General features: G+C 37.4%; 1 protein-coding gene across 1 annotated transcript; it reads right to left on the bottom strand.

Moving 5' to 3' along the window:
* Positions 1 to 23,156: 23,156 nt before the first annotated feature.
* WDR36 (WD repeat domain 36) lies at positions 23,157 to 64,352 on the bottom strand. Its single transcript, XM_058538370.1, has 23 exons — positions 64,106 to 64,352; positions 61,456 to 61,483; positions 59,060 to 59,160; positions 57,528 to 57,645; positions 55,713 to 55,845; positions 54,114 to 54,168; positions 52,587 to 52,719; positions 52,134 to 52,309; positions 51,684 to 51,804; positions 51,122 to 51,187; positions 49,547 to 49,633; positions 48,297 to 48,442; positions 43,225 to 43,339; positions 42,547 to 42,712; positions 42,169 to 42,277; positions 39,782 to 39,861; positions 34,055 to 34,162; positions 32,512 to 32,609; positions 31,991 to 32,136; positions 29,448 to 29,567; positions 28,958 to 29,039; positions 27,395 to 27,582; positions 23,157 to 26,257 (listed from the first exon to the last, which is right to left on the bottom strand). Exons 1-23 carry the CDS (start codon positions 64,265 to 64,267, stop codon positions 26,108 to 26,110), a joined length of 2,688 nt encoding a protein of 895 aa, XP_058394353.1. The 5' UTR covers positions 64,268 to 64,352; the 3' UTR covers positions 23,157 to 26,107.
* Between the last annotated feature and the right edge of the window lie 7,737 nt (positions 64,353 to 72,089).

Here is a 72,089-nt window from a genome sequence, read left to right as displayed (position 1 = left end):
CTCTCACTTGTTTAAACAGCTTTACCTAGGAGGGGTGTCACATTGGTCCCTTTATTTAGTTTAGTTTATTGGATCAGCCAACTATCACCTCACTCAGAAAGTTGATCCAATTCTACTGAAGTCTTGAAGGGAAAATGAGATCTATATACAAATAATGACTACAGGTGATTAGTGCTATCAGTCATAGAGTTCAGGAAATGGAGAAATGAAGTACCACTGGAGATATCAAGGAAGGTTTCATAGAAAAATAATATGTGAACAAGTATTAAAAGATAGCATCAGGCCGTGCAAATATACAAATAACAAAACAAGGCTAAATGTAATGAGACTCCAGAGGCTTATGAGGAAATGCTTCTCAGTTAGGGTTCTTGGTTTGCAAATACCAGAAAACAACTCTGGTTACTTAAGCAAAAAGGAAACATTAAAGGAATAGCAAGTAGCTTATGGAACAGACAAGAAGCTGGAGAACCAAGTCTGGATGCAAGGGAGGAGTCAGGACAGGTCCAAGAGCAGCTCTGGCTACAGCATTTATTTTTTCTATCCATGTATCTTTTTATAAGCCCGGGGAAAAATGAACAAATTGGCCTAGTTTGGGTCAAGAGCACAGAGAATAAAGCTCCTGATTTACAGTCCCACTAAGATTGCAGAGGATAGATAATTCCTCAAAAGGAAGTCAGGAGGCTCTCAGGAAGAAGAATGGATGTTCAGCAGCCATATGAACCAACAAGCATCCTCTTTAGAGCAAAAAGGGAACAGGACTGGTTGGTTTTGGTTCAAAGGGAAAGAAACAAAAATTTATAGAAGACTTTCTTTGTGCCGGGAACTATGCTACTTTAGACTTTGTGTCATTTAATTCTCACAACAACCTTGTAAATCAAATAATATTTTCCCCATTTCTCTATGGGAAAACTATAGCCAGGTTAAGGAAACTGCTCAAGATCATACAGCCACTAAACATCGGGCTGGAACTTGAGTTCAGGTCTGCAGGTTCTACATTTGTGCTGTTTCGGAAGGAAAGACAAGGCCAGATCAGGAGAGCCATTAGCCTCTAGGAAGAACAGGCCTATTTAGACACCACAGCAGGAGGCCTGGCAGAGTGATGGGTCCCGCACAAGGAGGCTAGAAGAGAGACAACAATGAAAAGAGCAGCAAACAGGTACCAAAAAGAACTGGCTGCCTCTCCACGTGTCCTCTTCTGGGGAGTCACAGAGAAAGAGTGGGAGCTACAGAAACCTCCTGATAGGCCAGTGATCAGCCTTTGATTTGTTTTTAAAAATAACTAACCAATAAAAACAAACAAAAATACACCTGACCTCTAGCTTGGCAGGATAAGAGAAAGGTAAGGGGCAGAAATAAATGTGGAAAAGGGGCATAAACGAAGCTAAATATCTGAGTGTCTGGGTCAGTGCCTGGGGTGTCGATAATTTTTATGGATGCGTGGACACCTCGCTTTTCCAATAATTTATCACTGAAAAATGCTTATTGAGCAGTATAGGGATAAAGAAAGAGCCTAGGGTAAGTTGAGATTTGAGAAATAGGCAGGGAATCCAGTAGGACTGGAGGCCATGGGAAAGAGATCTGATGGAATTAATTCTAAGTCCAATGGGAAGCTAGTGAAGAATTTCAAACAGGCAGTGATCCCACTTACACGTCATCAAAATTATCCTGGTTGCTGGATGGCAAATAGACTGAATGGGAAAGAATGCAGCAGGATCTCTAGGTATTCCTACTTAGTCACTTCCTGAGTGAAAAAGGCTTCCTTCTTGGAACTTTGTTCCTATGGTATTAGCCTTTGCTAATATCATTAATTTTTTTTTTTTTTTTTTTTTTTTTTGCTGGGGCTGCCAGAGTGGCGTAGTGGTTAAGTTCACGTGCTCCACTGCAGTTCAGATCCCAGGCATGGACCGACACACTGCTTATCAAGCCATGCTGTGGCAGCATCCCATATAAAGTGGAGGAAGATGGGCACGGATGTTAGCCCAGGGCCAATGTTCCTCAGCAAAAAGAGGAGGATTGGCAACAGATGTTAGCTTAGGACTAATTTTCCTCACAGAAAGAGAAAAAGAAAGAAATTTTTGGTTAATATCGTTTGTTCATGGCAGAACTGTGCAATGGGCTTTTAGGCCTCAATACTCTACCATTCCTTTGTTAATTCCCTTCTTCCCTCTTCAGTCCTCACTTACATCTATAAATTAGGGGCCTTCACCTTCTTTTATTCTGCCTTCTACTTAGTCACTTGACTAGGAAGTCACTGCTAAACCAATTCATTGACCGCCAACATTTCAATAGGTGATCCTTCCCCTCAGGAGAGACATTCACATTTTAATAGGTACAGTCCATTGAACCAACAAGAGCATTAATGGTGAACTTCCAGGCTTCAGTAACTGAGTGGGGCTATTAAGATATTCGGGATTGGGGGATTGTCTTAACATCACTCAAATCCCTTGCCAAGTATGAAACCTCTATGCCTACATTTGGCCTCCAATGAAAGGTTATTTTTGATGTTGAAAAGCACATCTTCATGACATAGCCAAAACCAATGGTGTGGAAGTTTAGCACATGGACCAGTCCGTTACATATAGACTGCCCAACAGACAAAGCAAGTCACCAGTCCCACCACCATGCCCTGTTATAGGACCTCAATTCAGTGCCTGAAACTGAATTTGGCAACAACTTCAAACTCTCCATTGAAGTACCTAACATTTGTATTAGTCACAAGCTGTAGTCATCCCATCCCATTCATGATCTTAACCCTTATGATTTAAGGTGTAAATAACGCATCTGCTCAAGCCACTGATGGTGCAGCACAGAGGGGCTTTTCGTGCTGCAGCTCTCCTTTTCATCATTTGTCAAACGTGGATATGGAGGGATCCACACAAGTGAAATAATGATATCAAGCACTTTTACTACATGATTTCAATACTTGCTTGTTGGAGGGGTCTAAAAGTGGGAACGCACATGTATTCAAGGCTCACATCCTCTAGGAAGGGCACAGGCCCTCTCAGTCTAACTTAGATGCGTCTCTTCAGGTTCTGGAGTCAGATTGTCTGAGGTCAGATCCTAGTCCTCCCTTTACTGGCTGGGAGACCTTGAACAAGTTATGTCATTTTTCTGCGTCTTAGTTTCCTTATCTATATGTGGACATATTACTAACATCTATCTCATAAGGAATTTATAAGAACTAATTTAAAACTATAGAGCACTGAGCACAATGCCTAGCACACAGTAAGTACTCAATAAACACGAGCTATCATGAGTCAATATTACCACTGTATCAGAGAATTTATTTGATACCGCTATTCTGCAGCCACAATGCACTTGTTTGTCTGGGCTTCCAGATGATAAGCTCCGTGGAGGTGCGATTCATGGCTTATTTAACTTTATATCTTCAGTGGAATAGCTGGCACGTGGTAGGTGTTTAGGAAATGTTGCTCAATGAATAAATGAGTGAATTTTTCAGACATTGTGCTTTTACTTGTCTCTGTTTAAAGAGTCATATTATTTAGGTGGTTTAAAATTTTTGGAGGTTTGGGGCTGGCCCAGTGGCGCAAGCAGTTAAGGGCGCACCTCCGCTTCGCAGGCCTGGGGGTTCGCAGGTTCCGCCCCAGGCGCACACCGACACACCGCTTGTCAAAGCCATGCTGTGGGGGCGTCCCATATAAAGTGGAGGAAGATGGGCACAGATGTTAGCTCAGGGCCAACCTTCCTCAGCAAAAAAGAGGAGGATTGGCATCGGATGTTAGCTTAGGGCTGATCTTCCTCATTAAAAAAAAATATATTTTTTGGAAGTTTTTTTGGGACTACAGAGGCAGAAACGTTTAAGTGTCAGAATGATTGGTAGAGGATGTCCTACACTGGGATCTAAACTGCAACCTTCACGTTGCGCTCTCAGGCTTCTGAGTGCCTTCACATACTTCGCATTACAACCATAAGAGATAGGAGCACTAACATTTCCAGCTCATAAACAAGGAACTTGAGGTAGAACCAGCTAATTTGCTTGAAGACATTCAGCTCATAAGGGGAGTGGATATAAACGAGAAGGGTAAAATGCAGTGGATGGAATTCCAAATGGGCCAGTTCCACCACTTACTAGCTGGGTGACCTGGGGTAAGTTACTGAAATGCTCCTGTTTTTCAGTTGCCTCATATGTAGAAATAAAAATAAGAGTATTTTCTCATAGGTTGTTTTGAGAATTAACAGGGAAAACATTATATTCGGAGACTCCCTGTCTTCCGTAACTCATCTTTCTACTACTGGCTACTGAGCTCCTAGTGGCCCCACGCCTGGCACTTCGGGCCCCACTGACTCTATCCTCTTTGAGCCATACCCGAGGCCTCAGCCCTTGATCATTCCTTGCTTGCCATGGTCAGACTCCAAAACTTTCTTTTCTTGTGTCTCTTTTACACAAAGAGTATCCGTTGAAAAATGACTAACAAAACAAATTAACTGAAAAAACAGCAACGTTCAATAAAGCCCAAAGTGTAATTTTTTGTGAGTTTTTCTTTAATCTCTCTCTCTGCAGTGATGAAATGCACCCATGATGGTGGATGTGCAGACACCACAGCTTTTCTGTAAGAAAGAGGAAGAAACTTGCTGATCCCACAGATTACACGCAGTAGGTGACCCCCTGCTCTGTATTTAGGTGAGGTTGGCCCTTTTGAGCAACTGATTGCAACATAGTGTAATGGAATCACTACATTGGCAATCATAGGCCAATGGCAGGTGTTCTCATTTTGGCTGCACAGTAGAATCATCTGAGAAACTTTTAAAATGTTTGATGCTCAGGTCACACCCCAGACCAATTAAATCAGAATCTCTTGGGATGAGGCCCAGGCATCAGTAATTTTTTTAACTGCCCAGTGATTACAATGTGCAGCCAAGATTGAAAACCTTTACCTGAAGGCTTTGTGGCCACAGTAGTTAAGCTCGCCTATCAGGTTTCTGCTGGTTCCTCCACAAGCGAGTTTATTCATCTGGAATGTTTTGCTCACCTACAATAAATCATTGGCATTGCCTTGAATATTATTTTCTTAAAGTACTAATTACCACTAATTAAAAGATGAAAATACAACTGAATTTTGATGTTTAATATTAAATTCCAACATGTATTTCTCATTCTAAATAAAATCGACTAGTAGCAAGTCTAACATAATTGATGACAAAAAAACCCATTGATTCTTTATTCAATGCCTCAAACTTAAAGGATTTCTGGTCAGGAATCTTCACATTTTAGATCGTGTCGTCATCTACTGGTAAAATGTGATATTGTGGCTCAGTCCTTGTGTCTGGAGGAGACTCACTCTTGACAAGCTCCCCCGCCATCCCCCTTGAAGCATCAACGTAGCCTCCGCCCAGACGGAGCCTGTGATGTAATTGAGGGGAGACATGTTTTTCCTGGCCCAAAACATAGATTCAGCTACCCTCCAAGTCATCTTAGTTCTTCTAAGTCGAGACTAGAAATAAAATCTGACGCTGGGCCTGAATATGAAAGTTGGTGGTGGATCAAATTGTGCTTCAATATGCAAAAAATATTTATGGAGATAACTTCAAAATCTTTCTGTGGATTAAACTAAAATATCAAAGAGTTATAGATCCAGAATATATTATATTAGGAACCCTTCCTGTTCTTTTTTTTTTTTTTACTGAATTATGCTTTGCGTGTTATTATCAGCCTATCTGGAAGGACACTGTAACAAACACTGAGAGTTGCCTTCTCCGTGTCCATTCACCCTTTCTTCCTCACTAACAGAATTCCACTTTTGTTCCAAGCAAAATTATTCCAAGCTACAAAACCCAATGTCTAGCACCCCAGCCCCTCAGTTAGGGATCTCCATATAACCTAGTTCCCACTATTGGGATGAAGATAACAGTCTCCTGGGAATATCTGGAAGAAAATTTTGCTTCCTGATAAACATACGACTCTTCTTCAACCTTTCGGCCAGCAAGGTGAGCAAATGTGAAGCCGGCATCTTGTGACTACTGAAGCAGAAGCCACATGCTAAGGACAGCAAGGTAGAAAAACGGATGGAGGTTGAGACAGTGGTCCTGGACTCCCTTCCTGCAGAATTAAAAAAAAAAAAAAAAAAAAGAACCTGGCTATGGACTGAATTGTGTCCCCTCAAATTCATATGTTAGAGCCCTAACCCCTGGGGCTGGCCCCGTGGTGTAGCAGTTAAGTACACGCGCTCTGCTGCTGGCGGCCCAGGTTCGGATCCCGGGCGCGCATTGATGCACTACTTGTCGGGCCATGCTGTGGCGGCATCCCACATAAAGTAGAGGAAGATCAGCACGGATGTTAGCTCAGGGCTGGTCTTCCTCAGCAAAAAGAGGAGGATTGGCATGGATGTTAGCTCAGGGCTGATCTTCCTCACAAAAAAAAAAAAAAAAAAAGCCCTAACCCCCAATGTGACTATATTTGGAGATAGAGCCTTTAGGAGGTAACTAAGATTAAATGAGGTAATAAGGGTGGGCCCTAATCAGGTAACACTGGTGGCCTTATAAAGAGGAAGAGAGATCATTCTCTCTATGCATGAAATCAAAAGTTTACTTGAATTTACAGAGAGAGAGAAAGATCTCTCTCCCTCCCTCCCTCTCTCTCCCCACCATCTCCATGTGAGGACACAGAGAAGGCAGCCATCGACAAGCCAGGAAGAGCTCTCACCAGAAACCTAATCCACCAGCATTTGGTCTGGAACTTCCCAGCCTCCAGAACTCTGAGGAATAAACTTCTGTTGCTTAAGCCACCCAGTCTGCGGTATTTTTGTTATGGGAGGCTGAGCTGATTAATACAAACCTCTATCTGGTTAAGGCAATGCAATACGTTTTCTGTTATTTTCACATGCATTCTTCACTGATGCAAAATGCAGCACCTGAAAGTGGAATGTTGCACATAGAAGAACCAAAATGTGAGTTTCCCAGGAAAAGAAGGTAAAAAGGTAAAAATGTAGGCAACTATGTCCCACCTATTTCAAGTTGGAAATTTGATGACCTTTTTTATATGGTGACTGAACATCTAATTTCATGCACAGACTTTGAGCTTTCTGCAGCTCTAGTATTAGAGAAAGTGATAGGAAAATTCAAATTATGTGGGTTATTTATTGCTGATTTTTGCAAAGTCCTACCTGAGAGAGATGAACTCAGACAAGAGCTAGTCAGTCTGGCAGCTAAGAGAGCAGGTCTCTGCCTATAACTTGCAATCTAAGTTGTCTGAGAAGCCTATGATATAGAGTCTTCCAGCCTTGAGAAGAAGGCATACTGCTTTCCTACCCCAAACTGAAGCCTTTCCTACCAGAGCTGAAGCAGCAGCCTTACCAGGGGCTGATTTGGGGTTCCCAGTTCTTCAGGTTCTTTGCTAGACAAAGGAGGTAAACCTGCTGGTGAAGAAGGATAAAAAGTTTCTTTTCCTCCAAATTTATGATTTCGCATTGCCCATGGTAAGTAAAAATGAGAGGAGGATGTCTGGAAAATGAAGACTTGTCACTAGGAACCAATATTTCTCAGGCCTTAACATTATAACTCCATCATTGGCTGTGGTTGTTCACATGTAAAATTGACTGGAAGAGACTGAACGCCTGCTAAGTTTTTAGAGGGAACTGTATCTCTAAATAAATAGCAAACATTATTTAATTGATCAACTTATAAAGGAATCCCAGAGCCCCGAAAATTGTACCCACAGGTGATGAGTTGTAGAAGTTCTGCAGCCCCCAAAAGGATGTCCTCTCCAAGCCTTCCTTAGATGCTGCCATGGAGAATAACGAACAAGAGAATCCTCCCAAATTTGGCTAACCAAAGAACTTAGTTCACTGCTAGAGTGAGAGTCCTAATTGTTCCTGCCTGGCAAAAATTGATATGTGTTGTGTGGGCCCACGCCTGGGTTCCCCTTTCTCCCTTTCTCCAAATGAAGACATAATTTCTGTTGAAGCTTATTGATCACCAGACTATGAGGGGCCACCTCGAGACGTGATGAAAAGGACAGCACATCACACGGAGATCCTGGTCTTTGAATTGAATGAAATAACTGGATGAGACAATGGTGTGGTGTTTTGTGGGAAGGGACCGGAAAGGTATTCTGTTCGTAAGAGGAAGGGTGTGCCTGAATGTTACAAAGCCAAACCGGTGGAATGTGGTAGAAACTGCTGGTTTTCTATTCAATAACCTTTTATTCCTTACTAACAGGATCCAACTTTGTTCAAACCAGCAATGTGCCCCAGAGTTGGGAACACAATGACTGATCAATTTCCCTTTTCACACCAACTTCCAGAAGGCTCAGAGCCAAGTTTGGAGCTCATCTTTAATAAAGAAGATTCTGTGGTGTGTAGTATTTCTAGTTTCACCTTATATTTCCACTGAAGATTTTCATTTTTCTTTTTCATCTATTTTCATAAATACTATTTTGCTACACTTATCCTGTTAGACCACCTTAAAACATTTCTAAAATAAACTATGTAGAAGCAGTGGCAAGGAGGGTAAAAAACAGAGAAAGAGAGAGGGAGAAGGGAGTGAGAAAGGAAGAAAGGAAGAAGAGACAGAGGGAAGAAGGGATGGAAGGACGGAGAGGAAGAAACATAAAACATACAATTAGGTGAAGGGGCACCTTGAAGGTCCAAACCTATGAAGGAATGATAAATGCCATTACCACTGATGACTCACTATAAGAATTAAACAATGTAGTTTACAGAGGAAGACTGATGAAAGATGGGAGAAACTACAAAGGGAATACAAACATAAAACTAACTGCCTGAGTTACATGGTTATAGTTCCAAGCTTTTGAAATGTCCTTTCTCTCAGTTCCTGGTGTCCTATAGGAAATCACCTTGATGCAACGGTTGCCTTTAAGTGCATTGTCAGGCAATCTACTGCAGGGGCAAGAGCCTGTGGCCAAATGTAGCTCACCAAATAGCCTGATGGGCAGCCTCGGTTTTTAATCTGGCAGACAATAGGTGCCAGAATGGGTGTCACTAATGGGTGGCTGATTTAAGATCTCACAAATATTGAGCAGCTCAAGTATAGTTAGTGTCTATTTGTTCCTTCCGTCACTTTCTGTCTGTGTTCACACACATATTCTCTACTTTCTTTATTTGTCTAGCAAATCTCATGGGTTACCAACTTACTGATCTCTTCTTAACAAAGATAAGTTTTTTCCATGCATTTGTTTTTGATCTCATTCTCTATGGCAATATTTAAAATCCTCAAATAAAGAGGAAAATTCACATTACACCCGGCATCTTTCACTTGAACAATGCTCCTTTCTACATTCTCACATAAGAAGGGGAAAATGTCTAGCTCTGAATTTAGCTTAATGCATCTCACTAAAATAAGCATATAAAACAATTTGAACAAAAGCCTAGCACATAGACAATATATTAATATCTATCTATACCTTAATTTGGCTTGTCAGGCATATTTCACTATGCAATAAATCTCCTATTTTCAAAAGGGCAACACTGAATTTCTTTAGGCATTTCCTCATAAATCTATATCAATTTTGTATGCAGTAGGCTGTAGTCCAACTTTCTCAACTGAATATTCTATGAAAGGTACAAGAAGACCTTGGACAAAATATCCTGTTATTGAACTTTTACAATTTAATAAATTAAGAATTAAGACTTTCTTTACCATTTTGAATCATAATACAATTTCTGATTATATTCCTGCTATCAACTCCTGATACCATAGAAAGAAACAATTCAAGAGCCAAGCTATTCAATCTTTAAATAGATACCAGGCTATTACTGCTCCCTCAGAATCTTTTTCCTAAAAATAATTGTGATTCTCAGAGTTACTGGGAATAGGCAGTTGACAGAACAAATTCCATTACAAAATGACATAAAACAGTTTTGTGTCCTAGTTCCACTTATCTTTAGCCAAAATGACTAGATACATTTTTAGATGAATCAGCTTCTTGGCTTCTAGCCATGGCTAAGAGGTACATAAATGCTCTGCTCTATGTTTATGGTACAGAAACCAGGTGTAGTTTCAAGAAGAAAGAGAAACCTTCTGGTTAATTGTTGTTGGAAGAGCTAAATATTAATGATTCACAATTAAAACATGTTTATTTCAGATACTTCTTAGTATTCATATGGGCAGTAAAAGTAGAGGCTAATACCTACATAAACACATGTGATGGTCCAGGCAGTAAATTACTCCATTCAGGTCAATTAATTTAGTAATCTGAAGGCACATTTTGCAACTTTTACTCATCTGAAAGGTAAAGATTTCTGTCCTAAATCAGTCACTATACAGATGCTATCCTAATCAATTTGTGCTGCTATAACAGAATACCATAGAGCGGGTACCTTAAACAAGAGATTTATTTCTCACAGCTCTGGAGGCTGGGCAGTCCAAGGTCAGCGCACCTGCAGATCTGGGATCAGGTGAAGGCCCTCTTACTGTTTTGCAGATGGCTGTCTTCTCCTTGTATGCTCACAGAGCAGAACGCAGAGAGGAAGGAAGCAAGCTCTCTCATGTCTCGTCTTATTAGGGCACTAAACCCATAATGAGAGTTCCACTCTCAAGACCTAATTATCTCCCAGAGACTCCACTGCCTAATACCATCACATTAGAGGCTTAGAATTCCAACACGTGAATTTTGGTGCTACACAAACATTCAGTCCATAACAGATGCTGTAGAGTATGGATTAATGTTAGGAATGTTGTTTGTGGTGAAGGTGCCCAGTTAGTGACGACTGCTTTCAGCTGGACACATTCTAGGCCAGGGTGTTTTCTTCTATTCCTTATTGTATAAGTGTTTGTCTTTTAGGATTTTTGGTGTCCTAATAAAAAACAACTGTTGAGAAAAAGTATCCAAACTTGGAAATAAGGCAAAAAAGATTACTTCATGTCTTTTGAAAGCCATACTAGAACATTGTCTAAGATGCGATATTGTCTAACGAGGGTCGTCTGATGATGTAAGGGAAGGTGACTTTGACTATTTACTTTTGATTAAGGCCCCGATTCTATAAAGTTCTTTGTTTACTTAGAGAAGATTGATAAGTTGCAAAAATTTTTTTGTCCAGTAGAAATGCAAGTAATTCCTTTTCAGAAGAAATGATATCCCAAAGTTTAAAGTTTATTGCTCTGTAGAACATTAACTAGTTTTATACCTAACTTAGTAATTGATTTTAACAGTCTTTCTTTTCCTTCCTTTCAATTTCTTATATTCTCTTTGAACCAGCTTTACTTTCCTGATAGGACCATCATTCAGGAGTGAAACATATCTTTCATATGTGCTCACTATATATTTGTATTAGAGTTATATTTTCAATCTTTTTGATTATATTTTATCACACTCCTCTTCCCCACCCTAGTGCAAATTAAATTAGGAAATAGATACGTTTAGGAAAGTTGGTTATACTTAAAGATAACATATTCAAAATATCTACTTTCTTTACTGGAAAATTTGACAAGAGAATGTGGCATTAGAGCTGGAGCCAAACGGTCTTGCCAATATTTCACTCTTGAATTAAACTCACTTGCTCACCCAGTTCCTAGCAGAACTGGACAACTTCAGTCCTCTCACTGTCTCCACTCTCCGGAGGCAGGCCACTTTCACCACGTGGCAAACTGTAGCCAAGAATACTCTCTAAAGGCAGAGGAATGGAAAAAGGAGCTGAGCTGGGCTTGTGCAATTCCTTCTCCCAAATCCTTCAATCACATAAGTCACTCATCCTTCCCTGGGGACGAGTTAATGAGTAGGAAGAGAGAGGTAAAGAAGGAAGATTAAATGTTAGGTCCTTGCTGCCACAGTTCAGCAGATCTGGTGATCCTACCCCCATGTAGAAATGGAGTGACCCTGCAGTCTGGAGAAAAGCACAAGCCAGGTTTTTGCCATGATAAATGTAACGATTGCTACCTACATTCTTAGTGTCTTAAGTATATACCAAGCAATAACATGGAATACTTTTATATTAGGCCCTTACAAGAGGCCTCAATCAATTCGTATAATGTCAAAGGAAGCAAGTTTTATTCAACCTTAACCTCTAGCAAAGCTCAGAGTTGATATTCAAGTATGTATTAAATGAACGAATGACTGAATGAACACATGAATGAGGCGTAGGAGGCAATTTCTGCATATTAGGGGAAGTTGAACTTTTTCCTTCAAGTGAAGGGGAGAGTCTAGTCAGACAGCATAGCACATCTCTGCACCATGGCAGCTAATGAAGTACTTTCTTGAAAGAATGTTGGCTACATCAGCTTAGGACTAAAAATAACATCTGGAGTATACTGATTTGGTCCTTCCTTCTGCCTCCAAATTTCATCCAAATTATCCCAAATCAATCAGAATAAATATCATTAAGGTCCTTCAATAAAGGAGATGCCACATGTTCCTCTGGAAGAGAATTCCATGTCCCTCAAACCTTATAGTTGAGAATTTTTGGAAGTCCATTTGAAATCCTCTCTGCTCCAAAACAAACTCAATCCTGTTTTCTCTTCAGAAAAGGAATGAACTTTAGTTAGGGAAATCTCCTCTTTGCAAAATATATGCTGTCCTTTCACAATTTTGCATGAAGTCTATTCCAGTTAAATAATCTGAATCCTTTTAAAAAGGAAATTTAAACAACCCAAAACTAGAAACAACCAAAATGTCCATAAATGGAAAAATAAATAAACTGTAGTGAATTTGTACAAAGGAATGCTAAGTAGCAATAAAATGGAGAAACTACTGATATACACAAAAACATAGATGAATCTCAAGACATTACGTTGAGTGAAAGAAGCTAGACACAAAAAAGTACACACTGTATGATTCTATGTACATGAAATCACTTTTCTATGGTTATAGAAATCAAAACAGTAGTTGTTTCTGGGGTATGTGTGTGTGGAGGGAAAATTGACTGGAAAAGGACAAGAGGTAACATTCTGGGGTGAGGGAAATGTTCTATACCTTGTTTGTTTAATAGTTTCATGAATATATGCAATTGTCAAAATTTTTGAACAGAGCACTTAATATCTGTGCATTTAAATATATGTAAATTAAATTCCAAGAAGAAAACTTAGAAAAGAAAATAAAGGGCTGTGACAGACATTGCCAACAGACTTGCCAGCACCTTCCATAAGTTAAAGACCCTGAAGTTTCAATTGCCTTCTTGAAAGCTGAGAAGATTATAGCTAAACAAACAATCAGTTTCTAGCTGGCTGCAATTTTTCTCCTCTGGACATGGTAAAGTTCACCAGAAGGATAGGTGAGTCAGGAAGTCAGTTTCCAAATAATTCCATACTCCTAAGTGCGCTGGGCTCTGAAGGGGATCAAAGCCAGTAATTAATGAGACCTGCCCTCTCTTAGCCAGGATTTTTTTCTGATGTACTTCCCAAGCAAACGGGTCTAGAGGGCAATTGGATGTGAACTTTTCACTACTCCCATCAAGGCACCAGATCAGCAAAAGGGTTCGCCAGTCGATGTAAAAAATATTAGGTCATTTTTTTTATCTGCATAAGTACAGATCTTTCCTCAAGGTGAAGAAGAGGAGCTTGCCAGTACTAATTAATCCCAGCTAAGACACCCCAGAATTTATGGGATGTACAAAAATACTATCGTTCAATATTAATGACACTGCGCAAGTTTCCTTAAGTGGATAGGCTATGGAGATGGAAAGACTGTCTACGAACTAAAGAGTGATCTTGGCCAAACTATTCCAAATGACTTCACAGCTCAGAGGTAACAGGAAGATTAAATAAGATGATTTATTTGGAGTGATCAAGTCAGGTCAATAAATGTAAATCCTGAAATGAGATTCTTTTTCAACTTTTCTCTCAGAAATTTGCATACCCATCACATATGTGGAAGGATGACTGATTTCCTTTTGAGGAAAACACCTCCTCAGAAACATAACTGAGTCTTCAGTAAGCTATTCTACCATTCTATCAGGTTACTTGCTTCTGTGGTATCATAATTACGATAGAAAATATCAAAATCTTTGTGAGCATTAGGGAAGAATATGAGAGCCAATCATTTGGATGATTCTTAATCACTACTTAGTCTCTCCTGCTTTAACTTCAGAAGTTTACAACTCTTGATTGAATGGCTGTGTTGGGATATGGTCCTTTTGAAGCATGGGAGGGGAGAAGGGTAGGGTCGGGGTAGGGAGGGGTTGCTTACCTAGTGGGTTCTTGGTGCTACAGCAAGGGCAGAGAAATATATCATCACGTTAGGTGACTGTCAGAGGAGAAAGTGGCACATGTTGGCAGATTTGAGATACTTTTAAAATAATAGATTCCTAGATTGTATTATCTACTAGCTCTTGTCAGGGCTTTTTACACGTGAGAGCTTGAGGTCTCTCATAGAATATGATGATCCCAGCTTCCTGCACTCTGATATCAATCGATAAAAGCCGTGAACGTTGTGTATGCACCACCTTGGATGAATTAAATAGCTAAAGTAATGCTCAGGGGCCACTGCATCTATACCCAGACAAGAACTTCCCTGGGCTTAATCCATTTGGCTAATTAGTATGCTGGGCATTTTATCCAGACAACATGTGAATTTTGATTAGCTGCACAACTTGAGAATAATGACTCTCAACATGGATAAAGGTGAAGGTATTTGGGTCCCATGTGAATATCACCAAAGGGCATCCACTGCAGAGGAAGCTTTCAATAATCAAGTGGACAAGAAGACGTTCTGTGGATGTCAGTTGGCCTTTTCCCAGCCACCCTGGTGTTTGTTTAAAGTGCCTGTGTACAAAATGGCCATGGTGGCACGGATGAAGGCAATGCATGGGCTTAAAAAAAATGCATAGGCTGATCTGGCTACTGCTACTGCTGAGCACTTTGCTTGTGTACAGCAGAGACTAATGCCGAGCCCCAGATATGCCAGTTCTTCCCAGGAGAACCAGCCAGCCACCCAAAGGGGTTGATTACATTGGACCTCTTCCGTCATGGAGGGGACAACAATTTGTCCTCACTAGAATGGACTCATATTCTGGATATGCATTTGTGTTCCTTGCCTTTAATACTTCTGCCAGTACTACAATGTATAAACTTATGGAGTGCCTTATTCACCACCATGGTATTCCCACAGTAATACTTCGGATCAAGAAACACATGTCATGGTAAAAGAAGTACGTCAATGGGCTCTTGCTTATGGAATTCGCTGGTCTTACCATGACCCTGAAACTACAGAAGAAAGTGACCTGATAGACTGACAGACCTGATAGACTGGTAGAATAGCTTACTGAAGACTCTACTATGATGCTAGTTGAGAGACAATCCCTTGGAAGGATGGATATTATCTTACAGAAGGCCGTACATGTTTTGATTCAACAACCAATATGTGGTACTATTTCTTCGATAACCAGAATGTCTGAATCCAAGAATTAAGTGGTGGAAGTGAGAGTGACTGATCTTTTACATTTAATTACCCTCTCTCAGAGTTCTTGCTTCCCTTTCCCTCAACTTTGAGCTCTTCTGGTTTGGAAGTCTTTGTTTCTAAGGGAGGAATGCTTCCAACAGGAAACAAATCAAAAGGTCCATTGAATGGAAGTTGAGACTCTACTTACCTTTTAGGCTCCTTGTGCCACTAAACAAACAAGCAAAAGGAGAGAAAGGAGATGCTCTACTGTCTGGTTGATTTCTCCTGATTGCCATGGGGAAATTGTGTTGCTGCTCTTTCCCTGGGGGTAGGGAAGACTGGGATTCTCTCCAGTGTCCTGTCAGGCTCCACTGATGAGAGGCTGCTGAAGGGAGACTGCAACGCTGGAGCAGGAAGAAGAGACATTCTCTTTCTTGTTTGCTTCCTCTTCCAGTCAGCAGCCCCCCGGCAATGCTGCTTTGACCCAGAAGCAGCAATTTATTCCAGAAGCAATGGCTGATTCCAGTTCGCAGTTTTTCCATACTAGAACATCATAGCCTCACAGAATTAACTCAGAGGCACCAGCACCAGCTGGCCAATGCCACCTCCTTAGAGATCTGGTCCTATCTCCGTGTGACACCTCCTCCAAGTTCCTGAGGCACAAGTACCAGCCAGGCAGCACTACTGTCCTCAGAGTTCTGCATTCCATATCTCTGGGGCACCAGTAGCATTTAGACAGGATGCTTGGCTCAGAGACCTACTAACTCTGCTCCTCGATGCCCCTTCTCCAATTTTCTAAATTTTAATAATTCCAACCTTTCTTTCTTGTTTCTCTGATCTTACAAGTGGGTAGTTTCTGAATGGACCCCGACTGAATCGCTTGTTAGTGGTTGCTCCTTAAGTTTATACATACCTAAGGAAGCATCTAATAATGAACAGCATTTTCTAAGGTATGTTTCTATCAAAACTTTTCAGGTATTAAGTGTCTACGTTTGCATCAGGCCTCCACGCTATATGCTTTTCAGACTTTTTATGTTTAATTCTCGTTATTGGGAAGAAAAATGAGCCAAAATAGCTAAAACAAAATGCATTAATGTGTTTAGATTAGATAGTATTTTTAGAAATAAGTAGACAATCTGAAGATAAAGTCTTGCATAAAATAAATAAACAATAAAAAGGAAAGGGCAAGGACTGATAAAATACAGACAGATCAACTGGTGTTGACAACTGGTGTCTATAAGGTAATGGAAGGAAAATCTCTGGTTCTCTGCATGTGACGGAAGTGGAATGTGGTTGACCTACAATGGGAAGAAAATCAAGAATGATTAAGGATATCACCAAGGAAAGACAGTGCAGCTGTCCACAAAGACTAAGACACCAGACCATCCTTTATACTATAGTCATATGATATACCAAGAGGTGGAGGTAACTCCACCTCTAACTGGGAGGGCTAACTGGGAGCTCCGGAGGTACTGACCACCTCACGGGAAGCATTAGGTAGGAACCTGGGTGAAATCAGAAGAAGGAACAAAGGAAAAGGGGTTTATAACTGTGAGGAAATTGTAAACCCAGTCTTGCATCTTCGAGAACTTTTGGGGCATTGCAGGCCTGATGTTTCTCTCTCTGGGAAAAGGTAGAGGCTCACTCAGGGGTGCCAGGGTGACTTGGCCAGGGACTGGCATCATGTAGTAACCTATTTCTTAGATTATTCTCCAATCCAGGAGGGTTAGGCCTCTCAGAGGTAAGAAGAGAAGGGGAAACAACTCTCATAACAACCCTTTGAGGCAGGATTATTTTCATGCCTTCTTTACAGATGAGGACATGGAGACTCAGAGAACCTAAGTCTTCTAGCTGGCAAGCAGCAGAGCTATGCTTAGAAACTATGTGTTTCTGACTCCAAAGTCTTCTAAAGTCATACTTGGTGCCCAACTGTAAATTCAAAGTGGAAACAGTTTAGGTTCCTGAAGGGTGGCAGAATACGCGACACCCAAATATGCCACTTTGGCATAAGGATTATTTTGAGCTAAAGGCACTTGAAAAACAGCAGGTGCAGGAAGGGTGCTGTAACCCCAGCTTTTATTCCTGAAAACAGGAGATAAAACTTCCCTGTGGAAGATGTCCTCCCTATACCAGGAGGAAAGAAACTTTATTGTCACCAGAGACTGGGAGTCAAGGTGGAGAGACCTCTGTACAAACAGACCTTGTTAAAATAGTTCTTAGCTTCCTTTAGCTCCCCACCATAATATATTTAGTTACTTTTCCACAATTGCCTCTCTTTGTTCACCTGAGTACAAAAGCATTTAAATTTTGCCACTTCTTTAGGTCTTCATTTCCTTATGAGGGTTCTCACGTCGCATAAAATTTATATTGAATAAATCTGTTTGTTTTTCTCCTGTTAATTGGTTTTATGTCAACTTAACTCTCAGGCCCAGCTGAAGACCCTAAGAGGGGAGAGGTAAAGTTTCACCTTCCCTATACTACAATATAAACCCCTTATTAATACGTTGTCTTTTTTGTTGTTGTTGTTTACTATAATTGAGGACATCTAACTGTAAGCTTCCTTGGGAGAAAAGATCTTAATGATATTGTCTTGGTAAAAAACTTTTTACCTCAACAACTCTACTCTACATCTGTCATGTTCAGTACCTACTTAGAAGCAGGAAATGTAAGGACTTCAGATGTCCTTAATATGTTAGGAAACACCTCAATTTATCTTTCACAGTTCACCACTATTCAACAAACTGTAACTGAGCACCTACTCTGTGCCAGAAACTGTGCTCCTACCTGCTGAGGACTGTGCTCCTGTCTTCTGCCAGGACTTGCCCTTCCTACCACTGTCTGGAGGGGCAAACATAGTTGTAGCTTCCAGGGCTCACCTTCCAGAAGAAAGTGAAACTCTGGCCAGCCACACAGCATCTGTGTACATAATAGGATGTATGGATGGATGGAGGGATGGAAGGTGAGATATATATATATAGATAAAGCTTATATAAATAAATCTTATTTGAAAAACTAAATGAAAAGAGTGAAAAATAAAGTAAAATAGGGTAAAAAACCACAACTAAATATACAGAGTACTGAAATGTACAGCAACACCCAGAATCAACAGCTGTTAATATTTTATCCTATTTTGTCTAATTTTAAATAAAGATATATGAAATAATACAGAAAAGTTAGTTTCCTTTGCACCCAGTTCAAGGACCATTGGCCTCCACACATCCCCGGAGGTGACAACTAGCACGCATTTAGCCACCCCTGACTTTCCACTGCCTTTTCCACTTCCCCTTGGTCTCTGAATTCTGTCTCTCTCTGTAGGCCTCCCCACCCACTTCTTCCAAGATCCATGGCGGTTGTCCTCTTCTCCGTGCAGCCTTCCCTGGCTCCACAGAGGCAGATGCTGTGCTGCCTCTCCTCCTGCGTGGCTCATCTCCTGGAGTTGGGGGTCAGGCACTTTGTCTCATTTGCGTTGGTATCTCCAACAGGATTACTGAATGAACCACTGAGGAAAGGGGAGGGAATGAGATGGGTTGAGAGAAGTGCGCGTCCCCACATGCATCTATTTCCCCACCCATTACTGTCTGTGCTTGTGCAGTGCCCTTCACCTCACCTCCTTGTCACCGCAGCAACAGACATGCACAACTCATCCTGTCCCCTGCCTCCACCTTCCCATAGGAGCAGACTGTGTCCAGCGCGCCAAGAGTTAACACTGGCACCCAGCTCCCTGGGAAGTGGCCCTCAGATCCATGAGCCATGTCTAACAAGCAGGGAAAGGCCAATTCCTCCCCAGATTCCCCAAATCCGACCGTCTAGTGAAACTGAGAACTAAGGAGTTAAAAAATCTTCCCTAGAGCAAAAACTTGAAGATAAGCTTTGCTAACTGCAGCTGTGCATATTCAACATAATCAACTGTTGTTCAAAACTAACCAGGTCTTTTTGTCCCTCCTCAGTATATGAGTGAGCTGTCTTTCCCAGGAAGTCAAGGTCCAGACATCAAGATTCAGCCTCACAAGGCCAAACGCAGGCTGAAGAGAAAAACTACCAGAAAAGTCCAGACAGTCAAGGAAAAAGAAACTGTCTTCAAGGCCATATGCAGGCTGGTGAGAAGGCACCAAACAACAAGGTCACATGTTCTCCCTCCCCTACCTAAAACCCCAGATAAAAACCCCTACCTTTTTCTCTTTGGAGACATGGATCTAAGTTCTAACTCTCATCTCTTCATCTGGCTGCCTTTCGATAATAATAAACCCTCTTTCCTTGCCACAAGCCTGACGTTTCAGTTATTGGCCCTACTGTGAAGCCGGTAAACGAAACTGTGTTTGTGTTTGGTAACACTAGTACCAACCCACGTCCTCCAAAGAATGGAGAACTGGCATCTTCCAAGAAAAAGAGTAGGGTTTTTTCTCCTTAATTATTTTATCTCTTCAAAGGCATTGCTTTTCTAAGTTATAATCAAATCTTTTGTTAAAACGAGAACGGCAGTGAAACAGCATGCAGGCATTTTGTCATACTGTACTTCTTCCATGCAGGTATACAGGTACATTTAGAAGCTACTCGAGATCGTCTGTCTGCACACATGCTTGCGCACACATATGCATGCACATGAGCACGCTAGACTCTGAAACAAAGAAACTCCCGGCAATCACTCTTTTTCAAAGTGTGAAGGCTTAGAAACAATTTTTCTTTTCTCTTTGCTCTAAGATAGCAAAGGCAAAAGGCCAAGGAAAAGTATATAAAAGAATGATGAGCTAAAATTAAGCTCCGCAGGATCGGAGTCCTTGAATGGTTTGTTTTCTGAAGTATTTCAAGAGCATAAAATAGCCTCTGAGACCGAGTAGGTCTAAGTCAGTATTTGAGGAGACAGAATGACTAAGTCAATGACTGAATGAGGAGTGCAGCACTGTGCCGGATGAGGAGGCTGTCACCTTGCGGTGTATCATACTTCTCAGAGACTCAGTCCACACGGTGAGGTGAGTCCAGGCTGGGCAACCCCCTCACCTGCCGCGCGTTTGCCCACTGGGCTTGCATATCGACTCTAGAGAGCAGACTGTGGCCAGGAGTGAGGAAGCAAGGGCCGGAGTCACCGGACAGAGGCCAGACTTGGAAAGTTCAGAGGAAAAAGAGCCAAAATGAGTGAGTGGTAAAGATTAGAATTTAGTCAGAAATAGTGGAAAAGATTAAAATGGTAGCAAAAAATCCTGATTTGAAATATCCATTCCTGGCCATGCCAGCAAATAAATGATATTGCTAAAAATTATTTGTCTAAGATTTATGCCGTTATTTTTTCTACAGTGAACATTAAATCATCATCTACATGTCTGTGGTGTAAAACACTTCTTAAAAAATGGAGATGAAAACTAAGTATTGAATATTTTATGTACCTCTTTAGACACATTTAGTAGAATTCAGCTGGAATTGGAAATTAGCCTAATTGGAATTGGAAATTGAGCATACAGTACAGACACTGAAAAAAATCCCCAGCATTCCTTATATAACTGATTAAATTTTATCCTTAGCCCTCACACCACTGGATTTTGTGGGGGTCGGGGACGGGGAAAAAGACAAAATTACTAAATTAAAAGCATCCATCTCTTTCACATTAGTTTAGGCTTTTTTGAATAGTTAGTGCAACTTTATGTTCAAATTTTCTACTACGGCTGTTTCTTTTCTCTCAGTGGTTCAATCCACTTCCTTCTTTCCAAGATGGCATGTGGGTAAATGGAAAGGCTTCTGTGTTGCTAGATCCTCCCATCCTCTTCCCTCCACCCACCACCATCATCCCATTTAGCCTGGGCCCGAAGTCTCAGCCAACCTTCCAACTGGGCCCTGGGCTAGGATGGTGCTGCCACACTCTGCTATGGGGTCAGGGCTCATTCTGCCACAGTGGCTCTGTAGCCAGACTGTTGGCACTATACTCTGGACTCTCTCCCTTCGTACCCTCAGGAAGCAGGTGGAAACTTCCAGAGCTCTCCAAATGTCACCCACAGTCATGGAAAATGGGGTGTGAGCTGTCACAGTCTTCTCCCTCTGCCTAAATATGTCACCATACAATCACCCCTTGACTATAGTTCAAAGTTTAAGGAGGGTCATTGAGATTCTATTTCAGGATTTGTTAAAGATAATAATTTTCTCATTAGCTTAAGGGGAAAATATGCAAATTCAGAGCTGCTGGCAGCTATGCTGCCTCAAGTTCTGATCAATTTCCAGCACAAATAAGATTCTGGCACATAGTAGGTCCTCAATAAACATCTGATGAACCCAGGAATGAGGACAGATCTTGACTGAACAGTTGGCCAATAACGAGGAGAGCAAAAAGTGGAGATGGAGAAACTGATTCCCAAGGAATCTGTGGATCTAGCAGTAGGTAAACCCAGTTTTCATCCCGGGACTTTGCAGACAGTCATGTACTTGAGTTGGGCTTTTATCGCTTGCAACCAAGTGATTAATAAAAGGACATAACCCTAATATAACTTACACTAATATATTTGAAAATCCAGATTAAAGTCCTGATTTGTAAGGAAAATATTGGCTTGAGATGGAAAGTTCAATTAGTTCAGTAACCATAGAAACAATTAAATAGGCAAAAATTACCATATAATAAAGACTTTATGCAAGACATTTTTTCCACTTTGGTTAGGCAAGTTTTTAAAACTATCAAGGATAGACAATTCCATGAAACAGACAAATGCACTAGTTTCATCTTACTTATAAACAGTTCATTCCAGGAATGAACATATGATTCAATACTAGAAATCTTTGAATAAAATTCACTAAATTACACTAAAGAAGATATTGATCTTCCAATATATGCTGAAAAATCACTTGATAAAATTCTATACTTACCTCTAGTTTAAATTTTTTAAAAGTAGCAAATTAGTAATAAAACAGAACTTAACAAAGGATATCTACCAGAAATTCAGAGCATACATTATCCTTAATGGTGGAACATTAAAAGCATTTCCACTGAAGTCAGTAACAAGACAAAAATTTCTGCTAAGCCCTGCTAGTATCCAACATTCGGTGCCACATCATAGCTAAAGCAATCCTAACAAAACAATTAAATGAAATATAAATACCGGATAGAAAATAAAGTCTCATCAATTGCAGAAAATGGGATTCTCTTGGATTTTCTAAGAATATATTGACAGACTTTTAGAAGAGTTCTGCAGTGTCATAATAGATCAGCATATAAAAATCAAATTGCTTTTACCACGACAGCAATAACCAATTACAAAATACATTAGAAAAAAGATATACTTCACTATAGCAACAAAAATAAAATCTCCAGGGCCGGCCTGGTGGCTTAGCGGTTAAGTGCGTGTGCTCCGATACTGGCGGCCCGGGTTCAGATCCTGGGTGCGCACCGACGCAACGCCTCTCCAGCCATGCTGAGGCCGCGTCCCCCATACAGCAACTAGAAGAATGTGCAACTATGACATACAACTATCTACCGGGGCTTTGGGGAAGGAAAAAAAAAAGGAGGAGGATTGGCAATAGATGTTAGCTCAGAGCCGGTCTTCCTCAGCAAAAAGAGGAGGATTAGCATGGATGTTAGCTCAGAGCTGATCTCCCTCACAAAAAAAAAAAAAAAGGTTTTAAAAAAAAAAATAAAATCTCCAGAAATGAATCTGTCAAAAATGTATGATTATATAAAGAAATCGTATAAAATCAAGAGTCCCACAGAAGATCTCATTTAATGACACACTGTTCTTGAAAAGAAGTACTATTGTAAATCTCTCCAAATCAATACTATAAATTTAGCGCAACCAAAATCAAAACTTCAAGATGTGCTCAACAATAGCTAAGAAATTTTTGAAAAACATTAGGAAGTCTTTACCCCCACCAAATCTGAAAACATAACAGAAAACTATAATCAAAGCAATGCATTATTTATTAGGGATATCAAATACTTAGCACGTAATAAAACAGCACTTCAAATCAGTGAGAAAAGAATGGACTTCAATAAACGGTTTTTGGACTTTTAAATAAAATCAGCTCTATTCCTTACACTTTTCACAAAAGTCAACTCCAGATGAAGATCTGGATGCATACATGATAAATATGTTAGAAGAAAATACAGAATATGCTTTATGTTTTTAAATAAAGTCATAAAAAAACTATTGATTTGACTATATATAAATATAAAACATCTATTAAAAAAAGACACCATAAGTTAAAGACAGGTGACCAATTAACAGAAAACACTGGTAACAAACATAAAAGACTAACATCTAAACTATATGAAAAACTCCGAACAAATCCATGAGACAAATCACTCAATAAAAAAATGAGCAGTGTTGGGAAAAGGTAATTCACATGAGAAATATAAAAATGGTCTAAAATAAACATATGAAAAGATGCCCATCCTCATTAGTGACAGAAATTTTTGAATTAAAACAACATTTTTCCACCCACTAGATTAATAAAAAATTTTAAAATGATACGAGAAACTATAAATTGATAACAGTCATTTTGGAAGCCAACTGAATTATCTCTTTTAAAACTGCCTAACTCTGGCCCAGCAATTCAAAGCCAAAGCACATATTACAGAGAAATCCTTATATGCACATAAAAGTCATACAGGATGATGTTCTTTCAGCACTGTTTGTAATTAGGAAAAAGAAAAAAAGGAATCTACCTTAAGAGTCCATTATAGGCTAAACGGATTGTGGGACGTTAAAAAGTGAAGAGATTATGTATGATTATAACGAAAAATAGAAAACCAAGTAGAAAAGCTGCAGAATGATAAACATATATTTATGTAAAAACCAAAACTATATATTTAATTTCCTTTGGCATATATAACATGTATATACATTCATAGAAAAAGGTCCAGATGGAAAGTTAACAACTGTTATTTCTAGGGAGAATAATGGGTTTGAAGCTGATAGTTAAAAACAGACTTGTCTCTGATGTTTTTACAAGTAAAATGTTGTCATATACTACATTTGTAATTTAAAATTTAAAGGAAAAACAGGACACAGAGTCATACATTTTAAGAAAAAACATACACACAAAATTATCCTTTGTATTTCCTTCTCCCTCCCTTCCTTGATGGCAAACACAGAGCAAAGGTTCTGGAAGATTAACTACCAAAATAGTGTCGTAATACTATCTAAAGTTATCTCCAATAAAAACAACACACACAACTCCTGTGTTCTCATTTGAAAAAGAAGAAAATTCAGTTCAAGATTTACAAAAGCAATACAATTTCAGTTTAGAGTGCTTATTATTTTGTTTTAGTTATTTACAATCTTCATGGTACATGACTGTATACTGAAATCTTGCCATATCTTTAGAATATACTATTTGCGGCAGAGAGAAATAGTTTTAAAGTTAGAACTTAAATCATTATTAACATTTCAGTCAATGGCTTTATTAAGTTTATTTACACTTCTAAAAGAAATACAAAATGAGAGTACAAAACCAGACTGGCTTATTTCTTTAGCAGTTTACTAATCCTACTTTACACCATTAAACAAAAACACTTTGATATTTAAAGTTATCACTGATCAACTCACGAGGACTCTTCTTTCTGGAGATTTTTCTGTAAAACCTTCTTATCCTAATGAGAACCATACTGGCTTTCAAATACAACCGGCTGCATTTCATGAATGACACTACTTTAGAGTAGCGTAAACTAAATATTGTTTTTAGAGCGCTGTGCTTTTAAGAATCACTTATTTTTAATCCATGTATGGCTCAAGTCTTGAACCATGAAAAGAAAACGATAATGAGAAACTGCCACAGCTATCTGGTTTCACAATGGTTATGAGAGAAAAGTACAGTCAGCAGTTTCCTCCCAAATAAAAACGTCATCAGTGGGGAAGAAAAACCTTTTAAGGATATCTTCGACGGAATTTGGAATTTTCCCGACCTATCCTAGGTATCTGTCAAGTGTCTCCTGTAGCAATGTGCCTTGTAAAAGTGCCTCTCATGTTCCTAATACAAGGACAAGTTCCTTTAGAAAGGCTACTCTAGAGAGAGCACCATGGCAGTGTTAGAAAATCTGGATCTGTCACTGAGATCCCGAGCTGATTTCAGCAGCCTCCTCTGTGCATTACAGGAGGGCTGCACTAATGTCTGACACACCTTCCAGCTCTAAGATTCCTCGATCCACGTTTTCATCAAAGGCCAACAAGGAAGGAAACACAACTTTTTACTTCATATCATGAAGGCACTTTTATAACTGCATTATCTATCAGTTTTATCTTCAATTTAATACAGCAATACTTTACATGAAAACACCCAGCATCTCTTCTATGTTACAGATATTCAAAAAACCTGAGCCGGGGGGCCAGCCCGGTGGTGTAGTGGTTAAGTTCGCACACTCCACTTTGGCGGTCTGGGGTTCCCCAGTTCGGATCCCGGGCATGGACTTACTCACCGCTCATCAAGCCACACTGAGGTGGCATCCCATATGGAAGAGCTACAACTCTACAACTATGATATACAACTATGTACTGGGGCTTTAGGGAGGAAAGAAAGAAAAAAAAAAAGAAGAGGAAGATTGGCAACAGATGTTAGTGCAGGGCCAATCTTCCTCAAAAAAAAAAAAGAACATGAGCTGGTGATGACAATCCAAAAAAAGTCATATACAAGTAACCGATGTGAAGAGACTCAGAAAATAAATCATTTGAGCAGATTCGTTAAGTCTTTAAAACAAAGGGCAGCCAGAAAGTATTTAGCATTTAAGGGGGAGAATGACTGACTAGTCAGTGCCAGCGTTTATTTTCTTTTCACATTGAAACTTGGAAAACAAGATATGAGTTAAACTGAACCCATTTAATATGAAAGTCTTTGATTTATTTAGTCAATTTACTTTTATAACAAAGCACTTTTTATATAATTTAAAACACACATGCTTTGATTGAAGAGTGACTGTAAATGGATCCAATTTTCTTCCACCTGTGATGATAACTTTGTCATTTCTTCTATAAGCACTGGCTCTGAAGAAAGCATTTTGAGATGTAACTGAAAAGAAAAATACAATAGCTAAACATTTTATTTAAGAAAATTAAAATGCTATTTACTCTGGACTCAACTTTTTTACCAAGGAATGTCTGAAGGTACTATTCTGAATACTGTTTTCTTAAATGCTGGTTTGTTACCATCTCCCATCTCCCTGCTTTCAAACTTTTTATTATGAGTTCCTTTATGGCACTGTCACTCCCTTAGCAGAACTGAAGTGGTCATTACTCTCCTCCACCTAAGGACAGTCCTGATATAAATCCGGAAACAAGGTCCTACTTCTAATACTAAATTCCTATTTCTGTACTTCTTTAAGTTTCTCCTTTCATTGTAACCCACTGGTAATCAATGGTAGATGGGCCCTTTGCTTTATTTTCTCAAGATTTAAGTAAATTTATATTTAGGAACTAAACTCAGTAGGGAAAAGATATAGAAACAATTTTTCACACTTCTATTTTTTCATCCTACATGCTATCATCTAAATATCTACTTTTTAAATAATTTTAAATAATTATATCAAATGAAAATTCATTTCAGATATTAATGGAATAGATGAAGAATCATATCTGCTATTACTGAAAATTATCTACCTCCTTCAACACATTATACGACTGAAATAAACATGAGTTCTCCATTATATCAGTCATAAAAGCAACACTGTATTGCCAAATCACTTGAAACTCCTTCAACCAGGATAGAAATAAATATTTTGATTTCAGCAGTAGAAAAAACAAAACAAAACAAAAAATAAACATAAGACCTGACTTTCTTTTCACGAGCATAGGAAAACTACCAAAATGTAGCTACTTAAAAAAGTTAATAGTTTAGTATATTGAATCAAATGGATGACACAGAAAAGTCAAGGGGTTGAGCCAAAAGTGTGCTGAGTTAAAAAAAAAAAAAAAAGACTACAAAGTTGTCCAATACGGCAGTTACTAAGCACAGGTGACTATTTAAATTTAAATTAATTTCTATAAAATAAAAAATTCAGTTTCTCAGTCACATTAGCCACAAGTAGCCAGTGGCTGCCATGCTGGACAGTGCTGATATAGAACATTTCCATCTTTGCAGAAAGTTGTATCAGAAAACACTACTCTAGAGGAAGGTAAGCTGGGAAGTATTGTCTTACATTAGACCTACCTTTAAAAACAACGCAAGGTATGCCTGGGCTAACTCAAAATCACGCTTTCTGTCCAACATCATCCCGATCATTTTTAAGAAGCTCTGCATGACTTCTACAGACCCGCCACAATCAGGAGACAAGCTTCGCAGCTCTGTTTCAATTCCTGATGGGCCTAATTCTTTCAGAAGGTTAAGAGCAGCCTCATCTGCATTAAGTTTTGAAAAGAAACCAGTTATTACCTACAATCCCTTCACTTAGGAAACTAGTTTTCATTTCATACCTCAAGCAACATATATGTTAATGGCACAGGAAATGCTTTCTGTGGCTTAATTTTTTCTGTTAAGTAGTAGAATGAACCTCAAATTAAGTAAAAATCAGTACAAATGATGAAAGTAATACAATAAAAAGTAATAAAAGCACTAAATTTTTTGCACTTTCAGTAATTTAAGTTTTCTTTCTGCTGTTAAGGCTGTTAAAGAAAATATAATTAACGCCTGGCAACAGACACTCTAAGATGCTCATAAATCAATCAAAACAAATCCAAATATAAGGCTATAAAGGTAAATAAGAAATTTTTAATAGTAGTTGCCACTGGAGAATAGGATGAGGTGGGAGAATTTATTTTTCTTTCTTTTGTTATAAAAATTATAAAAGTACCACATGATCATTAAGAAACACTAACAATACAGAAATATATAAGAGGGGAAAGACCCCACTTTATTCTTACCCATGCCAAATCTATTTCTTTTCCCCAGAAGTAAGCACTCTTGTTTCATAAGCATCCAATGAATACATATTCTATACACTTACAACTATTTTTATACGAGGCATTTGATATTACAATGGCAATGACTATGCTTTTAGCTTTTTGAAAAGGAACAACAATCACAAAAGTCTAATAAATTTTATTTTCTGTCCTTCAGTATATACTACACAAAAGTACTTTTCTTCTTTGTACTCCCATAAATGTAACAAGTTACTCCTTGTATGATCTGCTATTCTTTAGTCATCTACAATGGCCCATCAGTACCATTCTTTGACTTTTGCCAATGTGGCCTCCAGTGATACTGGTATGGAAATAAGAGCATTTGGATCAGAAAACGAGAGGATAAGTCAAACAGGAGAGTGTGAATTTGTTAATTGCTTATAGCTCTTATTGTTCATCATAGCTACACATTGTAGCTTTCAAAATTTAAATATATTAACATACTCAATAAATTTTAAAACTGCCTTTTTATGGTATAATTTGGGAATATCTGAAATCACCTAAGACAAAAGTCTCTGCTGTATTGCAAACTGCATTTGTAAATAAAAACAAAAGCAAAAAACAGAAAAAAATCTAATTTTCCATAAAGTGTGAAAAGTTCTCAAAAGATTATTATAATATTATCATCTGAATTTAGTGCTACTCATTTAATATAATACAAAAGCTAAAATTACTTCAGATTAAAACCAACATTTCAGTCCTTTTAGTTTTTACTATCTTCTTTCAGCTACCGACAATTTGCTAATTTCATTCAATTTCTCTTCACATAAATAAGCTGAAGATACTTGGTAAAATATTTTATAATGTAACTTACATTTATTATTTACCAGTCCTTCTTCAAGTTTCAAGCAGAAATCTGATTTTTGAGCCAAAATTCCAAGATTTACCACTTTAGACTTAAGCAAAAACAAATATACATTATTCAAAGAACACAAGTGTAACAAAAAAATTTATAGATTATAATTAAAAGCTATCACTAGTATACTCTTTTTTTTTTTTTATATAATTTTATTTATTTTTCCCCCAAAGCCCCAGTAGATAGTTGTACATCATAGTTTCACATCCTTCTAGTTGCTGTAGTGGGACACGGCCTCAGCATGGCCGGAGAAGCGGTGCGTCAGTGTGCACCCGGGATCCGAACCCGGGGCCGCCAGCAGCGGAGTGCGCGCACTTAACCGCTAAGCCATGGGGCCGGCCCACTAATTTACTCTTTATCTGTAAAACCAGGTCTTGGTAAAGAACTACAAAAGCACAACACAGAACACACCCCCCTTCCACGGAGAATGCTCCGATTTGGTTTTCACCTGCTGGGGATCATTATTTTGTTCAGGTGCAGCATATCTGGGTACAAGGCCAGGAACTGTCGGAATAAAAAACGGTGCTGATTTGGGTACTTTGGGTGGTTCCTTTGGTTTATTCTTTTTCTGATTAAGAGAAAATGAGAGAGGGAAAAAGACTAGTAAGTAATTATCTTGCTAACAGTTTCTAATATTTAATTCCAAATCAATTTTAAAACGAAGTCCAAAAAGTAATAAAAAGGAATGAAACTTTTCCAGATTAGAATACTAAAATAAAATCCCAACCAACCAGTACCACAGATATCTTTAAACTGGGCTTCCCGATGCAGCCCTCCAGTAGCCTTCCCAATAAGGCAGAAGGAAAATGACAGGGTTCAGCAGATGCTCTAAGACAAACATAGCTCATTTTCCCAAAACATTAATATTTACAGGAATATTTAGGTGAAGAAATGACAACCAAGTAATTTTGAACTTCTTTTATATTGAAATACAACCTTTTTCAAAAAATGGCCTAAAAAGCAAAATTTAAATACATGCTCAATAGTTTCTCAAATCTCTTTTCTTCAAAAGAAAGACTGCCACTGGAAGTAATTTGGTAAAATTTTTTTGGGAAGCATGGCCCCAATTCTTCCATTTTGTAGGAATTTTTACTTATTTTTCCTCAGTATTTTGTGTTTTTAAAAAGCAAGAGAACACTACTGCTCATTTATAAAATATTTCCAATGTTAGTAAAATTCTATCAGGAAAATCTCCCTCAGAATTCCAACTGACAGAATTTAGTTATGGTGACTACACTGCTACATGTCACTATCTCAGGAGCATCTGATGAAAGAGCCTTTCTAAGGTAAACTGCCTGATATCTGAGCGTCACAATTTTACCTTACCCTGTTCCTCTTCCACTCTTTAGGCGCTCTTTAATCCTAGGGAGATTTGCTTTTTGAAAGAAAGCCAGGGTTACTTGTGGCCTCATGGGGGAACAGCATAAAAGAAAGTTATTACATAAAAGCAGGACAAAGTACTACCAATTGTAGTGTAAGCACACCCCTTCTTCGGGATGATACAGACTGAAGCTGAGTCCCAGTTACCCTCTAACTCACTGTTCTTGAGTTGGAAGGCAGACAGCCACTGAGTTGTAAATAAAAATAAAAGGCTTTTGGAGGAGCTCCACAGGGCTCTGGAAATTATCTAATCTTATAAGGAAAACCAAAAGTAGAAAAGTTAACCCACAAAATAAATATAAAAATTCTAACTTCTTTCACTCAGTAGGAAATGTTAGAGGTGTTAGCAGATTTCTCTCATAAAGATCATTCACTCAGGTTTCTATAAAAGTTTTTATGCAGAACAAACTATACCTGAGCACAGTAGCACAAAAACTTAGCTCAATTAATTGGTCATTATTCTGACTGTTCCCTTCATACGCACCTACTTGTACTTTTTAATGCATTGCTTTAAAGCTACGCCATAAAGTACCCCATTATAGCTGACAGACTGGACAAATTGATGGAGAGATCTCAGAACTATGCTCCTAAACAACATACCTTTATGCTGATGCCCAATCTCTCAAAAAGTGAGCAAGTAAAAAAGAAGCACTTGTAACTTCTGTTAGGAAAATTAACAGGTGAAATCTTCTATCTCTTTTCTTACCCAATACACATGTATCTTTTCTGGTGCTAAGTTATTAGTTACAAAAATATTTCCCGAACCTTTTTCCCGAACCTTGTCATAGTTATCTATGTCAGTGTTCCTTACACTTTTTTTTATGCCAGCCCACAACATGACTTACTACACAAATAACCTCTAGTGAATGTGTGAATATGTGTATCTAACCAAACCAAGTTTCATAAAACAACACTTACCCTTATTATCAGAGGATAACCTCTGAAATTTTCTAGTCTAATCTGTTCTTTTGCTTTTGCTACTCATAAATGGGGGTCATGAAACACACTTTGAAAAACACTAATTTATGCCATAATTGTCCATTTTTCATGTAAACTGCAAATTCCTCGAGGCCAAAGGGGCTAGGTTTTTTTCAGTTGTGTTGGAACATAAGTCATACTGACTTGTGTACCTGGACCTGACACAGCATGCTCTAAAAATCTTGTAGTTGACCAAATAGGGTGTGGGATGATAAAAGGGAGCTGAAGCTTAATAAAAAAAGAGACTAATGAAGGTCTTCTAATCCCCAAATGCCTAGTAACAGAAATATCACACATTATGGTAGCAATTTTTTTCTTGTTTTAGAAGCCAAAAAAGTAGTTTATTAGTCTCGATTTTAAATATCCAATTTCTAATAGCTCTATAGTTGCAGGCCATACTTTTGCTATATCCAAAGGTCTGCTGAGTGCTCTCCAAGTCGATATATATAGCGAGAGACTCTTGTGATAATCATCCTGGACTAAATAGCATTCAACTACATGGTGTTCTCTTTACTACCTTAGGCATTAACTGTCCTTCCTAAAGCCCCCAAAGTAGGGGAAGCTATCTCTACCAAAGAAAATGCTTCCAGTATATGCCTTTAGGGGCCAATATTCAGTGTACTACAGTATTACCTTAATAACATCAAGATTAAGAAGGTTTTTCCACCGTGACTCAGGGAGGAGTGATAGAGTCACCAACTGCTCATTCAGCTGTTCTGGGGAATCATACTCTATCATTTCATCACTTGGTTCTATGGTTTCTTCTGATAATTCTACATCTTAAAACAAAAAAATTTCAGGTAAAACAACACAAAATGAGATTTTTATTAAAAAGCAACTTAATTCATTCCAAATCCATTAGTATTTCATAACATGTTCATTCAATGTAGCCTTGTAAACTTTACTTCCTTTCTTTATCTTCTACAACTCCCATCCCCAGACCCAAAACACTTCTCTACTGGTATACTATTTGATATCTTATCAATATCACATCAATTATATTTTTGTATAAATTCATGACATCATTAAAAGTATTTCATATCAGTTAAAAAATATTTAGACTGAATGCATTAAACTGCTTTTGGTAGCAATAATTCCCCATGTTAAGTTTATGATATTACACTTCAAAAATTATTTTACTATTCTGTGATTACCTTGGGTTTGACAAGTACCAGGAAGCATCACTACTGAAGGAACATAATCTGCAGGAAGTGGTCGTAATGAAACAACTGAATACAGGGAGACATTGGACCTGAGAAATAAAAATATAAGTAATATTTTAAAACTTATAAAAATAGTTTTTTCAGAGAAAATTCAATTACTAGTAATAATCTCTATAAGCTTGAATTTGGCTATAGATTCCAATCACCTGTAAATTAAAAAACAAGATCTCAAAGACAGAAAGTATTAATTTGAAAACGCCTTGATTCATGTTATAGATGTCATCACAAGAAAGATGCACACAAACATTATTAATGGAGTATTTTTAATGTAGTACAAAAAAGTATTTATTTGTGATATCAGTAATGGATAAGACTTTTATAAGGCAACATAACCTCCAAATATTTGTATTGTTTTGACAAATGTCAACCTTCATTTAAGGAAATTTATAACCAAAGGAAAGATGGACTCAGAGAGTTAAGTCAGAAGGCAAATATGCTGATCAGATCCTTCAGGTTGTTGAACAGTCATGGATTTCCCATTCTCTAGAATGGTCCTCTAAGTGACCATGTTTCTGCTATTTGACCCTGCACCACGGCCTTAGATGACTATTAAGATGTAGATACCTGTCCCAAAGTGGGCTAATCAGATTCTCTTTCCCACACATTATGAATCTGGAATGGAAAATAAAAATTGGGAATATCAGGTTCTGAGTTATCTTAATAGCGGTACTATATACTGTGGCTGCTGAGGTCCCACAGCTACAATTCTCCTCGTCTTCATTTTTCAAGCCTCATGGATTTCAGGAGATACTCCATTTTGCTTATTAAGGTGGCCAGAGTCAACTTCTATTATATAGTTAATTTAATTTCATATCCTAAAAATCTAATTATAAAATTTTATAATTAGAAAAGGAATTAATTTCCCTTCCTCAATAATAAGAGTTAAAAGAATTAGATTCTAAACTCAGGAAATAGACAAAAATTTTTCTAGACCCAGATGACGTACTGTTTATTTCGAACTCTTACATGTTGATCATAGTGGAATAGGAAGATCACCATAAATATTTTCACATGGTTATGAAGAGTTACACAACTAGAATGAATGTCAGAAAGCATTTTGCCCACATTTATGCCTTATTTTATAGATGAAGTAGGCAGAAGCCGAGAAAAGACAGGCCAAGGTCATAAAGCGACAGTAGGGTAGTGGCAGGAAGGCCAGGGCCTGGCTGGGGACTCCTTTTTCTGACATTTTTAAATTCATTTATCCTTTCTACAAATAAAAGCCAAATATGATAACAGACAAAAATCAATCCTGTGGTTTAGAATACACACTTGAGCAAAGCTAACTAAATTATCAAGCAGATACTGAATCAGTCATAGACTTATGGTGAATTTAACTCTCTGTGTTAACTACGTGACATTTCCATTCTATAAATTAAAAAAAAATCTAAATGTCACTGTTAGTAACTCTGATTCTCTGACAACATCATCTTTCTTCTCCTTATTCAAAACAGAACTGCATGAAAGCACTTACCACAGATAAATTCCAAGGTGGTCCACATGGGAAGTAGCCAGAAAGTCTCCAGTAGGGGACATAGTAACATTGAGAGGAGCTGAGTCCAGCAAAAAGCTGTCTATAAGGCTATAAAAAAGGAATCAAGACATTAAAGTATTTGAACTCTCCCAAAAAGGATATAATTCACTAAATATATTTTTGCTAAAAGGACAAGGAATAAGAGATGCAGAAAATTTTCATTTTTGTTTTAATCACCAACACCACAAAGTCATCACTAACAAACAGCTTTGTCAACTAAGTTACTATGTGAAAATAATCTCTCTTAATGAGAAAGACGCAGAATACTAAATAGACCAACTAACTGGAGAAAGAGTTTCAACAACAGGGAGAATATAGTAGGAAATACTCTGCTTTGCTGGAATGCCATTTTGGTAGACTGACTTGGAGACAATTCTGAAGATGTCACACATTTAAAATAAATGTAATTATCAATACTCCCCTGTATTTTTGCTATTTCAGTGAAAAATAATAAAAGGTGTAGGTAACAGAAGAAAGTAATAAAATAAAACAGCTGTAAATAAGAATAAGAGAATGGTAATGGAAAAAACTTTTGAGGAATTCTACCTGTTTCTCAAATAGGTAACCATGCTATACATGAAACATATGAAATTCAGTCTACAGAGCACAACCACAGAGCGGCTTATGGAAACTAATCCCACAGCTTTAAAATGCTGGAGGGTTGAAGAGTTGGGAGAAAGGGGGAACAATCACACCCAGGTAGGAGACTCAGAATAGGCTTCTCAGAGAACACAATTTTTGAGATGAGCCTTACAAATGGATAAGATTTCAACGGATGTTGATGGAAGAAAAAGCATTTCCTAGCTGACAGAAATGTGGAGGGCAAAGCGAGGGAAAATACAATTGGGTTCAGTGAGGAGTGCAGTTTGGTGCCTAAGCAGAAGGCTGCGTACAGGGTCTTGAATACCAAACATATGAGTTCGTTTCTATCTTTCCATCAATGGAAAGTTACTAAAGGCTTTTGAGCAGATGGTGTAATCTTCACTTTCCTAAGAAAATCTGCCATCAGAATGAAGAATATATTATTGCAACAGGAAGAATAATGAGATTATGGTAGTAGTAATCTAACAAGTAATGAAGATCTGAACTAGGATGGTGGCAGCAGTAAGTGAAACAAGGTGGATTTAAGGAGCAAAGATAAAAGCCTAACACAGCGGCACCCTGCAGGAGAGGCTTCTTAGGCTGGCTAAGAGTGCAAATACTTTGTATACTTTAAGTGGAGTATACTGGTTTTAATCATGGCTATTTTAAAAACTACTTTATTCACTGAAGCCAATAAATTATCGGTGGGAAGGCACAGCAAAATGACTGGAATTCAGAATCTACATTAAATAAAGCAAATTATTTCAAGAAAAAAATAACAGCAGTTAACATTTTTTTAGTGCTCCATGCTAGGAAGTATCTTGAGCACTTAAGTCTACTAATTTAATCCTCACAACCCTATGAGGCAGATCTGTCCTTATTATACAGATCAGAAAACTGAGGCCCAGTAAGATTTCAAAACTTGCTCAAGGTAGAAAGTAACCGAGCCAGGATTGTCACCCAAGAAGCAATCTGCACTCTTAATCACTAAAAACTCAGTAAAACCACTACTGAAACTACAGGTACAACAATACTCAATAGCACAAACACACTCAGGGGATGCCCACACTGGTGATTCACGGAACAAACTCTGAGCAGCTCAAATGTAAATGAAGACTCTCCAGTGAAGACATTAAGTGACTTGTCCATGATAAAATCTCTCTCTCAATTTGTTCAGAGAACAATTAACAAGGTAAACCTTAAATAATGAATGCAAGACAGGAAGATAAGACTAAAATTAGGAGTACAGGAAACACACACTCAAGTGTGCTCAGGACAATGACTGCTATTTAATTCTGTTATGGGGGAAAAAGTGAATAACCTATTTGATTTCTGCTCAGACTTACTTTGGAAGCTCACAAGAATGGCTTCTCTTGGGGATCAAAGGAGTTGAGGAAAAGGAAACATTTGTTAAACACTTATTATATACCAGAGACTGTTAAATTAGTTATGTTAATTCATTTAATTCAAACAACTCAGAGCAGAAACATTATTCCAACAAATACAGATGAAGATTAAACCTAAACACAGCAGTTTCAGCTCTTAACATTTCTTCATCTTGATCAATATTTGTTCAATAAAAGTTTAAGTATGTGAGGGATGAAACTTCCTAACACATTTAGAATCTATCTGTTAAAAAGAGAATCTGCTGCTTGAGCAAACTTATTTTACTTGATACTATAATTATTTTGTCAAATTCATTGTGCAACTTGATTTCCACAGCTGTTGTGTGTGGGTAAACTGACCTTCCATTATATAAAAGCATCAAATTGAGGAAGGTGGTTTCCATATACACAGCACATTTTATACTGGCACATTAGTTCACAAAGCATAAGTCTGCAGGCTTAATTATAGACCTAACTACTATATGGTCTCTTGCTAATCCCACAAAATGAAAAGTCCCAGGTAAGTTATAATTTCTCTGAGAGAACATTAATAAAATTCCCATTCTAAGGGATCAGATTTTCAAGCACAGAGCCCTGCATATACAGGTGACACTCAGTAAGCCATTTCTGATTTTACTCTGAACAAATGTAGAGTGTCTAGATGTTTAATCTCCAAAGTGATGGCATCGTCTCACATAGGAATCTTCGATGACTAGAACAAAGGGATGGTTTTGCCTCAGTGAAGAATGCAAAACAACATCCTAATCTAATTATTCTCACGTAATGCTGCTCAGAAAGCAGGGGTTGGGGGAGTGAGACAGAAAAAATGCGAAATTCTATTACAACTACTTAATTTTGTATTTTTCTTACTCCCAAGAGAGGTTAACGCGAACTTTCAATAGATTAAAAACAACCAGAAATAAAAGGTGGTAGTGATAGGGGATGACAGGTAATTTCAGGGATGAAAAATTTCAACTCTGCTTCTCTGAGAATCCTACAAACACAAGAAAGTTTTCAGCACTTTAAAAAAACCCTATGGGAAACAGTACAGTACCTCTGCAATTTGTTTTTGACATGCACAATTCCAGAGGACACATCTGTGTGTTACCACACCCAAAGGTTTACTCATAGACAACTTCACTTGTCAGGATATGTAATGAATATATTTATTCTTTAAATATAACACGCTATGTAAATGATGAAACTGCTTACTGAAGAAAGAACTAGGAATCTCCAAAGGTTGCTATACTAATTATCTTCTCAAAAAGACAAAGAATCAAAAACCAACAGTTACCTATGGTTATATGATAAAATACTGATCCTCACTTCCTTATTATCTTCTATATCAAGAAAATCAATTCATCCTTAGGACATATGACACAACCTGGGCAAGGCAGGCTGCTATCACAACTGTTGGGAAATCTGTTTCTTTTTCCTATGTTTATTACAGCAAAATGTCACTTACAAACTATGCTGCCTTGGGCAAATCACTTAAGTTCTCTCTGAGCCTCCATTTCCTCATTTGTAAAATGGGACTAATAACAGTAATAGTACTTACACCTATTTGTCTATGAGGGAAGATGAAAAACAAAAGCATATAAAGCATCTAGCAGCTCATGGTAAATGTCAGCTTAGTTGCAATTAGGCAGCAGTTGTGTGATAAGGCTTTTCAAGCTTTCTTATTTGCTCCATTTCAAATCTTAACCAAAAAAGTACTTATTTTTTTGTATATTAAAAATATACTTTGGTCCAATCAGTGTAGATATTATTACATTTTCTTTTAACAATCCCTATCTGACTCATTTCTTGCTTTTGTGTTTCTCTCAACTTCATGCCTCCGTATTTACTTAAAATTGCCTCAGTATTCACCTAAACATAAGATACTAGAGTTGAAAACCAATCAGATTTAAATCTGTTCAACTTTTTACCAAAATAAGAAATTCAGTAAGAAGGCCAATGCTGAGCCAAAGATTGGCGGCTTTGAATGCTACTTTCAGATCCTCATTCTTCTGTTCCCTAGATAAACTTACCACGTTTTAAAAATATTTTGCAAATTTAGTACTACTGAACATTAACCTCTCTCTCCCTTGTAATGTGAACTAACACAACTAAAAAGGGAAATGAAAAGAGCATTATTTTAACTCTATTACTCATATAACTTTCCTATTGGAAAGTAATTCAAATTATACCATTCATTTTTAGAAAACAGTAAAAGTCCAAGAAGCAAGAAACTACCAATATTTCTAATGGCACCTTTAAAAAAAAAATTATGGAAGTACCAACTTCAGGTGAACTTTTTGAAGGTGGAGGACACAGCCAACTAATTAGATTCTGCTTTACTCTATTTTTACTCTATTTTAAGTGAAAAAGAGACACACCTGTGGACAAAAGTCCCTAGTTATTAGAGCTGGAGCCATTACACTTTTGTGCAGTGCACAATCCAGATCAGGTGTGTATGCTGGATCGTTGGCTGTGCCTCTTTCCTATATGAAACTTGAAGGGAAATGAGGACATCAGGGTTTTCCCTTTCTAAAGGTCAAACTGTTTTCAGGTATGAGCTTATTTAATTCCCGAGAAAGGAAGATGAAGTAGAATTGGACAGAGCTCAACTCAGGAATATTTCAGAGAATTAAAAAGTATCATCTTCCTTCTCATTTTTCTCACCCATCTCTTTCCTTATGGTTCCTGTTAAATTAGACACTTCACTGTTCCCCTCATTCCTCCTTCATTCAGACTCAATCTAAACAATTCTATGTTAACTGATACAATTTTAAATTGTATCTGTACCTACATAGTTTTTAACAAGCGTGCACGCGCGCACACACACACACTCTCTCTCTCTCTCTCTGTAGGTCTCCACTGTTCAAATTATTTAACAGAATTAGATAATATTTTCTCTTCAAGCGCTGTTTTAGTAGCAAGTTTCAATCTATGAAACATATTTCTGAACACAGCTGGGTTTTACTCACATCTTAAGACACATTTTCATTACTCCGTATCTAAAATGTCTTCTTTTAAGAATTTTGTTAGAGACAGAAAATATATAATATATACAAAGGAAAGTTAGGGTTTCTGACCTTTTAACTAAATTCAACATGAACAACAAAACCACTCAAAAGGAAAATTTGCAGTCCTAAAGTCTAAGCTCTATTTTGGAGTATTAAAAAGGCCAAATGAGCTTTCTTAAGGTTTATGAAACTCATTCTATATTGTATTTCAATTTTACAGGAATAGAAAACTTACAAGAAATTGCATTTTCCTCACTATTATCTTTTATGGCACTACTCCTTGCTGTTTAAGAGATCAAAAACACTCCAAGGATAAAATATAATCAAGTTAGAAAAATCTCCAAATATATATTCACATTCAAAAAGCACATAATCCGGGCCGGCCCCGTGGCTTAGCGGTTAAGTGCGTGCGCTCCGCTACTGGTGGCCCAGGTTTGGATCCCGGGCGTGCACCGAGGCACTGCTTCTCTGGCCATGCTGAGGCCACGTCCCACATACAGCAACTAGAAGGATGTGCAGCTACGACAGACAACTATCTACTGGGGCTTTGAGGGAAAAAATAAATAACTAAAATTATAAAAAAAAAAAAAAAAAAAAAGCACATAATCCATTAACTATAGGTAAAAGTCACATGTAAAGACAATGACTGAGGAATCTTCTGATAGAGGCTAGGGATTTAAAAATAAACTCACCACCCAGACGGAAGGTCCCAAGTTCTAACAGAGCAATCCATTGAAGCGCTTATTAACCAACGACCATCAGGACTGAAAGTCTTTAAATTAAAAAAAAAAAGAACACATACAAATATATTACGTGTGTATGTGCGTGTATGTATATATACATATGTACGCATTTATGTATGTATGTGTGTATATTTAACAGCTTAAAAAATGCAAGAAATGAAAAGATGATGCAGGCTTCATGAAAAAAAAAGTCTGAGTAAAATTTAGACCACATTATTTTATATAAAAGGAAATATTTCTCAAACACCACTGATCTGGATAAATATGATTAGGCTTTTTTTTACTATAAAAAGTTAACAGTATCACTCAATTTTTAAATTTTCACTCCATAAACTCCTATATAGACAACTAACAAATCTGTTTGACTACAAAGCGTTTTTAACATAAAATTGCTATTCTGAGAACATTCAATTAGAAATATTTTGTTAGTCTAATTTCAGTTATAAAGTATCTGTAAAAGCAACAAAAGCTACATTTCCTTGAAAAGAGTCTACATATTAGACTGGCTTTCTAAGAATTGATCCAAAATGATTTTGAAGACAAGAATGCAAATTCTCTTAAAATATTCAAGTTACTAAAGAAGTCCTTCTGGGCCGGCGCCGTGGCTTAGCGGTTAAGTGCGAGCGCTCTGCTGCTGGCGGCCCGGGTTCGGATCCCGGGCTTGCACGGACGCACTGCTTCTCCGGCCATGCTGAGGCCGTGTCCCACATACAGCAACTAGAAGGATGTGCAGCTATGACATACAACTATCTGCTGGGGCTTTGGGGGAAAAATAAATAAATAAAATTAAAAAAAAAAAAGAAGTCCTTCTACTTTTACTTGTAGCTTCAGTTAAAAACCTCCTTTTCTTCCTTAATGATGTTTTATTTCGCAAATATAATTTAAAACCACAATAATCAGATTTTCAAAATACATTTAAATAATAAATTACTTATGCTACCTTAAAGAAGTTACTATATCTTTTCTATCAATAAACATGGATAAATAATAGCTCTCCTTGCCTGCAGTATGTAAGTGTTGTAAGGCTTAAATCAGGGCAGATGTGAAAGAAGACCCAAAAAGAAAAACTTTAAGGTTTATGATGGCAGTAGATTGTTCATCCAGGAGTCTAAACGCACCACAGGGATTATGACCTATTTGCAAATGATAGTGGGATAAGTAAACTGTAATTTGTTCAACAGGCTGCCGTGATACTGCGGAAACCCAAATCTTAAAGTATAGAGAAAGCTCAATTTACAGAAGGATAGTGCAGATAATAAAGGATGCGAAAAATGGCCCTGATAGGTAAAGTCACATTATAAATGCTCAGAGATTTAACTGAACAGAAGTAATTTATTACTGAGTAGGAGAAACTCCAGACATACAAGTTGAAAGTAACGTTTGAAAAGGAGAGAAATAGGAGGAGCTATTTGGCACTGACAGACAGTTTTGAAAATGCCATTTCATCAAAATTATTCCATCCCACCCTCATTTCTATAGATGCTGTCACAACAAATTCTGTTGATGGGTAGTTCGGCCAATCTCCCATTTGCAGAAAACAATTTCCTGACCATTTTCTTTTCCTTTTTTTAAAGGAAATGGGTAAACATTGCAAATTCTGATTTTTAGCATGAGAACCGATAAGTAAACATGTTGGGATTGCCACTAAATAGGATTTTATTTTTTTCTGTTTTCAAGTAAATCAAGGTATCTGCAATTGAGGCAAAATGACAATATAAACTTATATACAGTCTTCAACTAACAAATTTATTTTAAAAGTTCTTTTTTTATGAAACATATACTTTCTAAACTAGAGTACTTCTTACTATATCATATATCTCACTACAAGAACATAACAATAAGCTAAAACACATTTTTATTAATTAAACTCTGTCGGATTTAAGATACATAAACTCTAGAAATAACACTAAACTAGGTACCAAGATATTCCGAGTCTCCCACTATTAATTAGCTATGCATGTAGAAAAACAGAAATGAGTTCTCTCAGCCTAGTTTAATATTAAGTCAAAAATGATATACTCGCGTTTCAATGCATCATTCATTCTCCAAAGTATATTTTGGCCTTGTTTAGAGTTTAAGAGAAAAAGACGAACTTTGGGATTTATATATTAATCTGATGGCATGACTCCCTGAGAAATATTAAACTTACTGTAATTGTAAATTTTCCTTAAAAATCTCCTCTTTGAAAATTAATCTCCAAATCATTTATTTTGAACATCTCATATGATGAGTTTAAGGCTATTAAAGGATAACAGTTGCAATTACTTGAACATTTTTAACCTAAATAGACGTAGAAATGAGTCAAGTTTTGTTTAAACATCTAAAATTTGCTTTACCATGTCATTTATTTGGCCCTGGTGTCCAGAAAACTCTCTGACAATCTTCCTAGTTTCTATGTCCAGAACACTAATGGAGAAGTCATCCAAGGCAAGTCCCAGAATGCCACTAGCAAGATAAATGCATCAGTTTTAATAAAAAAACAAACAAAAACACCTTGAACTAAAATCTCACAGTCATTTTAATTTTGTTAATCAAGTATACCTTTGGGGAAATTAAGCAAAATGCTGTTCCTTTATATTCAAAGTCTGATTTTTCCCACTTGGTAAAGTATATACTTGAATTAGTAAAAAACACTTGAAGTCTTTACTTAAATTAAAAACTTTTACCAAAAACATCAAGAAAAAAATCCTTTATCATTAAAAGAAACACTTTACCTGTCTCTATGTAGCAGCATCATATTTGGAGATGACTCGAGGCTCACAGAATGGATTAAAACTTTGTTTTTAAAATTCCAGAACTTGAGTAATCTTTCACTACCAGCTGTGATGGTCAACTGGTTTAATCCATCCACTGCAACACCTCTAACAGACCCTTCATGAGCTTTAAAGCATATGTGAAAAGGAAAGATTTATCAGAATTGGCATTGTCTCTTTTAAACACTACACAAAGAGTGATTCCTTCATTTAAACATCTAAGTTCCCACTATTTATATTCCCTAAAATCTTGAAATTAATCTGGATTTTAGGGGTAGGATGAAGATTATTATATTGCTTGAGTAAAAACAAAATCCATCACTTTGAGGCCACAAAGGGAGTTTCAAAAATCAGTTAAAATTTTCTGCTTAAAGCAAGGAGAAGAAAACAAAAATTTCAATTGTATAATATCCACTTTCCCCTAATAGATCCGTGACTTCATTCATTTTGAGTATTTCAGCATTGTGTTTATAATACATGTAATGGCAGTATCTATACGCCATATTGGGTTGGTAAGAACCCATCTACAGCTTTGGCAAGATGCCTGGCACTCAAGAATTTAATAAATGCCAGCAAAAGTTATTAGGTTTGTATTTAGCTATATTATTTGTTTAAAAATAAGGAAAAAAAATTCAATACCTTGATCTTTGCCAAAACTTCCTCGATGTATACCAGACTGCATGTTATATACATCCACAGTTCCTGATGAGAGACCAATTATAGCAAAGTTTCCACAAGAAGTTATATCCACTGCCTTAGGAGAAAAAAAAAATTTAAATACAAATGACATAGAAAACAACTAACAACTTTTATTGCACTTGATGGTTTCCAAACTATTTTTTATCTACTAATTATCTCATTTTTTTTTAAAAAAGCATGACAAATGAATTGCTTTATTAATTTTCTTAAGCATAACGTAATTATATGTAAGTGTATAAGAAATACCTGCATGATTCTATCTCCATTCTCTAAGAAACATGAAGAAATTATTATCCAAGACAACAAAACACACCTAAGTTAACTGAATTTAAATTTACAAAGTCAGGAGAATTGTATACCAACTGACCTTCAATTTTTAATTTATTCACAACATTGCTCAAGTCAAAGCATTCCATTGCCTAATTTCCTTTTCCTTTACCTTACTTTTGTAACTTCTTCTACAGCTGATATAAAACTGAAAACATACTATTAGTTAGAATGTCCAATGAAAAAGCCAATGTCCAATGAAAAACAAAATATTTTAATTATGACATATTAGGAAGAGAATACATAAGATAGTGCATAGAAAACATTTAGTTTATAAGCAGATGTCTTTTCTTCTATGTTAAAAACATGAGGCTGGCTATGTATTGGGTCATGGCCAGAGAAATCCCTGATTGCCACTGTAAGTCAGTCAGATGTTACCCACCCAAGAGATAATTTAAAAGAGTGCTGAATTTATACTTAAAGAAATAGATGACTTCTAAGACCTAAAAGAAAATATTTAATAGAGGCTATTTAACTGTGCAAAGTAGCTTAAAGTTGATATACCACTGTCCGAGTCAAGACATATTTACATAGCATTCACATACGTATGTTTCACTTACATATATATTTCTAGATAATTATAGCTTATTTCTTAAAACGTATGTATTTTATATATATGGGAAATTATGGAGTAATCTTTTTTTTTCTACTTTTTTTTTTTCTGAGGAAGATTCACCCTGAGCTAACTCTGCTGCCAATCCTCCTCTATTTTGTATGTGAGCCACCCTCACACCATGGCCACTGATAGATGAGTGGTGTAGGTCCTTGCCGGGGAACTGAACCTGGGCTGCCAAAGCAGAGTGCACTGAACTTAACCACTAGGCCACCGGGGCTGGCCCTGGACTAATCTTAAAAAGCATTCTATCTTCCTAAATACAACACAAACATCATCTTATCCATTTCGAATAACTCATAAATGTTTATGCTATGTCATATAGTTATGCTCTCAAGAACTAATGGAGAAAATAGGCTATAACCTACAAGTAATAAAGGCCCTGATGGCCCTGCTGTGCTTTTTAGAACTTGCATTTATTTTAATAGGATTTATTGTTGTTAGTGGGCCTGCTTTTGGCAATCTCCTTTTCTAATTTATTCATTTCAATCTATTACCGATACAGCAAAAGCAAAGCAAAAATGAATAAGCTGACAGGGTTACCTTTGAGTAACAAATTGTACTTTAGTGCAGGGGCTCTCTGACAAATACTTTTGTTTATTACTTATTGGTTACTGGCTTTGTTCCAGGTAGCTGAGTTTGCCAGACGTGTGACTCAGCACCAGTTAAGTATCACTACATATAAACACGAGACACGTTCCGTGAGTCATCACTATACGCTGTGAGTTAAGAACACAGTTTCTGTAATGAGTGGTCCTAGTTCAAACTCCAGCTCTTCCACTTACTAGGCTTTACTGACCTTAGGCATGTTACTCATTAAATTAAGCCTCAGTTCTATTGTCTATAAAAAGAGGCTAATAATAGACCATACTACAGGATTGTTGTGAGGATAATATAAAACATCACATGCTAGGCAGAGAGCCTGGAACAAAGTTAGCTGTAATTATTATTACCACTACTACTACAACAGTTACTCAAAACCACACAGGCACGCTTAAGAAGCTTAAGATAGAATCTCTACAGTTTAGAAAATAGTATAAAAGCTTAAGACTGGATTTCTGTACTATGGAGAATAGAGCATACATACTTACAAGAAATTTGTACAAAATAGGATCAAATGTGGAGTTACACTTTTAATAAGCATTTTCAAATGCAAAGGCAGCCACTGAATTATTTGAACCAATAAGTTCAGCAAGGTTACAAGACACAAGATCAATATGCAAAATCAATTATATTTTGATACACTAGCACTGAACAATCCAAAATGACATTAAGAAAACAATTCCATTTACAATAGCACTGAAAAGAATAAAATACCAGGAAAAATTTAACCAAACAAGTATGAGACGTACGCTGACAACTACAAAATCATTGCTGATAGAAATTAAAGATCTAAATAAATGGAAAGATATCCTATGCTCATGTTTCAGAAGTAATATTAAAATGTAACACTCCTCAAATTGATCTACAGAATTAACAAAATCCCCATCGAGATCCTAGCTGCCTTCTTTGCAGAAACTGACAAGCTGATCCTAAAATTCATATGGAAATGCAAGGCACCAGAATAGTCGAAACAATCTTGAAAAAAGAACAAACTTGGAGGATTCAATCTTCCTAATTTCAAAACTTACTACAAAAGTACCAAAATCAAGACAGTGTGGTACTGGCATAAAGACAGACATACAGAACAATGGAAGAGAATTGAGAATCCAGAAATAAACCCTCACATTCATGTCAAATGATTTTTGGCAAGGGTGTAAAGACCATTCAGTGGGGAAAGAACAGTCTTTTGAACAAATGATGTTGAGACAACTAGATATCCATATGTGAAAGAATGAACTTGGACCCCTACATCACACTATACACAAAAATTAATTCAAAAAGGATTATAGACCTAAATATAAAGGCTAAAACTATGAAACTCTTAGAAGAAATCACAGGAGTAAATCTCCTTGGGTTAGGAAATGATTTTTCAAAAACCACAAGCAATACAAAAAAAAATAATAGATAGGCTGGACTTCATCAAAATCAAAAACTCTTATGCTGAAAATGATACCGACAAGATGAAATGACACCCCACAGAATGGGAGGAACTATCTGCAAATCACATATCTGATAAGGGACTTGTATCCAGAATATATAAAGAGTTATTACAACTCAATAATAAAAAGAAAAGTAACCTCATTAAACAATGGGGAAAGGATTTGAATAGACATTTCTCCAAAGGTATACAAACAGCCAATAAGCACATAAAAAGATGCTGAACATCATTAAGTCATCAGGGAAATGCAAATCAAAACCACAATGAGATACTATTTCATACCCACTAGGATGGCTATAATCAAAAGAACAATCACAAGTATTGGCTAGGATGTATGGAAATTAGAACTCTTATACATTACTGGTGGGAATGCAAAATGGTGCAGCCACTTTGGAAAACAGGTTGGCAGTTGTTCAAAAATGTTAAACATAGAGTTAGGTTATGACCTAACAATTCCACTCCTAGGTATAAACACAGAGAATATAAAAACATATGTCCACGTAAAAACTTGTGCACTAAATGTTCATGCCAGCATAATTTACAACAGTCAAAAAGCAGAAACACCACAAATGTCCATTAACTGATCAATGGCTAAACAAAATGTGGTTTATCCACAAAATGGAATATTATTCAGGAATAAAGTATTGATACAAACTACAACACGGATGAACCTTACGCTAACCAAAAGAAGCCACTCAGAAAGACCATATATTTTATGATCCCATTTATATGTAATGCCTAGAATAGGCAAATCTACAGAGATAAAAAGCAGATTATGGTTGCCTAAGTTAGGGAGATGGGAGTAGGGGAAAGTGAGAAAATGGGGATGACTGCTAATGGGTACAAGGTTCCTTTTTGAGAATGTTCTAAAATTAGATTAATTAGATTTTGGTGATGCTTACACAACTCTATGAATATACTAAAAGCCACTGATCTGTATACTTTAAACAACAGAATTTTATAGTAGTGAATTATATCTCAATAAAATTGTTTTAAAAAAAGCAGAGGCAACAATTCTGCAAACCAAATTTGATATCATTTCTTTGTATCTTAAAATCTGAACCCAACAGAAGAAGATTTACATATTAACAAAAGAAAACAAAAATATTTCAAAAAAGGAGTAAGAACTTACAAGTAAACACTGGCATTTAAAAGTTGTATTTCAAAAATGCTTAGACAGGGCCGGCCCCATGGCTTAGCGTTAGCGGTTAAGTGCGAATGCTCCGCTACTGTTGGCCCGGTTCGGATCCCGGGCACGCACCGACACACCGTTTGTCCGGCCATGCTGAGGCTGCATTCCACAGACAGAAACTAGAAGCATGTGCAACTATGACATACAACTATCTACTGGGGCTTTGGGGAAAAAAAAAGGAGGAGGATTGGCAATAGATGTTAGCTCAGAGCCAGTATTACTCAGCAAAAAGAGGAGGATTAGCATGGATGTTAGCTCAGGGCTGATCTTCCTCACAAAAAATAAATAAATAAATAAATAAATAAATAAATAAATAAATAAATAAATAAAAAATGCTTAGACAGAACTCAACCAGAATTTCTCTAAAAGGCACTCCTCACAAGACACGAATATCAAAAAACAAGAATAAAGAATTTAAATAACTTCTACATCTGTAACTCATTATAGATTTAGCTAAATCTTACTCCTACATCAAAAGAAATCAAGAAAAAAAGAAAAGAAAGGAAGAAGACTTAAGATTCACACTCCTTGAACCCAGTACTGTATACTCAACATAATTCAGGTGAGAAAGTATATTGATAAATGCTCAAATCATTTTCAAAGGGTATTCTCAGTATACTATATTAATTAGAAAATTACAATAACCAAATACGTTGCATCTGATTAAGTAAAACTTAAATCTAAAATAATTCTCTGTACATTGGAAAACTTAACACTATATTTCAAAATGTTAAACTATGTTCTTTCAACCAATATCATCATTAATAAACTTGAGTATAACAAGATGACCACAGGACAGTTTTATAGGAGAAAATGCCCATACAAACAAGCTGACTTACTGTTGCAGTTATGTCATCTCTCTTCAGCTCTTTTGGCTTGAGAAAGTAAGCACCTATTGTAGATCTCTGATAGTTCCAGGTGGAGCATGACAGCTTACCTTGATGGCAAGCAATGATACCATCCCACTCACTTTCACGAGCTTCCTCTAAAACGTAATTAAAATCATAAAAATCAAATTGCTTTTCATTCCCTCATTCATTCATCTACTATTTATTAAGCATTTAATATTCCATGTTATCATTAGGCACTAGGGACATGATAGTTAACATGTAATTCCTGATAGCTATGAGCTTCCTATCTAACAAGAGATTCTGATTAGAAGAAAATTATAAGAAATATGATAATGTCTTATAAGAGCACTCAGAAAGAGTTTACTAAGAGATTTCGGGAGAGTAATGAATGGCTCCTAAAAGAAGTAGTAAAACAAGCAGAAATTAACAGGGGGGAGGGATGGTGGTTTACATGCCCAAGCGTAACTTGAACAAAATCAAGGGCAAATAAGTGAACCATGTTCTTGAGATAGGTGGGAGGAGAGCAAGACAACTGGGGCCACATTACAAAGCGTCTTGAAAGCCACGTCAAGCAGAGGAGATTCCACCTGAAAGGTAGTAACAGGCCACTGAAAGATTTTTAAGCAGATAAGTGACATGATTCAGACGTTTTAGAAAGAGCACTCAGGCTCTAAGACAGAAAATAGACAGGAGGGTGGTCAAAATTAAACTTCAAAAAAAAAAAAAAATCAGGTTGTTATAATAACCTTGAAATGGAAATGGTACCTATACAGTTATTTCCTGATAGTTTTCACTCAACAATCCCATCACTTATGTGTATTTTTCTTAAAATCACTTTGAATGAAGCACTGCTCAAATGACACAGTATACTAAGACTTCAGTGTATTTAGATCTTTATTAAATTAGTCAGAGCTGTAGATTCTCAGTTCTTTCCTTTTTACATTAGTCTATTACTATACCAAGCATATGATAGAATAAAAAGGGCTACAAAATGAAATATCAAATATTGTTTATTAATAGCTCTTATAGAGAAGAGCTAAGCCTGAAATTAATAGATAAGTTCAAATTATAAATAACTCATTTTTAGTCTTCACATAAGATGAGCGTGCACTTTGGGTTACTTTCTGGATGCGTATTAATATTTGCAAAAACATTTATTAAAATGGAGGAAATAAATACATAGCAGGAAATAAATGACAAGGCAGAACTTCTTGAAACACAATTATGAAGTTACTTACCAGCTGCAAACTTTGTGATGGGTGAAAGTCGCACTGACATGGTATTCTGAAGTCCTTTACGTTTGACTCTCTTTTTATTTATTAATCCTGGGGTTGGGGGAGAAGGGAACATAGCTATGAATCCTTCTTAATAAAAAACGTACATAAAAGAAAAACTATTCATTGTCACAAACTATAAAGTTTGAGATACTCTTGTATAAGTTAGGAGCAAAATAAAGATGATGTTATTACCACTATTATTTAGTTGTCTGTGATGTTTAGCCTACGTAATTAGATGAGAAAATAAACTACAAGATAAAAATAACTGAAAAAAGAAAGTAAAAATATCACTGTTTGCAGATGATATCATGGTCATATAGTCATGTCAATCAAGAAAAACCACCAAATAATTATTAGAATAATAATTTCCTTGGACCAGATACAGACCAACACACACTTATACACACAAATCAGTGAGTAACCCCCCAATGCAGCAATATTTAATATCATTATAATATATAATATTGCATTATATTCTAACTGCAATACTATTATCTGCATAATAATATAGCAGTTAGCAATATAATGAACAAAGATCACATTCATAATATTAGTAAAAAATATTAGCAAATTATATTAAAATGTTTAATACACCAATGAATGATCTTAAATATGTAGGACCAACAGGAGGAAAACTAAAGAAAACTTCACTGAGGAACATAAAAGACAACTTGAATGAGGATATAGCATATTCCTAGATGTGAAGATTCTTAAAGATATCAAATCTCTCCAATTTAGTTCCAAGAGGAATTATTTTGGATATTGATTTAAAAATGATCTTGAAATTCATGTGGAGGCAGATATATGCATGAGTAGCCAGGATATTAGCTTAAAAAGAAGAGTAATTATGAATAAAACTGAAAAACATTTTTGTTTAATAAAAAAATCTTTCGCGGTCGGCCCCATGGCTAGCGGTTAGGTGTGCACGCTCCGCTGCTGGCGGCCTGGGTTCGGATCCTGGGCGCACACCAACGCACGGCTTGTCAGGCCATGCTGAGGTGGCATCCCATATAAAGTGGAGGAAGATCGGCACAGCTGTTAGCTCAGGGCCAGTCTTCCTTAGCAAAAAGAGGAGGACTGGTATGGATGTTAGCTAAGGGCTGATCTTCCTCACAAAAAAAAAAAAAAATCTTTCAAATGCTGGAAACCATGGGAAAGGAGAGAGAGTAAAGTTAGAACCCTTTTTGCAAAAAGATGGGACACTGCTTAGTTTGATGTTTTCTCTAAGTCCCTTCCATCTTTAAACTTCTGCACTCTACAGATGGCTCAAGTTAGACAATCAGTGTCTTTTGGGTGGCAGCAGTATGTTTTTACCACTCAAGATGTCTAACTCTTTTCAATAACCCTATAGCAGCACTTCAACCACTTCTATAGCAACGTTGATATTGGGAATCTTACTACTACTCTTTTTTTATTTTTTTTTATTTCATTCAAGAAAAGAGAAAATTTATCAATGAAACCTCCTCTAGTTGTCTCACAGAATCTTGAAATGTTGTTGTGATCACTAGCTTTTTTTCCATCCTGCAAGTGACCTACCGTGTCCCAAGCTCTTGTTAAATTTTTCATGTATCGTGGAAAATGACTGAAGAGTTCCATCTTGACCTGTTGATATATACGGAAAATTCCTAATCAAGCTTCATCAAAACAAAGGACCAACTGAATCACAGATCTTATAAAATTAGATTCTATAAAAAGCTTGAACTTACAGTTTGGGGTACTTTTTTAAAAAGGAGCGCCAGATCGCAACAACTTCATTATAAATATTAACTGTGCACAGAACGCCATTTGGCAAGAACAAAGGATAAAATGAGGTACTAATAATTTTCAACAGATTATTAGAATAGGCAAGGGTCACATTTTCAGAATCTGACCATTACGTCTCTGAGGATTAGTAAACAGAATGACACTCCAAGTGAAGATAATATCATCTACAGTGCTTCCTGAATTATTCAAAAAGAATCGCCTCATTTTACCCAGGTTTCCAAGTCACTCAAAGGGACATTTGAATCTAAAAATGTGTAAATACCAAACCTAATAAATATTAAGCACCCTGTTCTTACGACTTACTGGAATAAACTAGTACAAAGCAGAAACTCACTTGCGCTAAGAATTTGCTGTCCATTTTGTCCATAATATCTGATTGTGGTAAGAGGAGCACTATGTCCCATTCTGAATCTCAAAAGCCGGCCTTCACCTGTGGGACCATCAAATATCCATATCTGCCAAGAAATAAAAAGGTAAGCTTCTTCCACATTGCGTTAAGTCACCTGCAAGCAGTCAAATCACCTTCTCCGCAAATCAACCGGCACTGCATATTCTCCCCAGGCCGCTGACGCTGGAGTGGAGGCTGGGAGAGAGAGAAGCTCTAACTCTTTCTCACTTCGTTGCAATCATGTAACCTGCTGTGCTTTTTGTTTCATCTACACCAATATTTCATCTCATATTCCTTTCAACTTCTAAGTTCAAGGCTGATACATTAAAGCAGGCTTATAAGAACCCAAAGGGTAGGTCGGATAAGCCAGGAAAATGATAACAATAATCATAATACCCTGAGAGCATTGTCAGCGCCATTTGTGACAAGAAGTGGCTCTCTATGGAGAAATGTCAGTCCGGCAATTGCTGTAGAATGTGCATTTCTCATTTGATTGATTAATTTTTTGTCTTCTAGATCCCAGAGTCCAATATGGCCACATGGACTGCCAGCTGCCATTATTGGATGACCATCTGTTAATAAAATAAGATACATTAAGAAAAACATGTACCACAAGACAACTAAACTTAACAAGTCTTCTTTCCACCCTTTTAATCCATAAATATAAAGTTAGAAAAGATTGTACACCAATAATCTATCCATATTCCTTTGGCTCTTTATACCCAGTATTTCCTTCATTTTTACTAGATTAAATTACAAGAAAACATCTATTAAGAAAATTTCTATGACCTTCAAAGTAATGCATTCTAAGTGTTCTTAACTCTTATCAATAAATAAGTTAAAAGTTACCTGTGCGAAATGAAATAGAAGTAATAGGTCCCCAGTCTTGACGAAACTTCATTAATGTTTCATCAAACTTAATGTTGTGAATGATAACCTGACCCGACATGAGACCAACAGCAACAACATCCACAGCTGGTGCCTAAAAATTAAATTACTCAACTTTTTATTTTCTTAATCAAAATAGCTTTAATAATCCTGATGATATGCATCATTACTTATGTGTTATCAAAAGAAATAGTGGAATATCTTCCTGAAGGTGGCAAAAAATAGTAAGTATTACCAGTCTAGCATTCTTCAATTGTTATTTAGCATGGAAGTATTTAGGAATGATATTTTCAAGTTACTTCCCAGATTCAAATCTGGTAGTCACTATTACCTCCCCACCCCCAAAACATGGCTGCCTTGGTAAGAAAACAACCATAACAAAAAAGAAAGGTGATGTGTGAAATCACTACAGATCATTGACTGGATGGAAACAAAAAAAAGAGACAACTCTTAGAAAAAACACATAAAAGGCTTGCCATGTGCAGGGCAACACAAAAGGCCAACTACAAAGGAAGTAAAGAATTGTTTACCCAAGGAAAACAGGAAAAACCTATAAAACATGTTAAAATGCAAAGAAGTTTTACAATTAGTCTGTTCTAGCTCTAATATTCTATGATTATAATCTTCATTTTATACAATGGTCTTACATGCAGACTCAATAATAAGTTTCTCTTAGCACAGAAGATCAATGTCCAATACCACTACAGAATGGAATTAAGCTAAACATTTTATCAATTTGCTATCAAATAACTACTGTACATGAGACCCTGTGTAGAAGCTGGGGATACTAAAACAAGTATGATCCCTTGCCCTCAAGGGACCTAATCATCTGATACCTTTGGGTCTTCTGGGTAGGCAAAAGCAAAGCAAGGTTGATGGTAGTGCAGTGAGAAAGGAAGGAATGGATATAAATTGGGCAGGTATAAGCAATGGATATGCATAAAGACAAGGCACACTGGCTGTATATGTGTCCAATATCCGTGTAAGATTCTCTGCAGACATATATTCATTCATTCATACATGTTTTGTGGACTCATAAAAACAAAAAGCAGTTACTTCTGGAAGAAAGCAGCATTTAATGAAATATTAGGATCTGGGCCCCAATTGTTTCAAGCTACAAATCTCAAAATCCTAACAAATCTCTCTGTACGTGCTATAATCTCCCTTGCTTCACTGAATAATTCATCTCTACTCTGTACAAGGCACTGGACAACATGCTTGCAAAATATTAGTAAATACGGTTCCACAGCAACCACAGGTTTAGAGCCTAATTCCAGACAATAGGGCTTCCACAGATGTTTACAGGCAAAGGCATTACTATTTGTTTTCAACTGCATTTCCAAAACACTGTATCTTAGGGTAATATTTATAAAGATAACCTAGTCTACGTATTATTTTGTCTTTATGTCTAAAAATATGGTTAACCCCAGAAACTGAAAGATCCTACTACTAACTTCATTTCCTCTTTGACTTAACAAAAATACTAACCTGCTGAAGAGCTGTCACTCCAACTTTCCATCCTGGAAATGTATATAGAAGTTTACTACAAGAAGAAAAATAGTTCAAAGTCTTTTTTTGTGTGTCTGTGGGAGGAAAACAAACTCAACTGCATATTAAAAAGTGAAATAATAACAGGTGATATTTGTTAAGTTCTTACTCTGCCCCACACTATTCTAATTACATATATTAACTTATTTAATACTCAAAACAATCGCATGACGCAGATACTATCACTATTTTACAGGTAAAGAAACTAAAAAACTTAATTATGTGAAATAATTAAGCTAAGCTCACAGGGCTAATAATTGATAGAGCCCAAATTCCAAACCCCAAGCTGCTCATTACTATGTTATGCCACCTCTTTAAGAAACTAAATAGAGAAAAAATAAATACATGAGTAAAAACCATTTTATATTATAGACTACAATAAAAAACAATCTTAGAATATAGGCGGATCTCATTTTTCACTGCAATGTATTTCTACAAACACATCATAAAAGGGAATATATTATTAATACAATACTACTCATATGTTATAACTGTTATATGACAATAGTGATGCTGCTCTAAATTTCCAAATCAAGCCAGGAATGATAAATAAGTCCAGGGAGCAAACAGAGATATCTGAAATTGTTATTATGATAATCAATAAAGTATTAAATCACGTATTAAATTCTGTAAGTAGGCACAGATTAGTTCACTCAGTGAATATTCAAGGGATAGTTACTGTACAATAAAGAGTGTAAACGTCTAACGAGTTAACCTTAGGGGCAGAGACGATATCTCAGCCATTATCCTGAGCCCAGCACAGAGTAGGCAGTGATATTTGATAAACTGATATATATAAAATGGTATCTGTTAAATTGAATGGAAACACTGATTTAAAACTAAGAACCAGGATAAACATTAAACCACTGATAATCTTATTTTCTATTTTGATTTTGTAACGGCTTTGAAAGGGACAGTTTGAATGGTCAAATATTTTTGTTTGCTTTGTAAATGTTAGAAGCCTTAGCTGCCACTTTTTCTATGGATAAATGTTCAAATAATAGGTAGAAGTATTCAAAATCATTTATCTAGCCCTCCAGCTATACTAATAATATTATAGCAGATGACTATCATGTTTCTGACTGAAGCACTTTTACCCTGAAAACCACTTCTAAATGCTAGCACTAAATTAACACTGATTTGCTCTGCCTTCTCTTACCTTCTTAGTTTATCAAAAACTAGAAGCTGCCCAGTGATAATCTCATAACTAATTATTTTTTGATCTTATGTTACTTTACTAGAGCCTTCTCTATGGCTATATGGATTCTTTACAGTGACTAGGGCCATTAGTATATACTTGTCAATGGACATTTTTGAAACTGCCTACCATGTGCCAGGACCACATGCCAGTGTTCACATACGTGATGCCATGAGTAACTCCAACAATAGGTGTATTTATTGAAAGTCCTCCAAGTAAACATATAAAGGTAGGGAGAACTGAGAGTTTAAGTATGCATTAGGGAGTAGTAGATGATGAAGTAGTAGTAGATGAAGATAAGGTAGGAACCACCTATGATATTTTCTGAATAAAATGCTTACTTGGATTTTACATTCCATAACTGTAGGCTTCCTTGTTCACTGCCAAGAAGTATTTTATTCAAGTAGGTACTCGGATGCAAAATTGCGGAAATTTTAAATACCGATTTATCAAAAGTCAACTGCAGGTATTCTTCTACAAAAGTGAAAGTTACAAATAACATGTAATTATTCTTTATAAAATGGTTTAAAATATTTTTCATATACTCATATACTTATCATGTAAAGTAAGTCTACCATATCAAACATTTATATAGTAATATAAATCAGACCTTTTATATAATAACCTATAAACATCCCTTGAGAAATTAAACAAATGTGTTAAGTGACAACTTGTAAATGTAATTTAGACTGTTAAAATTTTTCTACAAGTTCTAATATCAATACTATTAAAAATTTTACTCACCAATTTTTCTAATATCAATACTATTAAAACTTTTACTTTTGTAAGTAACCAATATTGTAATCAATACTATTACAAATTTTCTTTCCCGTAAGCCAAATTGGTTTACGGGAAAGAAAAATAAGGATTAAGAAAAACATGACGCCTGGGATTGGCCTTAATATTTTTATTTGATCAAGAGGCCGAGTGAATGTTCCAAGCGAAGTGCTTGCACTAAGCTCTTCCAGGGAGTGAAGAGCCAAATATCTGGTGAAACTAAGAACAATGCTTCTCACACACTTCCACAGAAGAACCTCTAAGGGAGGAGAGGAAAAGAACTTATAACCCCATGGAGTGGGGAATGGCACAGCCAGTAGTCACTTCAGACAAGATCAAAACAATTTTTGAAATCTTTACATACGTTTAAAATTCCTATGTGTGAATTTGGTTTTCTACTCCACAGTTCATGAATGATTAAAACAATTTTTCACTAAATCTTCCAATAAATACAAGTACCAAAGAAGGTATACTTCATTTAATCTTTAGTTTCACATACTATCCAGCACACTGCTGGATATGTTTATCCCAGAGGTATGTGTATCCCAGTTTAAGAAGTATAGATACAGATTAAAATTATACAAACTTTACTTTCAACACTATTTTAAAAGATACAGGGGCTGGCCCAGTGGCATAATGGTTAAGTTTGCGTGCTCTGCTTCAGCGGCCCAGGGGTCACAGGTTCGAATCCCAGGCACGGACGGACGCACTGCTCATCATGCTGTGGCAGCATCCCACGTACAAAAAATAGAGGAAGATTGGCATAGTTGTTGGCTCAGAGCCAGTCTTCCTCAGCAAAGAGAGGAAAAAATAAAAGACCCTTGCCTCTATTTGTAACTAGCAGTTTTACTTAAAAATCACTGGTAACAGCTCCCCGAAGACAGTGGTTCACTGTGCTGCTGTAACAGTAACAAAAAGCTGGGCGTCAGCATCAAGAGAAAGCCTGCTGGACTGTGAGAATCAGATTCTCTAACTTTATAAGAGGCCTTTTAACATCCATCCACACAGAGACTACTTTTGGAATTCTGTTCCCCCTACTTGAGCAAAGATAAAACAGAGAAACAAGTGACTAACTTAACAAGAACGTGAAATAACGCTTCAGAGGCCAATCTCTAGGATTTTTACTATAAATAAACATACTGAAATGAACAATGAGTTAATCGAGGTTACATAAGCTAAAATATATATAACATAAAATAATGTAATTCAACTAGCTGACTAAAATTGCTTATCTATTTTTTTTACCTAGAAACTTTTTCCTTATACATGTTACCGCTTACCTGTGAAACTTCTGGTCTAAAAGTATGTTTACACGGGTTTTTAGTTTTAGCTACACACATACTATCCCAAGAAAAAGCAATAAATTAGTTAATTCTTACCTTCTGAATATATGTGCCAAATAATAAGAATGCTGTCAGTATCAACAGAGATAATGTGATCCCCAAAGGGTTGCAAAAGATGGATGTCTGCCTTATGACCCTTAAAGGTGTGTACTACCTATAAGTCAAGGTTTAAAAGAATTTCATATTACTCACTCATCACATAATATTATTCATATTAACCAAAAAACATGCTAATGCTGAAGATGCTCATGTTAAGAAATGTAGTCCAACTTTTGATTACCTGAGGTTAGATTAACAAGTAGCATAGAATCAGGCATTTTTCACCTGCTCCCCCAGCCAGTGCAATAAGGAAATAAAGCAGGGACTAGGAACACAGAAACGAGACCTCTGAGGCTCAACCTCCCAACAGAGCTTAAGGTGGGGGCATGCATACACAGTCCCTCACCCAATCCAACCAGCACAACACCATGAATCCTAGAAAAGTGGAATGTTCTAGAACGCGAACCTCTACAGACTCCATCACCAGCTGGCTTCCAGATGAGATGGGGGAGGGAGATATATGGTATTTCGTCCCTATACCTTTCTGTTTTGTCACAGAGACTCTTATCCTCAGAGTAGCTGCATCCCTCAATAACTACAGCCCCTTCTCCACGGTTTCAGTTCTCACCAGGATCCAGTAACACTAGTCTTCTCCTTGTCCCTTTAGCCTCAGGGGTAGTAACAGCTTCCCATAGCTGTTAGTCTCTGATGTCTTCCCACCCCTATTCTATTTCCTCCAGAAAAAACTACAAACTGCACAATACTTTGCAAGAAAAACAGACATTTTTCCTGCCTCTCTGAAAATCCAAATAGGTAAGTTGCCTTCCTCTGCCACAGGTAGTGATGATGGAGGACTTTGGGAAAAAACATCAGTCCAAGTCAAACCAGAATAGTGATTCCCTCACTTAGCTATCCAGGCATCCCCACTGCCACTTTCCTTTCATTCTGGACCACTAGAGCCGGGTCATTTCTCAAGCTAGTTGTCCCAGGACAAACTTAGAAACCAACTGGTAGATTAAGACAAGAAAAGATCCTTCCTTAGCAGTGGCGAAAACAGAGAACCTAGCTTTCTCTACATAGGAAACATGTACTTGGTTCTTAGAAAAGGAGTTACGGACTAAGTTGTTTATAATGAAAAACCCAATCCACATACAGCAGTGTGCAAATATGAATCTCCTAGGAAAGCAGTTCCAAAATACACATAACTAAATCCCACCCCAACCAAATACACAAGAAGAAAGCTCGAGAGATGGGATCCGACTGGAAATGAAAATTTTTAAGCTGCTGCCCAAATAGTTCTGACATTCATCCTGGCAAAGAAAACTGAACTAAAGCACTAGTTTTAACTAATTTTGAGAATTTGATAAAATCAATTTTCTTTTCCTCCAGAAAACTGAATATGTATTTCAAAAAAAGTACGTGTCCAGAATGTCCCAGATGAAGAATGACAACATTAAAGTTCCCTCCACTCTCATGGCAATCACTCACTCACTGCAAAAGACAATTTAAAATAGTTTCGTGATACAAACCTCTTTATTTCGGGCAAATGCAGAGAAAACATTTCCATAAGCAGCAAAGACTAGCTTCCCATCAGCTGCCATACAGCAGATATCCTGTGGAAGAGAGTTACCTAGGAAAAAAGAAATATAAAAGAAATTAAAAATTTTAAGGTTTTGGAACAGATAGAAACCTTAAGTATACGTATAACTTTTTTCATGGCTATAATTTAAAAATATGTGGGTGTGTGTGTATATGTATTACATGAAAGCTGAGAATCAGAGTATAAAATTTTTTAAGTGCTATTTTAGACATCTAATAATAACTATCAGACTGAGAATATGAAATCTTCTTGACCTTTCCTAAAAGAATAAATATCTAGTATTTGCAGACACAAAAATATTGTTGTTGGTGCCGTGGAATCAATTCTGACTCCTAGCAACCCTGTGTACAGCAGAGAACCCTGCCCGGTCTTTTTGCACCATCCTCTCACCTTCCAGTGCTGTATCAGACAATGCTCCGCTGCTATTCACAGGGTTCTCACGGCTGATTTTCTTGGAAGTGGGTGGCCAGGGCCTTCTTCCTAGTCTATCTAGTCTGGAAGCTCCGCTGAAACCTGTCCACCATAGGTGACCCTGCTGGTATTTGATTTACCAGTGGCATAGCTTTCACATCACAGCAATACACAGCTGCCACAGTATGACAACTGACTGACGGGTGGTGTGGTTCCGTGACAGGGAAACCAACCCGGGCCATGGCAGTGAGAGTGGGAAATTTCAACCAAACTAGACCACCAGGGCTGGCTACATAAAAACATAATCCTAAAAAGCTTTCCAAGGTTATCTGGAAAAAATCCTCACTTAATACACAAAACTCTGGCAGACAATCATCCAGTCTTCATGTGAATGTCTTCAAGAACATCAAGTTCCCCAATAACTCCAGGGAAATTTTAAAAGTAAATCAAATCCTAGAACCCAAACTCTACCCTTTGGAGGAACCTCAAAAAAACTCCATGATATTCTACATGCTGCCCCTTAAAATTAACAATATGGTTTCCACCCAGTCTTCTCCAAGGTAACTCTAGCCATTTCTCATATGATATTTCTTGATTCCTCTCTCACTATCATGGTCACCCTGGCCCTTTCTTTCTATTTCCTGTTTTGGGGGCAGAAGGGTTAGAAGATAAAAGATTGTTTTAAGTATTTTTCATGCTCCATATTTCATTTTGGGATTTCATTTCCAAAATACTATTTTTATAAGTTTATTATTCACTTTTGTATTCAACTTAGGTTATAGTGTCCTTCTTCTGCCTTCTGTAATCTTTTAAAAAAATGTAAGTTTATCAAACATACACACTGGATTTCTTATAGTTCTCCTCTGCTTTTCTTAAAGATGACATTTGATAGTGAAACTAGAATCTTTCAGCCCTGGCAAGCCCCTTATTCTATTACACAGTTTTCAAATAAATAAATATTCCTTCCACTGGAAAAAAATATCAAAACATGGGAAAAGGAAAAACTCTTCCTTACAGTAGAATATTGGAACCAGAAAATCACTATTTGGTAATCATCATACTAATAACTGATTCAGGCAAGACTCATCACTAAATGATAAAAGCAGTAGGTGAAATTCTGAAGAGAGACAGCATATTTACATAGTCTCAGTGTATTTCACCACAAGATCCTTACTAATTACAAATGGTAAAACTTTAAAATGGAGCCTCCTGACAGATGTCACTGGTTTTTTTGTGTGTGTGTGAGGAAGATCAGCCCTGAGCTAACATCCATGCCAATCCTCCTCTTTTTGCTGAGGAAGACTGGCCCTGGGCTAACATCTGGGCCCATCTTCCTCCTCTTTATGCGAGATGCCGCCACAGCATGGCTTGACAAGTGGTGCCTCGGTGCGCGCCTGGGATCCGAACCTGGGGCGCCAGCAGTGGAGCATGCGCACTTAACCGCCACACCACGGGGCCGGCCCCGACAGATGTCACCTTAACCAAATAATCAAAGTTATCAATTCCAGGAACAGGACTAACCAATAGCATATGTTTCCTGATATGATTCACTGAGAATTCAGCACCACTTCTTTGTTATTCCTACCGCAGTGCATAACCTGAACCTAACCGTGAGGAAATATCAGAAAAAGTCAAACTGAATGACATCTAAAAAAGAAATAGCCTATACTCTTCAAAAATGTCAATGTTGTAAAATACAAAGAAAGTCTGACGAACTATTCGGATTAAAGAAGACTAAAGAGATATGACAACTGAATGCAACACGTGATCCTCTCCTGGACTTTATTTTTTTTCCTATGTAAGTTTATCAGAAAAACACATTGAATTCCTTGTATGTTCTATAAATCTTAAATTTATGCCAAAATTTAAAAAGTTACTAAACATGCATAAATTCAAGATAAAGTTTATACTTACTTACTGCGACCAGACTAAGTTTCTGAACCTGTTTAAAAAAAGAAAAAAATGATTAAATAAATTTTCCTTAACAAAAACAATTATAATAACCTAACACTTGAAAATTAAGTCATACATAAATTTGCTATGCTATCGTTCCTAAAAAAGACACTTACTGACCCTAATTTTCATTTTTAGGAAAGCTTATATTTTCAACTATTTCATCAGGAGAGGTGATGGAAGGGACAAGCAAATGTTCTCTGTAATGAGCCATACAGTAAATATTTTAGGGCTTTGCAGGTTATGTGGTCTTTGTTACAACTACTCAGCTGCAAATGTACCATGAAAGCAGCCACATATAATACACAAGCAAACATGTGTGGCTGTTATTCCAATAAACTCCATTTATGGATAGAGAAATTTGACTTTTATATAACTTTCATGTGCCATGAAATATTATTCTTTTGATTTTTTTCCCAACCTTAAAAATGTCAAAGCTGCCCATCTCAGAAGCAAAGCTCAGATAACCAGGAATTCAAACCCCAGAGATGCAAGAATGCTAAGACTGAAAGGGCCCTTGGAGATCAATTAAATATCCTATATTTCTTAAATGGGAGTAGCTATATCTCCATCCCACGCCAAAATTTTATTATATTGTATCCTACTGCTGTGCAAATTTTACTCGGAGATAATGATGTTATCTTAGAATAAAGACAAACAGACATGAAAAATAAATAAAAATGTTAAAACCATTCATAAGCCGTGCTTCACACAAAAACAAACAGTGGGCAGGACTGGCTTGCAGGTCATACTTTCCTGACTCCAATCTATAGTTACTGATCCAGCTCTGTGACCTTGAGAAAGTTACTGAACCTCCCTGTGCTTCAAATTCATCATCTGTAAAATAAAGATTAAAATAGGTACCTACTTTATGGGATTATTATGAGGAGTCAATGAGTAAAATTTGTGTAAAACAGTTAGAATGGAACCAGTCATATAGTAAATGCTCAATAAATGTTAGCTTTTATCACTACCACCACCACCTATCCACAACTTGTCTAGTGTCCTTTACAGAAAAAGCTAATCTGTAGGAAGTCTGACTGGGCACAGGAATATAGTCGTAGCCATGGGACAGAGCACTTGCAGATCAAACTAGAGGCTTGAGCTTAGTGCTTTTTTTTTTTTTACTCCCAGGTGATTTTCAGTTTCAAAAGTCACAGCCCACTACATTGGTTTGCTAAGCAGTGTACAGAGCCCTCAGGTAATAAGCATTTACATGCTACGATGTTCTAAGAGTAAATTTAAAAACGCATCACCAGTGTTAGAACTACAGGGGACCTTAAAAATCATCTTTATTATGACTAAACTTCAAAGCACAGATAAGTAAATTGTTAAATTTTTATAGAATTTACCAACTATTCTCTCCTAATTATAGGGTTTCTTTGGAAGTAGAGCACAGGCAAAATGTGTGTGTGTGTGTGTGTAATACACAGTGTCAAGAAAGACACTGTGCCAAAAATAAGATTTCAACAGTTCTTTAAGTAAGAAAATTAAAAAAGTAAAGTTACATTTCCAGGAGGAAACTTTTACCAGCAAAACCAAAAGTTAGGGAGCAAGAAAGAAGTGTGCAGAATGGTAACAATAAATAACCCCAGGTGATGAATCATGTCATTCTAACCCACTCTTTCTCCATTACCAACCCAATCGCTCTCCACCCGGGGCACCACACCTAACTTTCCTCCTCCACTAACTCCACTGGCTCTCCACAGCCAGCTCTTCTTGCTATAACTTATTTGATTTAACTCATTTGATTTTTACAATCTTTCAAGGAATACAATTTTTTTAAAGAACGGTTTCCGGAAAAGGAGCTTAATTAACACTGACTATTATCATGTCCTCATCAAGAACAGGTCCATGCTTTCACAGAGCGTATGTTCATTTGGAAAACACAAAAGAAACAAGTAAACAGCAACAAAAGACAATTTCAATGACCGATGAGATACTAAAGGGGAAAAATCGTCACTAACAAGCATGAAGGCCTTGGGCAAGCGACTTAATCTGAGATTTAGTTTCCTAGTTTACATCAGGGTGCTACAGGATACATACCCTGCAAAGAAATTGCGGCAAGGCTTAGAGTAGGTGGCACCGCGCCAGACCCTCAGCGTGCGTAAAAAACAGAGGCTCAGGGAAAGTTTAGGGAAATTAGTCTGCTATCAAATGTGGACAGCCCCTAAACCATAATTGCTCTTACTCTCTCTAGTTCTCCCAATGCACTTTAGTCTGAATTTCTAACCCAGCTTGCGTCACCCACTGCACAATAAAATGGCTTGCATGTCTTTCTCAGTAAGAAGGCGGCAGCTAGGGACTGGCCTTAATCACATTTACCTCTTCAAGGGAACCTCAATAAATATCTACTGAACAAATACATTGCCATAGAACTGGAACGTTCTCTAGTACTTTCCCCCGCCCAGACTGCCTCCGAAACTCGCCCCAAGTGGACTGCAAGGGCTACTCGGCACGTGGCTGTGATGCAGTGGCGAAACTGGACAGGATGCGGTTAAGGAAGAAAAGGGCAAAAAGAGAAGTCCTCGCTAGGTGCGGGAGGAGAGCGGGACGGCCCGGGACAGAGCCGGCCGGGGCAAGCGCGGGTTCCCGGGAAGCGGTCACTCACATCATAGGTGTGGAAGCTCTTGCCCACGCAGGTCGCCACGTAGAAGCGGCGTTTCAGCGCACTGAACCGCACCACGTGCGGGACGTCGTTGCTGAAGAGCCCCAGGGCCCGGAACCCCGCGAACAGCGCGCTGGCCGTGCGGGCCCCCGCGCCCCTCTCCATCGCCGCCGCGGTCCGCGTGCCTCTGGACTCCAGTCCTGACGGAAACCCAAGCAGCCGGGCCTCGGCGCGTCTCGTGGCTCGATCCTTGGCCGGCGCTGCAGGCGCACAAGCGCTTCCGGTGCCCGCAGCCAATCGCGGCGGCGGACACTGTCCTCGGTGCGACTGAAAAAGAGCTCCCTCCGGAGGTCGCAGGGGACGCGCGACTTCGGTTCTGCGGCCCGCACTCTCCAGCACCGTAACGATGCTTCCCAGCTCTGGTGGGGCTGGAAGAAACTCGAGTCACTGTTCAGCGAGACTTTGGGGGAGGGGAACGACAAGGGAAGGGTAGGAGGGAGACCAGAGTCTTAACCTAGATGGAATCAGGTTAAACATGTGGTTATGAAAACGTGTAAAACCATGAGACTACCGAGAAAATTTGAACACTGGCTGGATTGATGATATTAAGAAATTATTGTTAAGTTGGTGTATGTGATAGTATTGTGATTATGTTTTTAAAGATCCTTCTCTTTTGGAGATACACATTGACATTTGCAGATGAAATGATATATCTGGGGATTTGCTTTTAAAATAATTGGGGATGAGGGTCAGAGTTTAGAAGAAATAAAATTAATAATTTTTGAATCTGGGAATGATTATGTGAGAATTTATAATACTGTCCTAATGCTCCCATATAAAATTGAAATTTTCCATATGAAAAATATTTTTATTTGCTTTTTTACAGTTTGTCTACAGTAACAAAAGATTGGAATATCAATAGATTATCAATGTTTTACCTCAGTTATGGAAATACATATGATTTTAATTACTAGATGTACAGTTCTGTTTTGTTTTGTTTCTGTTGAAGAAGATCAGCCCTGAGATAACATCTGCCAATCCTCCTCTTTTTGCTGAGGAAGACTGGCCCTGGGCTAACATCTGTGCCATCTTCCTTCACCTTATATGGGACGCCACCACAGCATGGCTTGACAAGTGGTCCGTCGAGGCGCGCCCAGGATACGAACCTGCAAACCCAGGGCTGCAGAAGTGGAGCGCGCACACTTAACTGCTACACCACTGGGCTAGCCCCCACTAGATATACATTTTTAAGAGTTTTCTAAATTGCGTATAATGCAGGTGTTACTTCTATAATCAGAAACAGACTTCTGCGTATATTGGCAGTTTGGGGAGAAAATTGAAAAAGTTTCTCCACCAGGACTTTACAGTTCACAAAGCCTTTTACACCCATTTTCTTAATCTAATCCTCAGATTAAAGCTGTGAGGTGTTTAGGGCAAAAATTATATTACTGTTTTACAAATGAGGAAACTGGTTCGTTGGGGGTAAGTGATTTGTACAAAGTTCTAAGATTACTTAGTGCCAAATTCCAGACTAGCACAAGGTTTAGAGGAGGAGGAGAAGGGTAGATCAGTGAAGGACAGCTGGAGGTGGGAGAAATACGTATTCAGCAATCGTATTTTCAAGACCAAACATTGGGCCACATGATGGGAGTGGATTCACATTAGATAAGAAACCCAAGTTTCCAAAAGATTACCCAACTTGTCCAGGGTCACTTAATTAATGGTAGTGTAGCAATTTGAATTTAGGCCTGACAATCAGATTTATATTCTTTGACCTACATCGGGACAGTGAGACAAAAGTTTAAAAATTAAAACTGTCATGGAAAATCTAATAGTATGGTAGCAGTAGATATGCATGTTAGCTATTGTGCTGTGATCTTTTAAAAGGAGGATGTTATGGGTTGATTGTGAGTTTTCCAGTCTTAAGTGTTGGCCAGAGTTCGTTTCCCCTCACCACTCAGGCCTCTCTGAGTTACTTGCTATTCAGCTGCCAGCAAAGTGTGTGAATGTGTGTGTGGTGGGAGAAAAGGAACTAGCTATTACTCTTTTTACTTAGAGATGCCCCCAAGGACACTAGCACCAAGTTAGAATAAAAGAAGAGGTGGATGTAGTAGATCATTGACCAGTGATCATCTTCAATTTGCTTCAATGCATTGGGGCTTCACAATATTAAGGTAAATAAAATATATAGCTATGTCATGTTGTCATTTCTGACTTTTTAAAAAAGATTAAATATGACTTTCTGAGTAGTTTATGTAATAAATATCATTTTTCTTTTATTACTGACTTCATGTGTTGTGATCACCAGCCTCCAAGATGACCCTCAATGGTTCTTACCTTCTGGTATTCATGCCTCTCACACTGAACCAGGGTTGACCTGTGTAACCAGGCTAGGTCATAAAAGACACTTAAGCTTTTTACTTGCTCCCACCTGGGTCATTTGTTCTGCAGGAAGTCAGCTGCCATGTTGGGAGGATACTCAAGGAGTCCTCTGGAGTGTTTCACATGACAGGGAACCTTCTGCCAACCACCAGCACTACCTTGCTAGACATGTGAATAAACCACCTTGAAGGCAGATCCTCCAGCCCCAGTCAAGCCTTCAGATAACTGCAGCCTTGCTGACATCTTGACTGCAACCTCCGGAAAGACTGAGCCAGAACTACTCTATGAAGCCACTCCTGAATTCCTAAGTCTCAACTGTGTAACATAATAAATGTTTATTGCTGTTTTAGGCGACTAAGTTTTGGGATAATTTGTTACACATTAATACACAGCCAATATATTTATGCTTCTCTTGCTAATCAAATTTAGAAAGGCTTATACTTCATTTCATTGCATTGACAGAAGCATGTCAGAAATCCAAGGAAGTTTCAAGATCTTTCTTGCCCACCCTCTTATTTCGTAGGCGAGTGAACTACTGTGGCCCACAACTGTGAAATTAGATGGTGGAAGAGCGGGTACTACATACCAGTTCTCCTTATTCTCAATCCAAAACTCTTTTCACCTTGGGGAGCTGTTCGTTCTGGCTGCCCCATTTTTCCTCTGGTGGTGGAAGGTGTATGAGAACATGTCTGTCACTGGTTCAGTAGTACCAGTAAAAGACACATTGCACTGAAGTATTGTTAACCAGGGTAGAAATAAGAGATTTTCTGAATGTCAGATCTATCTTTTCCATAGATAAGCTTGTACATTTCACTAAAATGTTGTAATGGCAATTTCTGCTCTGGAGTTTGGAGACTATGGGAAATGCCTCTGTTAGCCAGCCTTCTTGAGAAATGTCCTTTAAGTGTTGCAGCATAGAGAAATCTCTTTAGCAGGAAACGATTTATTTCAACTCTTTTCATGTAAATCCTCTTTTTTACATATCAGACATGACTTTCTCCTTTCAAAGTATAGGCATGTGCCCCATAACGTTTCAGTCGACAAGGGACTGCGTATACGACAACGATGATCCCATGAGGTTATAAAGGAGCTTAAAAATTCTCATCGCCTAGTGATGGTTTAGCCATTTTTAGTGTTGTAGTGCAATGCTTTAATCATGTGTTTGTGGTGATGCTGGTGTAAACAAACCTACTGCACTGCCAGTCATATAAAAGTATAGCACATACACTATGTACAGTGCATAATATTTGATAATGATAATAAACACCTATGTTACTGGTTTATGTATTTACTATATTATACTTTTTATCGTTATTTTAGAGTGTACTCTTTTTATTTATTAAAAAAAGTTAACTGTAAAGCAGTATGCTGTGTTATTCTGGCAGCAGCCTCATACCTCTCATGCTTACTCAGTCTCTTGATTGGGTCCTTTTCTCTTGTGCTTGATTTAATCTCATATTGTTTTCTTCATCATGGTCCCTAAGTGTACAAAATCCACTGTTAATGTTGCCAGTAAGAGGCCATGTCGAGTGATTAACCTGGAAATGAAATTGAAAGTGATGAAGGACTATGAAGGTGGAAAATCAGTGATGGTTATTGCTCCCCAGTCAGGCGTGTCACATTCTGCCACATCTACGATCCTGAAGAACAAGAACAAAGTGATGGAAGCTGTCAAAGGATCTGCTTCGTTGAAGGCAATGAAACTAACAAAAATTCAAGAAGTGCCTATATCAGACCTGGAGAAACTTCTAATGACCTGGATTGAAGACCAGACACAGAAGGGTATTCCTCTTACCACCACGACAATCATAGCCAAAGCAAAGCGTTTGTTTGCGATGTTGAAAGAAAAGACTGGAACCCAGTACAATGTTGAATTTACTGCTAGCTCTGGTGGTTTAAATGATTCAAGAATCTTTATTCATTACATAATGTGAAAGTGAGTGGTGAGTCTGCAAGTGCTGATGTGAAGGCAGCTGAAGAATTTTTGGAAACTCTAGATAAACTGATGGTGGAGGAAAACTTCTTGCTGGAGCAAATATTCAATATGAATGAAATCTCTCTATTCTGGAAATGGATGCCTAAAAGGACTTTCATCCATAAGGAAGACAAGTCAATGCCTGATTTCAAGGCTTTTAAGGACCAGACCTTCCTGACACTAAAGGACTAAGGGTAGCAAAAAAAAAAGAAAAAGAAAGAATGAATGAATGAAAGAAATTAACCTGTGAATTACCATAAAAGTTTTTACCTTGCATTAGGTCTTCATAATAGAATTATCTAGAGGGCTGGCGTCGGCACAAGCACATGTTCAAAATGTGTCCACTACAATTAGAGCACATTTTAGGTATACAATAAACACAAAATGAGGACGTTATGGTTAGAGGCGTCCACCAACCTGCAGAATTGTTAGGAAGGCATGGGCATAATTCCCATGCTTATCTCATTGGTACAGAATCAGCATCCACTGTTGCAAAAATGCTCTCCCCGGAAGCAATATCTTGACCATCAAAGACCTTGCCCAAACTGGAAATTTGGAAAGAATAATGGGTTCTTGTAGTTTTCTTCCTTACCTCTTTTTGATTTGTCCTGCTATAAACCTCAAAAGACGTATAAAACTATATTTATGGGCCAGTTTAGAATTCTAAATAACTGTGTACCTGACTGGATGTCTGACTAAATTATCGTCACTGGTGGTGGTCAGTATGCAAAATCGCTGAGGTCCTACGACCCAATATTCTGATTCATAAAGGGAGGGGTGAGCTGCAGGAATCTGCATGTAAACAAGTTTCCCAGGTAATTATTATGCCGGTAGTCCACAGGCTACTTTGAGACCCACTGATCCTTGAGGAAATGGCTGGTGCAGTGATGCTGTTGGATACTGGAAACTGATAAGATCATGGAATGTGTGCTGCCAGTACACAATGTCAGGGCTTCGAGTTCTCCAGCACCAGTTGAGAAAGGGATCCATTGAAATAATGCAGTCTTAAATTATGGAAAACCTCAGTTGTATATGGTCATGAAGCTCCTTACATTCACTCTGAAGTCTCCAGGCAAATTCCATGGAAATAAATAACTGAATCTCATTTAAGAATTATTAGCCACCCTTTAAAATAAGAACAGTGAGGCTTCTATTCTTCTGGAGGTTAAGGTTTATTTTCTAGAGACGTGAACCCTAAGTAATCCAGATTTAGACAGCAGGCACAGAAGGGTGTTGTAGGAGATGAAGTGAACATCACACCCTGACTGGTGGGCCCCCCAGTTCCTTCCTCATCGTGCTCCCAGAAAGCCAACCTCAGGTCAATATATACCTCCACATAGAAGACTGCAGGAAAGGTGAACAGTCCCAGAGAGAGGACCTACAGATGCTGCCATTTGTAGGTGCTGAAATGTTGTCACCTGAATGACCTTCATTTTATGTAAGAAATATTTGTTCAACATCTAATGAATGCCAGAAACTTCTGGATGCTTCTGATATTTCCATAATCAAAACAGATATACAGGACTTGCTTCAGACATACATGTAATCAAAACAGATGTACAAAAACTTACCCTCATGGAATTTGTGTTCTATAAAAGAGAGACAGACAGGGGCCAGCCCCATGGCACAGCAGTTAAGTGCACGCGCTCCGCTGCTGGTGGCCTGGGTTCAGATCCTGGGTGCGCACCAATGCACTACTTGTCAGGCCATGCTGAGGCAGCGTCCCATATAAAGTGGAGGAAGATGGGCACAGATGTTAGCCCAGGGCCGGTCTTCCTCAGCAAAAAGAGGAGGATTGGTATAGATGTTAGCTCAGGGCTGATCTTCCTTGCAAAAAAAAAAGAGAGAGACAGACAATAAAAAATAAATAAAGAATAAATTTAAAAGATGTTGATAAGTGTTCTGAAAAAAAGCATAGAGATGGATAGAAAATGTCAGAGTTGCAATTTTAAATAGAATTGTCAGAGGAAATGCTGAGAAGGTGAACTTTAAGTAACAGAATTAGGATCACAAAATATATTTTTTGTATCTTACATATATTGTATCATGAGTATATTCTCATATAACTAAATATTGACAATATTATTTAATACTTATATATGTACATTTCATATAATGTTAATAAAACAAATGTCCATGTAACCACCATTCACAAAAAGACATTATTAGACATTGAGAGTAACTTGCAAGTTTTCCAAGTGAGCTTCAATATTACATACCTATTTCTCTCTATTCATAAATAATCACTACTGACTTTTGTGATAATCATTCTTTTGCTTTTTTATATTAAAAAATAACCATAATTTTAAATAATTATGATTAAATAAATATACTATATTTAATCCAGTCTTGTATGACATTTAGCTTGTTTCTAATTTTTTACTATTTCAACTTGGATCCTTGGATTACAATTTTAGTTAAGCTGTTGTTTCTCTGGGTAACTGTTACTCTCCAATTTTCCTATTAATCATATGCTTGCCAACAACACATCAAGAAATTAGCAAGAGAGCAATAAATGAATGAATATATGAGTGAGTGAATGAGCAAATAAATGAGTAAAAAGGTTATATTCTCAAAACAAGTCATCTAAAGAAAATGTTGGTTGTGAATTTACACGGTGTCTCATCCTTAAGAAACAAAACAAAACAAAAGTAACCCTGTGTCAAGTGCTCAAACTACATGAAAAGTCTGATGAAATGAAAGGAAAACATGTAATAACTAGTCCCCTCCCCACCATCACACGGGCTGCAAATCAAAGATTCTGAAAGATTCCATTTTACAGGGGAAATATGCTACATTGAAAATACTAGAGAGGTCAGCTCTATTACAAAAAAGAGCTTGGATGGAGAGGCTGATCTAAAAAAATAGAGTACTATAGAACAGGTTATCTTTCAAGATAAAACTTGTATCAGAATATTTCAAAAATAAGAAACTGATTTTCCTAAGAAAACTCTCCTGTTTTACCCCTACCCATCCTCCTTGCTCTCTAATCCCTTTATTTCTGTACTAGAAATGTTTGGGTCGGAAGTACAGAGAAACAAGGAAACTGAAAAACAAAATCTGAGGGGAGAGTGAAAGGAATCTAGGGTTGCTCACAGAACTAAAGGAAAAGTGAGAGAACCATGCTTCAGAAAGTATAGGAACCAGACCAGCTCCTACTAATAATCTCTTTTACTCTCCTTGTTTCTGCCACCTCGAGGCTGCTTTTTTGGGACCAGGGAAGGGAAAGGATGTGAAGGCATTTGTTATTTTGAATACTCAAAGTGGCATACCCACCCTACCCTTTGACTTTGTAAGGAGTTTCTGTAAAATGCCTTAGTTTTCAGTCCAAAGATATACATGTATATATTTTTTTCCCTGAGGAAGATTCGCCCTGAGCTAACATCTGTGCCAATCTTCCTCTATTTTTTTTTTTTTCTATGTGGGTCGCCACTACAGCATGGCTGCCAACACATGGTGTTAGGTTCGCGTCCAGGAACTGAACCCAGGCCACTGAAGCAGAATGCACTGAACTTAACCACTGGGCCATGGGGCCGGCCCCCCGCAAAGATGTTGCAGGAGAATTTCTCTGCAAAAGATAAAGAAATGAGATACATTATTCTTCTAGTTTCCCTCTTCTTTGGAAGATAG

This window comes from Diceros bicornis, chromosome 1, assembly GCF_020826845.1.
Source record: "Diceros bicornis minor isolate mBicDic1 chromosome 1, mDicBic1.mat.cur, whole genome shotgun sequence".
Classification (NCBI taxonomy): Eukaryota; Metazoa; Chordata; class Mammalia; order Perissodactyla; family Rhinocerotidae; genus Diceros; species Diceros bicornis.
The sequence above is the reverse complement of the archived record's forward strand: the minus strand, read 5'-3'. Positions and strand labels throughout refer to the sequence as shown.

What these genes read in the sequence shown, in the direction of transcription:
- WDR36 (XM_058538370.1), bottom strand. Translation starts at nt 64,267, where the DNA reads ATGGAGAGGGGCGCGGGGGCCCGCACGGCCAGCGCGCTGTTCGCGGGG. An exon ending in TGGGACCTTCCGTCTGGGTG is followed by an intron (nt 34,163 to 39,781) that starts GTGAGTTTATTT and finishes CCTTTTTTATAG; the next exon opens with CCTTATAGACAGCTTTTTGC. An exon ending in ACCTTGCGTTGTTTTTAAAG is followed by an intron (nt 26,258 to 27,394) that starts GTAGGTCTAATG and finishes TTTTCTTTTCAG; the next exon opens with TTACATCTCAAAATGCTTTC.